General features: G+C 40.0%; 2 protein-coding genes, 1 long non-coding RNA gene and 1 pseudogene across 5 annotated transcripts; 2 read left to right on the top strand and 2 right to left on the bottom strand.

Annotated features, from left to right (window-relative positions):
* Positions 1–823: 823 nt before the first annotated feature.
* Positions 824–30860, bottom strand: ass1 (argininosuccinate synthase 1). Of its 2 annotated transcripts, XM_022239211.2 has the most exons (14): positions 30677–30860; positions 22075–22220; positions 21641–21709; positions 13707–13895; positions 12534–12590; positions 11510–11686; positions 10970–11060; positions 9280–9364; positions 8714–8778; positions 7340–7413; positions 5587–5644; positions 4732–4888; positions 3796–3861; positions 824–2893 (listed from the first exon to the last, which is right to left on the bottom strand). In XM_022239211.2, the coding sequence occupies exons 2-14, from the start codon at positions 22210–22212 to the stop codon at positions 2833–2835; spliced, it is 1287 nt and encodes a 428-aa protein (XP_022094903.2). In that variant the 5' UTR covers positions 22213–22220; positions 30677–30860; the 3' UTR covers positions 824–2832. The 2 variants fall into 2 exon arrangements, with proteins under 2 accessions (XP_022094903.2, XP_086999315.1); XM_087143189.1 differs by lacking the exons at positions 21641–21709; positions 22075–22220; positions 30677–30860 and adding an exon at positions 15666–15686.
* Positions 25435–27050, top strand: LOC147797268 (uncharacterized). The gene is made up of 2 exons (XR_015427263.1): positions 25435–25942; positions 26208–27050. It is a non-coding gene; the product is annotated as an uncharacterized LOC147797268 (long non-coding RNA).
* A 2803-nt stretch (positions 30861–33663) lies between the features above and the next one.
* eef1aknmt (eEF1A lysine and N-terminal methyltransferase) lies at positions 33664–55511 on the top strand. Of its 2 annotated transcripts, none has more exons than XM_022239242.2 (14): positions 33664–33799; positions 36368–36492; positions 37676–37805; positions 38979–39207; positions 40191–40399; positions 42439–42571; positions 44087–44208; positions 44968–45114; positions 45663–45849; positions 47467–47644; positions 50985–51205; positions 51829–51961; positions 52403–52540; positions 53607–55511. In XM_022239242.2, exons 3-14 carry the CDS (start codon positions 37714–37716, stop codon positions 54005–54007), a joined length of 2190 nt encoding a protein of 729 aa, XP_022094934.2. In that variant the 5' UTR covers positions 33664–33799; positions 36368–36492; positions 37676–37713; the 3' UTR covers positions 54008–55511. The 2 variants fall into 2 exon arrangements, with proteins under 2 accessions (XP_022094934.2, XP_022094933.2); XM_022239241.2 differs by having other exon boundaries at positions 33664–33823.
* Positions 55512–57355: 1844 nt separating this feature from the next.
* Positions 57356–58216, bottom strand: LOC147797267 (uncharacterized; annotated as a pseudogene).
* Between the last annotated feature and the right edge of the window lie 278 nt (positions 58217–58494).

Here is a 58494-nt window from a genome sequence, read left to right as displayed (position 1 = left end):
CTTTTCCTGGATTAAAAAAGAAAAATAAAATCCTGATTGTACTTGTCAACAGAAACCGGTGACAGACATAAATCATCCAACCACACACAGGTGACGCAAGGCAAGGGTGCAGGAACCCCCCCCCCAAAAAAAATAAAAAAAGGAAGGTATGAAAATCATTAGCATGAATCTACCTTGAAATTGACCCACTTCCATGGTTAACCAAGAACCTGTTATCATAAAAAGTAGTCATGTTGTTGATGAGTGCCCCCCCCAAATCTCCCTCCACCCCTGGAATAACATCTTCCTGATGCACTGTACCTAGAGTAGCTATACAGCAATACGGGAGGCCACAAAAAAATTCAGAACCAGGTAAGATACACTAACACACTTTTTTTGAATTTTCTTTTACTGAAAAGCTCGACACTATTTAGTAGATAAGATATAAAGCTTATTATCAAAGCAGATTCAAGGCTTCAGGGCTTACCAGTGTCCTGGATTCCGTGCCAGTGCCTTCTGCTACTGTCTCTGAATAGGGCCTATTGTACATTGATGCCCTGAATGCCAAGGGAAAACTGGTGCCTACAACGATAGTAATCTGGGCCTGACTGACATCTCTCTTTCCTTCTGCTTGTTTTCAAATTTATTTCACAGCCAAAAATTTAGAAACAAAAAGGTACTGTTTGTGCCTCCCAACTTGAAAAAGTACATTCCACCAGCAATATCACTACACCCAAAGTCAAGCTTTACAAACGGCTGACAGAAAGCACTGGTCTGAATCATGAAAGGTAAAATCAAAGTCATGTATCACGAAAATTCAAGAAAATTACAGGTGTCACAAATCTTTAAATGCACCAACTTCATCTTTATTACACTGTCTTTATTATGTAAAAAGCCATTGCCCCTCTATTTTTAACTGACAAAAGCAAAAGCCTAGAGTGATATGTCTCTTCTATGCCACAAAAACACAATTTGCATCGCGGTTGAATTTTTCAAAAACACAGACTTGGTTATTGCTTCTTCTTTTTTTCACTAACACCAAAGAAACACTACAAACGCTTAAGTAAACTACAATGGCGTTTGGTACACTATGCCTTGATTATGCCAGCAGATTTTCTTGGGGTTTATTTCTTTTTCATTTGGAAATAAGGCAATTAAACTATTTTCTTAAATAACGGAAAAGTACTGGAATACAATATTGTAGAAATTTCAGACCAGCAAAGTAACACATAAAAATCAGACTACCCAGAAAAAAATTGGCAAGAATGTGAAAAATTTCAGGGAAAACAATTCAAAAATGGAATACCAAAGAGAGAACTACACAGGAGATCGAATATTGAAGCGAAGATCAATAAATCGTGCCAACTATAGGAATAGGCACACAATTTCTTTATTTCAAAAAGATATTCAAAGTTCTTAATACATAATTCAAAGAATAAAATCTGGATTTCAGAAAACTAAAATCATAAAAGGGAATACACTCATTAAGAAAATAAAAATGTCTGTTTGTGACCAAAACAACAAATATTTCCGAAGGATCTAGCAATAAAATTATAATCTCTGTGTCTCCAGTTTGACTTTTTTTCGAGGCCAAAATTACAACAAAAAGAACAAGTGGCTTATGATTTAATGTTTTCGATTTGATCTCCCTACTGCTATGCCAGGGACACTTTTTTATTAATGATTTGTTTCTTCTTGTTGGGTTTTCAATATGGAGAACAAGTGAATTCCCTTCACTGTATTCTTGGCTGGAAGTGACAACATCCATGTTAGAGAGCAACTGAACTTCTTTTTGAAGGATTTCCTTGGAGAAATTTTTTAGGCTTTCTTGGAAGAAAAATGTTTTCAACCAATGCTGTCTGACATGAAGCCTCAGCTCTCAGAAAGATGTCTGGTTAACCCAAACCCTTCAGATGAAGAGTACATCATATCCAACAGTGTTGAGTTTGGCAAAGGCTCGGTAACTCAAACCAAAACTGAACCAAACAATGGCCAGAGTGAACAATTAAATAATCAATGCAGCCCTTCGGCACTCTACTGATTTTTTTTTTTCAAAAACTATCATTGATTTTCATTTCAGATGAGTTTCAATTCACAGCTTATTGCAAGCAATGAATACTTTGAAGTCTGATAAGTAGTTTCAAAACTGCACAAAAACCATGCATTTCATAACTAGATTCAGCAGGACCCGAATCAAGGTAGAGTGAATATCTCAAAAATGTGCCTGCTTGAAAAATTTGTTGGTTTTGATGAAAACATGTCGATAAAGTACCTGGCTCTGAGAAACTGTTTGGAGCACTTTCAAACAAAGTTCACAAAAATTCAAGAAGCTTTCAAAGAACTTAGAGCAACTGGAAGCTTCGTACCTAGCAATATGCAAAGCCACATAACCTGGCCAGCTTGCACAGCATTTTGGCACCAAAAATATAAGCATGCACCCCAGATATTTCTAGAGAAAGCTACTTCAGCACTGAATACTAGAACACCAAAGAAGTAAAAGCATTTAACCAAGAACACCCTATTTGATCCCAAATGCACATGACAGCTAAGATGACACACCGTTTTCCACTGTTATCAGCATCAAGTGCTGAGTTTTTCACTCCCTGTCAATGGACTCCGTGAGTGCCTGTGAGAAATACTTTATCTCTGTAGGGCACCTCCTTTAAAAGATTCTTCACCAGTCAAAAAGGAGTTCTTACACCCCTTAAGTACCATCATACTGGTTCCTGCCCCCTCTATTTTATGTCTAAAATATAGCGTAGGGATTGGAAACCTGTCTTTGTTTCCCAACCCAAATCTTAAAGTTAAACCAGGTGAATGAATCGGTGGGCTGACGGAGTCCAATGAGAGAGTTTAGGAAGAGGCATCTCCACTTCCACCTTGGGAGCTGCGGAGACGACGATATTCCTTCAGCCTGGGAGAAAAAGTAAATTGAAATGCGGAAGTGACATACAGAAGCAATAGCACGGAACAACTTGCTATTCACCCTAACCGTGCCAAATGCAGCAAAGCGCTGAAGGTGTAAAATTCTGGTGCACTTTGCTGCACTGAGCAATCAACAGCAGTCACAATGAACATCTAACAAAAGAGGTACATGTACGGTGCAATAACAATGGACACTCGTTGTTAGTGCACTGTGTTTCTTTTGTTTGATGTCCATAGTGAGTTTGTAGCGATGCCCATGTTGAGCCAATAGGAGCTGGCCCCATTGAACAATGTTATCGATGGATCCTGTTGTGGCTGGCAACCACAGAATCCAATGGCCTTGGTGTTAGCCTATTAGATCCTGTTGCTCTGGGCAGGCAAGCCACTTTGACAAATGATACAAACTCATCTGTCTGGTAGGGTTTCTAGCAAAGACAAAGCGAAAGGTAAAGGCAACGGTGTGCTCAATGTGAGGTCGTTTGTTGCAAAACTGATTCAGGGGTTTCAAGTAATCATCCTGATCGATGTAATTCTCAGCTTGAACATCCACAGCCATTTACAAGCTGAAGTCCAGCGTGAGAATTACGGGCCACTCAATTCCTTTTATAATAGCTAGCGCATTGCTTTGTCATTACTTGGGTCCCCTGTGATATAAAGTGTGGACCCCCCAAGATAATGTCCATTTGAAAATGTCAACAGGCAGTAAATGGGTTTAAAGAGGGCACTCTTGCTTAATGATGCCTTTTATTCAAGGTTTTTTGCTTTTGGCCAACCAGTGATATGGCAAAGTAAACAAAAGCAATCAATATTGAGCTTATTCAGTTCTTGTCTTATTCCCTTGAAACTTTTTTGAATTAAGTAACAACTGAAAAAACTTCAAGAAAAGTTCACCTGACGGCGTTGACCTTGATGAATCCCAGCGCATCTTCTGGCTCATAGTTACCCTTCAAGACCATGCTGGTGGAAAAACAAAAGCCATAAAAACAGTGTAAGAAATGCATAAATTACTGTCCAGCTGGCAAAAGCAAAACTGCTGATTCTTCCCACCTTTCAAAATTCAAGAGCTTCTTTTTCCACTTGAAAAATTAATTTCATCATCGAATTCCTGCTCGAAGATTCACAGAAGGAAAATTACTGAAAGCCCAGCAAAATGAGGAAAACTACCAGTATCCCTGACAAACTGTTTGAAAGGAAACAAAGGGCCAGACAAATTAGCTTTTAAAAGTGCCTCGGTATCATGATCTCGTTTATTTCCTCCCTCTCAAAAGAGTGTAGATTTCCAACTCCTTTCCCAACCACAACCTCGACTTTCAAAACACTGATAAAACAAGATGTCATCTGTAGATCCATGTAGGAAATGGTTGAACTTTTTCCAAATAAATTATCACTTTGAACATTAAATGTGTTATTTCTGGACTTTGTGCAGGTACTGGAGATGGTATTCTGTGACCACTTTAGAGTTCCTGTTTGATGAATAATTTGCATGCACTGGTCTCATGGTGTACACTGCATCTAATTTTCATCTGAATGAGCACAAATCCATAATGCATTCATCTGGACACAGGGTGGCGATAAGGTTTAAGTATCTTTCACAACTTTGTCTTTGATATCACTTTATGGGGAACAATATCTATAGTAAATATACTTTATTGTGCAGCATTCTTAAACTCCTTCAAGAATAAAGTACTCAAAGTTCTGAGGTATAAGAATTTGTCCAAAAATCTGTTGACCTATTTCTCATAAATTAGCTGGTGAAGTGTATGAAAGCAATTGGTTCTGGAGCTTTCGCACACAGGAGCTTGTGGATTGATTTGATGATATTCTTACCTGACAAGCTCCTCGTTGTACAGCGAGGTTGCTGAGCAACGAGACTTGACAGACACATTACCCTTGAAGATCTCCACGGTAACAGTTCCATCCACACTCTCCTGGCTCTTGTCGATGCAATGACGGGTAAACTCACACTCTGGACTGTACCAAAAACCTGCCACAAACAACAGGCTAACTATCAATATACCTATGAAAAGACACTTTATTCAAGTGGAGACACATAAACACACAAACTACAGTACAACTACAAGTTCAGTACTTGTTCTGTTTTCAAAAGTTTCAACACGGTCAAAGAATACACCGCATCATATTTGTTTTTTTCCTTATACTAAATCTGAACTTTTTTATCAACATTTTAGTCATTTACCTATTCTTGTACTAATGCATTTTTGGGTTTTCATTTGTTCATATTTCTTTTGGAAAAATACATTAATATTGCAAGGTCTCAGTTAAGCAACTGACCCTAAACCTGCTCAGTGCAGCAAAGTGCAACCGTTATATAAATTAACAAGTCCTTCAACTCGAACTGCAGGGGAACTGATAAAAAATCTGAGTTATTCAGATTCTGAGCCAACAAAAGTTCCCTGTGTCTTTCCCACACATACAAGCACAGTGCACAAGTAACCCTACTTGCCCCGTGGTGGCTACTGGAAACATTATAAGTGCTTACTTCCTTATATCCAGGAATAAATTTCTTCTAAATTTCACTACCGGTAGTTTGCTGAGATTTCATGTTTTTCTTATGTAGGAGTTTCTATTCTACCGATAAATAAAACTGTGACAATATAAAATACATACGCTACAATGGAGAAGTACATGTACGTGTCCCAAGTCGACACTGCACCATCTTACCTTCATAAACTTGCTCAGAGAATCGAAGTGATAGACCCTGCTTGATCCTACGCACAGCCTGTAGGTATGAAGACAAAACATTCAACACTGAAGTCCACAATAACGAATTAACTCAAACTCGCTACAGTGTATTTAAAATCATATGGAAATCAAAGGACTGAAGGCTGCTAGGGTTATTGTCTACATAAACGTTAATTTTTTTGTGGTTCTGGTGCACAGACCAGTCTCAATCATGCGAGATTACTGAACACTTTAGAAAGCCACCCCCAACCTGAATCAGTTTCCCTGTTTTTACACAAAATTGTCTCTTTGCTTTTTCTGAATTTCAGTTGACCCACAACTCCTGTGGTCATGAGGATCTTAAGATCAGTGCTGTAGTTGAATCCATCCCAGGTCCTCTCAGTAGTCCAGTCACAAGTCCTTTCACCAGACCCCTCATAGGTAACAGGGAGATTAAACGACAAAGAAGTGCTTTTGTCACTGTTCAAGTGTTTAGCTTGTGACTCGGCTGGAGACTGGCTGACTTTTAGTGGACATGCAGAGACATGTAGCGGACTTGACTACAGTGCTGGTTGAGATTTGACTACGGTGTTGGTTGACATTATCTGCACTAATAAGCAGGTCATGGTTTGAGTCACACGCAAGCAGATTTGTGAATTTTTTCTGCTCCTAGGTCTGGAATGCAACAAGTGTACAGTTTTAAATCAACTACACTGGCCAAGAGCAAAAAGATTGTTCAAATTACACCTTCCCATTGCAAAATTCCATTAATAGGGATAACTGACACATCCACAGTTTTAACTAAGGCTTCCTGACCACACTTTATTCCTTGGCTTTGATAGGTCTGTTATCCTTCACCCGTCAGCCGATAGTGTCTGCTTTTGGTATGTCAGTTATTTTATGCCAGCCAATGGTAGATAAAACAATGGTTTGCCATCAGTACAAAAGCAATATCGAACCCCAAAATAAACACTACACTATTAAATACTAAATGAACAACCCTCTTTAAAAGTTTTGAGACGAGCACATTTTGAGGTAATGTCTGTCACCCATCAAAGATGGTGCAAGTATTCGGTAAACCCTTGCCACCCATATGACTAGTAAGCAATGAAATTGTAAATGTATAACTGTATAAATGATGTCCTTGCTGAAGGCAATACTCAATGATCGTATAAAACTCTTTGCAAGGCACACCCTTTGAAATCTGCCATTTAGCCACTCCCCTAAATGCCTGCTTTCACTTTATCCTCTTAACCCCTTCGCGCCGGGAGGCGGCTAGACACGCCATAAAAATTAAGATCCTCAGCCCGCTTTTCAGCTATTATTCTCGGCCCATGCTCGAGCGAACACGGTGAAAGAAGACAGACCCTGGCTCTTGTATATATGGTGATTGGCCTTTGTGTGTAGCCCAGAAATGAAAAGACCGAATTTGCATCATAATCACCAGCTTCACAATAGTCCCCACTTTGAAAAGAGGCAACAGGAATGTGGAAGGGTGAGTAGAGTCGCATGCCACTGAACAATCAGCCTTTTCAGGGCCACAAACCGAGAATTTGCAGTTTAGCAGGTGGCCTTCATGGCCAAGCGAGGCTGGAATTCTTGGAGTCGGCTTTCAGAAAGAAATTCCCATCATCAAGGGGTTAATATAAATGCCACCTAAAAGCCAACAAACTTTTTCTTCCAAAAATTTCAGAGTCTATTCTTTCTTTCACAGTTTCAAATAAATACTAATTTACTAATTTCCAATCTATACCTTATCCATGGTAATATTCTCAATATCCAGGTGAGCTACTAGCAGAATTTGGCCTCCTGGACACTCATACACCCCTTGAATGAAAAGAAAAATGAGTATGATGAGAACTTCTCATTGAAAGTTAGAGGATTATCAACAGTATGAACTGTGAGAATTGAACTTTCAATCTTTGAATAAAAAAGGGTTCTTCTTCCCCTAAAGACTCCACACTACACTACAGTAGCACTGTGAGCTTGCTGTAATTACACAAAGGGCCCTTTAGCCAACAGTTGACATGCATAAGGTCACCACGTCAAAATCAGCCTCATACAAACAAGAGGCATGAACCACAAAGAAATGGAATCTTATACTGAAAAAGTACAACACATGTCCTTGTACTCCAAGCCATTGAATGGCTAATCCTCTATAAATATATTACCTTCCATTGGATTGAATATTTGGTTGTAGCAAATTCCTACAAAAGCAGCAGCAAAATGTACATGTTGTTATAGAAATCAAAAGGACAAACTTGAGGGGAAGATAATTTTTGGCCTTATTGTTGGTCATATGAATTCAGCTGCCTTTCAGTTTACTTGTATGAAATATGCTTTAAGAATGCTATTTGAAACCAAATAATTGAATTTTTTTCCTCTTTTATTTCATTGATTTTCCCCTCCAAATGATCAATTTGACAGCATACATATGAACATTTGACAACTGACTACACTGTACATTGAATCAAACTATAAATCAATCCTACAACATTGTCACTGGGCATTCCTGATGTCTCCTTCAATATTGAAGTATTGTGTAAGGTTTTGACCGGAACCACAAACAATCACTTGCCACAGGCAATGATTACTGCAATGTCTTTCACTATTGACAGGGGCCACTATCAATGGCCAACGGATTCGTTTATAGCACCTTGTGGCAGACAATGGCAGACTGCCAATTTAGGGCTCGACAACTCATTTGAGGGAACAATGACCTTCAGAATCACCTGACAGTGGATGTGAAGGTCACAATCACTGTCAAATTTACTTCTTTAACCCTAACACTCCTCAATCCTTGACCTGTTCGAGGACTGAGGAGTGTTAGGGTTAATCAACTGTTTGTAGTTGGCTCCAACGCAAACAAATTCCCCCAAATTGAAATTTTTAAATTGTTTATTAGTATTGGATATTGGTCTTACTGTAATTTATTGTGATTTACAAGTGTTGAGAACTATATGTGGTGTGTTGCTGGGTTAACCAGTGAGCGATCAAGGTGAGTTCTGCTATATGGTATATTTTCATTCTTTGTAGGCAGAAGTTAAACCAATCAATTAATAAAAAACTGAGACAGCATAGCATACTAGATGAAAGCATACGATGAGAAAGTATTCAGGGAACTTACCACGACTCTTCATTCCAATGAAGCGGTTCTCAACAATGTCAGTTCGACCAACACCATGCTTTCCCCTGTCATGAAAAACAACAAACATTAGGAACTTAAAAAATAAACAATCCCATGTGTGGAAATAAGCTTGAAACAAAAGAAAAAGAGAGAACTATTCTTAACCATTTGCCAATGGTATCATTCCAGTTATCTTGTCCCAGGCACGGTATTAAGTTTGGCAGAATATACCAACTTTCTAAAATGACACGATACCACCACAACCCAAGTCCTTTACCAAGTTGAACTTTACAAATGCTCCAGGACACTGTTGTGAGGCAATTTTTGATGAAGCATCCGGGCTCATGGCCATTTGAGGGCTCCATGCACGCTCAACCACCATGGACTACTTCAAGCCTGTGTGTGTCAACAAACTTCATGGGAATCATTCTACAGTGGGAACGAGTACAGACGTCAGCCGCTACTACATACAAAATACACAAGAATGCCCTTAAACCCTTGGCATTATGGAAACAGAAAATCCTTGCATATTAACAAATCACCCAGGGCAACGTAGTTAAACTTACCCAATTTCATTCAGGTACATATACAACTCAAGAGGGTCTGTCTTCTCAGTGCCATCTGCCACATTCTTCACTCGCACAGGGACACCTGCCCACCATAAAAACAACACACTCAGCTTGATGAACTACATGTTCATGTATCTTGTCAATCAGATAGTTACTGAGGTCGTCTCTGGACTGTGATTTCTGATAAACACACCTGAAGTTATTGACCAAAATGTGACCTGTAACAACAAAATGGGCGTGAAGTTGCATTCTGCTCCTTCCAATTTTGACGGTTCAAAGACAGATATTGAGGTAGAGGTCAATTTTGGGGTTTTGTAATATTTGGAAAGATTAACTTGTCTCCTATTTAATTCCAAATATCGCAGGATCGCATATTTAAAAATGTCATTTTCTCAGCAATTTTGATGGTAGCATTATTCGTGCCTAGTCAGAAATGTTGAAACAGTGATGGAAACAAAGACCAAAGCTGTTAGAATAATGTCACATTATCACCTTATACTTTTCCCCTATGTGTTCCATGTACATACCACTGGAAAGCTCTCTTTCTGCTGAATTGAAAAATACCAGTATCTCAATTGTGACCCACTCTGCAAAAAAGGGTATTAAGGGGCACTATGCTTTTCACACTAAGGGCTTTTGTATGTGGACAGGGTGATTTTTACTTCTTGATTTATTGTTGTCTATTATATTAATACTTTCACAATTCATACCAGAAACCTAGCTCTTGCTGTGAGTATTAAGAGACTTCCTTCTTGGCTGATTTCTTTTTCCTCTTCCTGTGATTAAAGGGCTTTATCTCTGAAAGCAATTCTGTGAACGTGTATGATATGATTATGTAAAAATCCCACTATCTCCAAATTACAAAATGCTGCAGGGTTCAAACCTGCACTAAATTAAAGCTTATTGTGACCAATTCAAATGTTTCTGTAACTCATTTTGAAAAAAAATGTCCCCTTATACCCATTTTTGTGGAGCTGGTCACAATTTTGAAAATTTCGACTTTCAGCTCATTTTGTGGTGACAGGTCACAAATCTTTCTGGGAATTTCTTTTAAAGAAATGGAACCCAAAGGCTACCAATATTTAATAAATTGCATGACATTTAAAGAACAATGACTTCTGTTAGAAAATCAATCAAAGCGTGTTCAATGGTGAAACAAAGCATATTGAGCAGCCGTCTTGCCTATTGACAATGGCAAAATGACAATTTGTGTATGTAAGGGACAATCAAATCCAACTATCGGAAATTTGCAGCACAAGTTATCTATTTTGCTACACCTGGCTTCCTCATTTATGAAGTTTTCTTTATAGGTGTCTCATATTTGTATCACGTTCTTGCAGAGTATTCAGGTTGGCCCCAGTGTTATTCTCTTGCCCTTGTGACCCAGGTTCAAATCCCACCTAAGTCAGTATTTTTACTTGTATCTATTTGTTCTATTTCTAATCTCACGTAATAGCCACGCAATTCAGCTTTTAACTGCAAATTGGTTTTGATAAAAATGAAATAAAGAAAGGTCAGGCTATCCTGATTGCATGCCAAATACATGTGGATAAAATAAATACATGCAATTTACATCTGAGTTAAGTTCGTAACAAATTCAAACTTCGCAAACATGACAATCTATATTTGTGAATCGAAAGATTGTAGTGCAAGTAGTTATAATATAACTCTGCAAATATTTACACACCCCTTTTAAATTCAATCTCCAACTTGTCTGCAACATCAGGGGCTTTCTTTGGGTCAACGGTCATCTGATAAAGGTCATCCGGTGCCTCCGTCTGCAAACAACCGCACACAGAAAACAATCTCAGGAACACTTGTGAGAAAATAATGCACAGCGTTCATGAGCGTTTACCAAGTTAAATACAGTTTAGTGAAACACAGTGACAACTTGGTGCTGGTACTGCACACAAATGAAGTTTAACGAACAAATTACGAGACTGTCAAAGAATTAAAAAATCATATGTACAACTTGTTGATGTGCCGTACGTGTGCTTTTCTTTTTTTCTTTAAGCTCAATGTCATGATTAATATTCTAGTAGCTTCTTTGGTACGTAAACAGAGGTAACTCTGTACCCCGAAAATGAACATTTTTTGTTCTAAATACGAATATGGACAGCCTTAAAGACAAACATGAAAGAAAAACCATGGTGAAAATTGTGATGGAGCGCATGTTTCTTTCCACTACTTATCCCTACTGCCCTAGATTCGCAGACAACACATTTACCATGGGATCCTCCAGGATACCAGACTCATAGCTGATGTGCATTAGGTTGGCATCCATGCTCCAGGGTTTCTTTGGGGTGATGGACAGCGGAATGTTCTGCTGCTTGGCGTACTCAAACAGGTCGTTACGACCCAGAAAGCGGTTGTAGAATTCTGGCATCTTCCATGGGGCAATGATCTGGATCAAAGAGGTTGATTACAACAACGAATGTATGTGCATTCATCACGTAATGATTCATGATTCATCCTTCATCCAGGGGCATGTTTTTGTGACCCTGGCCAGAAACCTGTTTCTGCTCCAATCACTGGTTTGACTTTTTTCCAATATTGTTTACACCTATTTAACATTACCGTCTATTCAATAAATTGTTTATCACACAGGGTTTCTCTTGAAGTAATTCTAATGATTGTTTTATCAAAGATTTAGGTTTCAAATCTCTGCAAAAAAATGACTGAGCAAGATCGGGTAAATAGAGCCCATTAACATCTTGTATCTCAAGTCTGTAATATATATAAATTCAACTTTAACTATGCACTACAATCACATGTGATAACACACAAAAATAAAATTCATTAAAGTAGTACGAAAATATGCCACTGAACCGCTGTACAATGACTGTGTACTTCAACTAACCATTAAAACCAAGGAATTTTGTTTTTTGTTGACACTGTATAACCAAGAAAGAACCCAGGCAGCATATGTGACTCATGCTACTGACACACTGATGAGCTAGGTAGTTTTCTTCACAAGTGGTCAAGGCCTCAATAATGAACACAGGGGATGCCCCAATGAGCATTACACGTGCATAACTGAGAGAAGGGGGGGTTCTAAATTGGAAACCACCACACACTGGGATTCACATTAAACACTGACTTAGAGAGCTGCTGGTTGGGTCTTCAAGGGTTAGGAAAGCCACATTTTTTCCATCAATCCCTGAAATTTGTCTTTTTTTTACGTCAATGGGAAGTCGCTCTACCTAATTCTACTCTGCCCCACTGTAATTAATTTCGTCGAATTCACAAACCTCGATATCAGGATGGAGGGCATAGGAAGACAACTCAAGTCGAACCTGGTCATTGCCCTGGGAGGTAAAAAATTCAAAAGAAAATAACGTAGGATTATTTTGCGTTTTTACAGCAGTGTAACTTTGTAAAATAGTTACTTGTTTGGTTTTTGGTTGCAATAGTGAAATATACTTTTTCCTCAATTTCATCAAGTTTTGCACTCTACCCACAAGTTTTCTAATACTGTACTTGTGATCAGCGCTGCCAGAGAACTTCACAAAAATTCACCTGGGGCGCGTTCAGGAGCACAACATGTGCACTGGTATCAGCGTACCCTGCATACCTTTATCACTGGAATGAAAGCAAATGTACACAAAGTAGGCAAACTGTGGAACCGAATGCACGGCACCCTAGGTTGTCTGGGTGAGAATTGAACCTGTTATCTCCAGCATAATAACACAGAGGATTTAACCACTTACCACCTATCTTTCCAAGATTAGCTGAATGGGTCATTTAGATATGAACATGTGGTTTTGTTTATTGCAGTCAAATACTAAATCAAAGAGCGGGCTTCATTTTCACAATTTTATGGATAAGCGTTGATTTATATTTCATAGCAATCGGTGATGTTTAATTTTGTGGCTTCTTTTTAAATTACTGAGAAGAGTGTTCATGTATAAAAATAACAGGTAGTTGAAGAAGTAGTTCTTCCATCTTCCCAAACACTTCAATATGTGCAAAGTAAATTAACCCAATAAACCATTTGCAAGTTAAATTTGACCCAAATCTGGTACACTGAGTTCTTTAAATTCACATGAATATTACAACTTGAATTCTCCTTACTAAAACCACTGTAGCTATACCTCGTGATTCGGGGCAAGCTTTTGCTTAGTTACATAAGACACACCTCGCAACAATACACTGTTCTCAATGGATAAGAAGGGCACAAAGGAACCAGTCCATTCCAGAGATGGCGGATCGCTATGCAAAAGCTTGCCTCAAATCTTGAGGTAGCAACAGTGTCTTCAGTCTGGGGAATTCAAATTATGTTTATGTGCAGTCAGATAACTCAGTGCACCAGATTTTATTCAAATTTAACTCGCAAATGGCTTATTGACAGGAAGGGATAAACTTCTACAAGTCGATCATTTATGAGCAGAATGCACAAGCAAGTGACAGTGGCTAATGCGTACTTTGCCTGTGGCACCATGGGAGATGTACTGAGCGCCTTCCTCCTTTGCACACTTCACCAGTCCCTTGGCTATCTGCGGCCGGGCGAGGGCTGTTCCCATCAGGTAGCGGTCCTCGTACAGGCAGTTGGCCTGAACGCTGGGCCAGATGTTATCCACCACAAATGCCTTGCGCAAATCATCGACAACATACTGTTATACAAAAAAACAACAGAATAGAAAAATGTGAGCGGACACATACCACACGTCATACATGAGAAACATAACCCTGCTTTACTGCAACTTCCAACTTACATGTACATCGTCTGACTTACAAAACTGAAAGTCAACGGCCAGGTGAGGAATGTCAATTGTGCAGTATTTTTCTGTATGCCCACAGATCTAAAATTCTTCAAATAATACTTCTAAAAGTGTATCCTTGTATTCTGTACTGGTGTTGCAAGGGGGGTACCTACTCCCCTTCCTCTCCCCCAAAATAAAACTGAAAAATAAAAAAGAAAAAAAGGGGTAAGGAAGCAAAACAAATGGGGAAACATGAGTGGAAAGTGGAGGAAAATCATTCAGTTGCTTGAAAACAATCCCCCAAATTAACCCTTTAATCATTTACCATATTTTAGCTTATGAGCGTGTGATCCTTTTCCTCTAGAAAATTCTCTCCCCCGCTGAATAAAGTAGGGATTCCCCCGAAAAAAAATCCTGATGACGCCTGCCCTGTTTTTAAATGTATCTCTTTAGTGAATAACTTTTGCCAAGTCAACAGACACAAGCCAAACAGTAAAAACCACACGAAGCACCCGGAACTACCAAGGCACAATTTGCTTTAAAAAATCGACCCAAAGCTGCAAGTTAAAAATACATGTACCGGTACAAAGAAACCTGTCACACAAAGAGTGGAACACTAAACTGGTGAAACAACAATAGAAATCTCCACAACAATGACATGTCAATGCTGTGACCTGCACTTCACGGCCCACAATTTTTCGGCACTAATTAGCACATCTTTTCAGCCAACCATCAACACAAACCAAAAAGGGATTTTCGCTCTTGGAGTATTTGATAATTTAAACATGAAGGCATTTTCGTAATAAAATGTTTGAAGTTTGATATTCAATGCAGTGCTGTACCCAGAAAAATAAAATGAGCCACCACTGGCTCCATGGGAAAAAAAAGTGAGGCATCTGGCCGATTTTGTACATACATGTACTGTACCCATGTTTTCAAAATATCCAGCCATGTGCATATCTTTGTTTAAGTCTCAACATTAATCCGTCACTTATCCGAGGGACAGACAGGCTTTGGATCTACTGCTTGTGGAATAAATTAAAAATGGCAACCAATTCTACGAAAATACAGCTGGAAATAAAAAGACAAGACCTGTTTGTTCTCTTACATTTGAGTATTTTGTACCTGAGACTGGACCAGACCAAGGCAATCTTGAAACCTTTTGGTTTCAAAATTACATTGGAAACGGCAACAAGTTTACTGCATTGGAATCATGGAGTGTCTAGTCTGCTGGTGCATTTGATCAATGTGCATATCAAACGTCTCTTCATATACACTCTAAACAGTGTGCGACCACAAACCGGTCCACTTGAGTACCTACATGTAGTACCTGTCGGTCCACTTGGGTACCTACATGTAGTACCTGTCGGTCCATTTGGGTACCTACATGTAGTACCCGTAGGTCCACTTGGGTACCTACATGTAGTACCCGTAGGTCCACTTGGGTACCTACATGTAGTACCTGTCGGTCCACTTGGGTACCTACATGTAGTACCTGTACATGTACCTATCTGCATAAAAAGCAACATTGCAGTTTAAAGTGGGCTCATGCTGTGTTTATCTACATAATCAGATAATAAGATTGAGAGAAAAAAGTGTGATCATAGAGACGTATCGCACTGTGCACGTAAAAGACTGGGTAGCATTCATTCGAGAAATATGACTGACATCTTTTCTTACCTCCATGGACTGACAGGGTGGGTGACTAAAAGGGACAGCTCATGGCCGACATTAGCGATTACAATTAAACCTTTGGTTGCATGTGATCATTTTTAGGTGCAAATTTGACTGTTTTTGTCACACTGTACAGCGCTGATTCAACCAGGAAAGTGCTAAGTACTGTAGTACTCTATGTGGGTTTTTCAAATCCATTCTACATGCACCTTGATTCACTGCACTGCATTCCCATACATTTTAAATGGACAATCTCCACAACTAAGGCATACCAACACGACATACCAAAACCACATCTACCAAGCCTTAACACATGATACAAGTACATTATATCACACTTTATTTGCACAGTTGGGTAGATATCTCATGTTCCCACGGACTGAAATATCAAGCATTCCTAGGTATGGAAATTATTCAGCCACATCCACTCATTATGAATAATTAAACAATAATTAAGAACAACAATGCAAAAATAATAAAAATAAGGTGAAGTACATTTAAAAAAAAAACATGTTTCTCGTCCCCGCCCACTTCCTTTTTGCAGGCCACCTGGATTTGTTTTACTATTCTTATTTTTGAAAAATGCAGTAAAAAACACAAAGTGCATAAATTCATTGGAATATAAATACCTGAGAAATAAGTAAGCCGAAGTTTTCAGTATAGACTCTGTCGTTCTATTTGTACACCACATAAAATCGACGCACGATTGTAAAACATGTCTTGGTGAGAGTCTAGAGCAAGGCGAGTTCACCAGAATCTGTCTGCATGTACTGTACATGAAGGTACATGTACTTCATAGCCAGAATGTGACCAGTATGGGACTTAAGGGCGTTTCGAAATGGGTTAGCTTTCGTTTTCATTTTTGCTGGTCCCAGTCAGAGTCTGGCATGCAATTTGGAATACTGCATCAAATGGCTGGAATCAGCGAAGCCGACAACTAAGCCTAATTCACTGATTTCAAAAATGCCCTAAGCTAAGGCTTGAGCCCTTGTTTAAAGAATTCGCTCACACGGCAGTAGTCTGGTTCCCAATCCCATTTTCATCGATGCATTCGGAGTTAGAAAATTTCAGGGGGGAGGGCGGGAAACAGTCTAGCTCGGCCGAAGTTTTCTGTCACTCATGCGTGCTCATCATAGGCCTGAATCTTGTTTTGTTAGGTTTCATCAAAGTGCAAGTCAACAAACGGTGATGGATACATTGTATGTCACAAGTCCAAAAGGTAAAGTTTTGTAGTAGAAAAAATATAGACTTGCAAAAGTAAACCAACAAAATGTAAAGAAAAAAAAATTGCCTAAAATATATTCAATTAATCTTCATATGTTTATGGAAAAACACAAGCACATTTTCACTTATAGCTTGGCATGTACATTTGTAGGTTTTGAGAGTTGACATTTGGTGCTTGATTTTATCTGTAAAATTACTCATCAAAAATAAATCTTGACTTTTTGCGGTAAAGCAAATGCATCTAGAACTGTTAAATGTAGACCAATACAGCACTAAACGATACTGTAAATATGTTCAGCTATTTGTCCAACTTGTCTTTCATTTTAACATGTCTTTGAACAGTGGAAACACTAACGGTTGCAGGAAATTTTAAAATGGTAGCCGTCTTGAAAAAAATACAAATAAAAAATAAAAAGCCCTGCTTTCTTCTTTAAAAAAAAATCCGGACAAGAAACATGGTTTTTTTACTTCGCCTAAAAACATTAAAAAGATTTACATTTACAGTTTAAAACTTCAACAAAAAAATTTCAAAAATTAAGCAAAAATAGAAGCCAACTGTAAATTTCATTTAAGCTGGCAATGATGGCTTAGATCAAATACATGATAAAGATACGATAATAAAGGTCAAAATGGCAATTCATATAATGATCTGACAAACGAACTTTACTCCATCCATATGGTACATACCCCCATACTACCACAGTGTACATATTTATACATGTACATGTGTTTTTTATATACCAGTACTGCTGTGTGAAATACAAAATTTGTGCTTTAAGAAGTGCTACAAGCATCATAACTGAAATAAATGTAAATATGTAGAAAGACGATTCCAATTCTTTTGTATGAGCTGCACCAAAATACGTTACAGCTCACCGATTACAATAAACAACTAATGAAATTATACAATAGTACCCCAGTATATTCCTGCAGAACACTTTAGATCATGGGTCTCTCAGATCTCTCTGGAAATCACCACCTGACGTCACCACACACAAATCATTGGGGAAGGGGGTAGGAGAGAACGGAAACCAGCCAACGCAGAGGCAATATGCAGCGCAGCAGGCAATCAATGATGTACAAATCAATTTCATGCTTGTGGTTACACTTATTGAAAAAACACCCGTTATTAGATTGGAATTGTGATTGTTGTTCTTACAGCATAGCTGTAAGGATCACAGGAAAAGGTGTTTGAGGTCAGGCAGAGGATGATTGCACATGAAAAACAATGCATGGATTGACTTGAAGGAACACAAACTAAAGAACATGTCTAAAATGAGCTTCCAAGGCTACGGCTATGTCTATTGTAAGGGCGTCTCCATATATTTCTAATGGAGGGAAGCCTAAATCTGGAAAAGTGAGGGCGAGACTGAGAGATAGAGAAACCAAGAACACATTCATGAAGGGGTGATGTACAATGTATCAATATATCAATTTTACACTAACCCCCTAGGGTGTATGTAAAATCATATTGAAATTGGAGGATTTGGGACTGTTAGGGTTAAAAAAAAATTGCAACTGTTTGAAAAGAGGACAAAACCCTCTTTTGGGAAGGAAAAACAGATGCTGGTAAAATGTAAACTTGTGCAAGAAAATAAGGTTGGGTCTACGCTTCTCTAGACATTTGAGGGCACTGCTGCTGTGATGTCATGCAAGGAAGACACTGTTCACTTTAATGTTTCTCTGTTCAAACTGTGAAATGCAAATCTGCTCAATGTAAACAGTTCTAAGAAAAGGTACGTTGCCCACCATTGGATTATTCCCAAGTACACATATCTACACAACAATGGCATCACCATACCAGCAAAATATCAGCATTTCCTGGATTTTTTGTGCAAAAATCAACACAAAATTGAATTTTTCTCCCTGGATGTACATTTTGCCCATGGATATGACAATTTGTGCGTTAGCATAAAAACAGAAAAGGCACCAAAAAAAATTAAAAATCAGAAAACCAAATTAAAAAATAAAGTCCACTAAAATTCAACGGTTGTGGTGAAAATGCCCTGCAGAAACCCTCTGGTATGCATGAACTCATTGGTCTTCTATAAAAACCTACATGTGCATGTACACATACAATGTACATGTACACCTATTTTGACTATTTCTTATTTTCATCGGCTGTCCTCTCTCCTATCACTACAGTGATTTTGCAATGAGGCCTGTAAGCCTCCGACAGACATGGGTCATTAAACGGCAGACTCCCTCAGCCTGAATAAATCACCACAGAGCCTTGGGTTTAATCTAAGATGGGAGCCACTCTAGTCAGGAAATGACAAAGGAACTGCTTGGAGAGTGTGAACTGAGCTGGTATGAAGTGATATTGGAGCCTCAGGCACTGGCTTGGCCATAATCAATGGCTGGGGGGGACGAGGATTGGTGTACATAATGAAAAACCCTCAACAGACATTTGTGTTTGGCAAATCTTCAAGTGTTTTCAAGATGACCATAACAAATTGAATTATTTTGCACAACAGCGAACAATTCATCTACATGTTCACAAATTGTATTAAACAGTCAGTGTAAAATTTTAAATTAATATTTCTCTTGACATAAAATTTAAATTTCATTTGACATTCTCTGATAATGAAGAAAGTAAATGCTACCATGGTAACAATGCCCAGTAACTACAAACAAACCGAAACAGCTCTTTTCAAATGTGCTGTTTTTTTTATTCAACTACTCTTGGGATCACTGCTCAGCATACATTAACTTCTACAACATTTATTTTTACAGGTTACATATGTCAAATGTTATCGTTAATTCCATGCAATATGCACTTTGCTCAGGCATACACGTATACATTTTTGTACATGTATCTTGCTAATTCACATACCCACATATCCATTCCAATTTTGCTGAGTTGGAAAATTCCCCTGCATCTTGAAAACCCCTTACCCGGCAAATCTCCATTTCAGCGGTACATGAGTTGGCTTAGACCTGATGATGACATCTTTGTCTATCGGTACATGTGTGCTTTCACATGGGGGCTGGCTGGATCTTGTCCCCCTCATTGCCAAACCACGATGTCATTATGTTCAAGGTTGACTCAATGTGTGGTTTTTCTTATGTTGGTACTGGGCCAAAGCACATGCACATGTACAGGAAAATGCTTGTGTCCTGCGGGACTGAAATATCTTGAAGGAAGTGCATGTCACGGGTACATGCAGCTCTGAAGGCAATAAACATTTTAAATCACAACCAAGAAGGTGTAGTGTGCATGTACATGTACATACCTCATAAATTTACTCTCAGGCAACACAGCAATATGGCTTTTAGGAGCAGCTACATATAAATTTGTACAAATTCATGTATGAAGGTACATGTATATATGACCTCTCAATAATGACAGTTGTATATTGCTTCTCTACCACAATGCTCCAAACATCCAACAGGTGGTCTGGGCAGAAGCATTTAGTCTGCGGGGAGGGGTAAAATGGGATTTTGGCTTTGAAAAAAAAATCACCTTTTCTTTGTTTTCATACACAAAAGAATCCTCAACCCCTTCCTTAAACAACAGTGGTAGCATCATTTCTAGATGCAAAATCGCGGTGCTTTCAATTCAATTTAAAAAAAAAACACCCAACATGTCCCCTACGGGACAATTCCTGTCCCCTCCCCATCTTCTTCCTCTGGTCACATCCATACAGATTTGGGAAGACTTCACAGCCACACGGGACTGTAGCTACATGTACAAGTACATGTAAATATTACTTCACATTTGACCTGATGCCCCTTTGAAACACTGAAAAGCAAATGTCACTGGGATTCCTACACGTAGACAATGCTGGATTTTGTTCCTGCATCAGCAAAAAATTCTCAGCTGGAGTTGAAATGGGGAAAATGTAATGTGAGACTCCCTGGAAATGGTAACAACAATCCTCATCATTGGGAAATGGACAGAAACCACACTGCTTCTCTCCGACAGAGACTAGAGGGTAATCAAAAAATTATTGAAATGTACAGGTACACAGTACGTTCAAGAGAGAAAAAAATAGAGATTAAAAAAAAACCTGCCCACCATTACATAAAATTAAGCTTTTACAGTAATGCACTTCTTGTGTGGGGGAGACGGTCTTTGAAGGTTTAGAATAAGCACAAAGAATGTGTCATATTATCCTTATGAAGAGGAAAAGCCTGATTTGGGGAATCTATATTTATGGGAAAATCCCAAGGGAAACTGAGGGGTCAATCCCACTGTGACACTTTCAAACATTGTATCAGTCAACAGCCAGAACAATGAATGTGCACACACTGCACATGATGTGCCTTGATCAGGGTTGTATGCGTATGCACCTTCAGGACAATTCAAAGGGTCTAAGGAAAGATTGTTTCAACAAGAAGAGTGCCTTTTCCCTTTTGTAATTGAGAATCTGACACTTGAAACCAAAAGGAGGACAATTCTTTTTTCTTTGTTTTTCACCGAACAGCAGACTGATGCGTGTCAATGCAGTGGTTTTCCCAATGTCTATGTGTGCTTTGAATCTGTCATCCACGTGATGAGCTTGAGGATGTCTGCATACATTTGCACTATTACCACTACCACTACTATTAACGCTAAACCTACAGAGCGCTTTTTCCATGCAAACAAGCATGTGCCATGTGGGAGATCATGACTGGTGTATAATGCTCCCTCTTGTTCACATAATATGCAACCACAATGTACATGTACGTGTACAAGAACTGTCATAGCCCAGACAATTACAGGGAGATTCATTCCCATGTTTTCAGATTCCTATGAAGCTCTTTATTTTTACCTTTTTGGCTCCGACCTTGAGGGCCTTTGCCCGAATCTCCTCAAAATCATCATCCTGTCCAACATCAGCCTGAAAAATGGTATTGTAGGAACAGTAATAATTAATATTAGGAAACAAACAGCTTTTCTTTTTTTTTAAGAAAACATTCATCAGATACAAGTTTCACTTTATGCCAACTTTACAGACATTCAGTTCATTGCAAAAGTCTGCTCTGTAATAAAAAAAAAGCTTAACAGAGCTACTCCCAGAGACTGATATAAAAACAGCACGACTCCATCTACACCAGAGGTAACAAAGGACAGTGGACTTCTGAACTCCAGTGCACAGAATCTATCCTGACCTTGAAATGCAAATTCCCTTCGGCTGTTGGATGCACATGTAAGTCAAAAGCACACCACAGATACTTTTTGTGGGACTAGGCAGGCGGGCCTTACCGTGTAAGCTATAACATCGTAACCTTGCTCAATCAACCACTTCAGGATACAGGAGGTGTCAAGCCCACCGCTGTAGGCGAGCACAACAACCTGAGGCTCTCCATCCTTGTTGGCCTTCTTGCGAGGAGGTTCAGCCATTTTGCTCCCTGGGTCGAAATCGGAAAAAGGGTCAATGTTAAAAGGGGAGAACGAATTGGTTTATACATATTATCACAGACAGCTTTAATTAAAAGGAAAATTACGTGGAGATCTTATTCAGACTGAGATCTCAAATGCAGAAAAACTGGCAAAAAACAAAACAGGTAAATTTCACTGACTACCACCTCATTCTCAGGGCATACTTTAAATTCAGTGCATGTATCAACAGAAGCCCCTATAACGGTTTCCATTATTGCTATTGGCAGGTACTGTCACAAGGCGATTTGAATTTTCCACTTAAAATTATTATAATTATATAATTATAACTAATTATGATTATTTTTTGCATAAACCTAATTTTCTCTCCACTATACAGGCTCCATATATTCCATCTTAAAGGATCTAAAAAATTATCCAGATCTGACAATCGTTGTGTTATCTTGAAAGGCACATGCTCCTCTATTGATTTATGCAAGTTTCATATATATACACACATATATGTACACACTGTACATTCTGACTCCTGCAGAACAATGGTAGGGTCCCCTTGAGGCTAATTTTTTGTCACTTGGTGAAAACAAACATACTCTAGGTCTGGGGCCGTTTTTGTGAAAAATCAAGCCTGCTGGGCAGTGTTCTAGCCACAGTGGGTGGTGCCCGGTGGCACCACACGGTCCTGTAAATTTCCACCCGGCTCTTGGGTTCAAATTGGCTGTGCCACCCATTTTTGCACAGATTTTTTGCTGAAAATGTACCACTTTGATCATATTCAAGCTTACAAAGTCGCAGTTTTGGACTATTTTGCAATAAAGACCTAAGAAATATATTTCTCATTTTCTTCATATCAAATCAGCCACTGATTACAAAAGCATTATTGTAAATATGCCTTCACAATGAGATAGGGGGAAATCCTTTCTGGAATTCCCCTAAAAACCCAGCTTTGGGCTACAAGAGCTCTGCTCACTGCGCTTGCTACGCTTAGTAATCCAAAAATTTACCAAGCACTCAAATGGTCCTAGCTAGAACACTGCTGCTGAACAAAAGAAAACCATAAACCTGTGAATAATCCTGAATCACCACCAGTGCTATCGTTACTACACTCTCACGGTACACTAACACTAAGTTTGACAAGTTTAAAAAACCATGAAGAGCACTTGGCACAAGACAAAAGAGCCCACATTCCTCATGAATGTCATGACGGCGAGCAGGTTTTACTCCAACTCTACCTTCAGTAACTATGTTACTAACATTGGTGCATCGCTCGCCAACAAAATCCCAACTAACTCCCACTCGACCCCCGGCAAGCTCGGTGGTCGAGTGGTTAAGACATCTGCACTAGTAAGCAGGAGGTCGTGGGTTCGAGTCCCACCCGAGTAAGCTTGTGAGGTTTTTTCGCAAGCTCTCGGACAAGCACTGAGCATACAGTGTTTATTAATATACGTTGGGTAAGGGCAAACCCGTTATATATAATTAACTCCCACTTTGTTGACATGTACAATTCAACCACATTGTGTTTATTCCTTACACCGAGTAAAGCTGTTGAAATAATTGACAATACTATTGCTATTAGATCAATCTTGTTTATAACAGTGGCTATCCTGAGGACATTCATAACTACCGGCCTATTTCTGTTCTCCCTTGCTTTACAAAAGTTGTAAAGTTTCGAAGCAATTACTCTACTGACATGGCTCTCATTCACTTCCCTGACCCTACATGTTATCTTTAATTCATTATAAGACAAGCTGTATACCACTGGAGTATTCATCAACCTATCCAAGGATTTCAATACCTTTCTAAACTGATTTTGTATGGTGTTAGATGGCGTGTGTGCTTCAGTAGTTTAATTTACCCTACCCCCTTGGCCCTTTTTACTAGGGACCCTTCTAAATCCTCAAAAATCTACCAATATGGGGGGTGAAAAATTTGGATTTTTCCTCAGTCCTCCAAAATTTCTTTGAAATGTAACTTGGAGGTGTGCCTACTGCCTCAATCATTCAAAATCCTACGGCAATTCCTGTCATTATATTGATGCAGGGCAAATGGCATTCTTAAGAGGTGCAATGATTCAAAAGAAATTTTGCTGAATTTATGCATGACTGAGCAAAAACAACATAAGGTCTAACCCACAACCTTCATACATGGCATCCTTCATAATAAGCCATGCACATTTGCCATTCAACCACAATCCTCAAAAATCCTCCGGGCTGTTTTGGAGGGTTTAACCACTTCCTGCCGGGTGACCCGTTTTCGAGTACATAGGCTTTATATGCAGAGCCGGGGATCCCGCAACTGGGACAAAAGAGTTGGGCCTTATAACAAAAGACCATGCTCAGCACAAAAGACTGAGCTGCTGGGCATTACAGACATTTTTTCGCTCTCGATAGTGGAGATAATCCAGCCTTGTTTTGAAAGAGTATACAAGGGTTTGTATATCCTTAACATACACTCCACAGTTGTGCATCTACAGCCAATCTTGACAGCCTTATGTTCTGGGCCCAGTTCTTCATTTGCTTCATTCCTTCACGTGCTATTCACCACTTGTTCCCCTACGCAGGCACTGAACATGTTGAACTTCCCACTTTGGACAAAAGGTCTTTTGCCTTATTACGGTCAGACAGCAAAACTGTAAAAACAGTAAGGCACAGAGGAAATAGCTCTATGACCTGATGATGTATCACAGTGCTAAATGCAGAGCATGACAGGATCGGAACGAGAGTCATCAGTGCATACGTGTATACATGTACATATGCTTACATGTAAATGTAGGGATCTGGGGTTTCCGCGGTGAGATAATTACCTTTTATGCGAATATGAAGTCTGACCTGCTGGTCTATGGCACGAGATCAATGTGCGAGTATGAGCGTCTCTTGCCGTATGCAGACTTAAATTATCTCTAAGCCACGCCCTTCGGCCGGAAGTTGCTTACATTGTATTACATTTTGGCGGGACCTGAGAAGTTTCTGGGCTTTTCTCAGTGACAGTCCCATGCTTGAGACCTGCATCTTGGTGGGCTGGCAGTTACAGCAACATGACTCCCTGTGAGATAACCTAAGCCCTAAATTTCTGTTGGCTTCAGAGTTCACACCAATTTGGGCAAACTTTTAGACGTCAGGGTAAGAGAATTTATGATTGTACATGTCAGAATTCTCCATTAATTAATTCCATATTTTATTCCTATTTTTCTATCAGGTCAATTAATGTCAGATATTTTTTATTTCAGTGTCAGCTCCTGTGCCCAATTTATTTGAACTAAACTTTGGCATGTATTATTCACTAGATTTTCTTTTCATGTTTAATTCATCACTTTACTTCTTCAGGTTACACATCAATGAACAGGGCCATGGCTTTCTGTACTTAGGAATTTGGATGTACTACCTTGTCCTTTTGTATTGCAGTGGAGCTTTCTTTTGTAAAGACTTGTCACAGGTTGTGTAGATAAAGAAAATAAGGCTGGAGTTCTGTGGGCGATTTGAATGTGAACAGAGCACAACTGAGTATAAATGTGATGAACAGTGATAGACATTAGAGAACTGAGAGATGCATCATGATGATGAGGTGTGTGGGCTGAGATGATAGTCCCTATCCCAGTGCCGCGCGAGTTTTGTACTTTGGTTGCGCCATTTGCCACAGCCAGTAGCAGATTTGTCAGGCTGCTTATGAGGCAAAATTGGTTGTCGGGATCATCGTAGCGGCTGATTGACATTCCAAGATTAGAAAACTGAAGAAAACCGTAAGTTTGAATTCAAGTTATTTTGTCATTTATCAGTGCTTTTTGTTGTGACTCTCAAGAAACTGGATGGAGTGATATTTTGAACTTTAACAGCATCAACTAATTTGTTAAAGAGGTGTTCGAAATCAACTTGACGCTAAATTACTGATCGTAGTTGTTTGAGTTCTGACAAGTTTTCTTTGAAATGACTGTTCGAGATTGAGATACAAATTTTTGTTGTTGTACTATACTATTTGGCATTTTGGTGAATTATTGATTCAATTAGATGGCCTTGAAGATCTGAGCTTGGCTCAAAGACTGGTTGAGTTCCGTTCCTCCTCATGCTCGATGGCTAGTTCTTGAATTCCGATGTAACCGTGGTCACAGCACACTGCAGTGAGGGTTCACATCTAAGTTGCAGAAGTGGTCCCGCAGATGTACCAGAGTCGATGATCAAGCTAGCAAGGGCAGATTCTTATCAAGGAGAGACGAACTGATATTACGTCGAACTGTATGTCAGATGTTTTAAATTTGAGAGCAGACGTACACTTGCGAATTTTGACTGAAAGATCTACTATTACATGTATATGCCTTGAACCTTTCAGGTTATTTGACCAATCTTGTTTTGTTTCTGGAGTTTATGCTGACATTTGTTTAGAAGTTTTCTTTTGAATACTTATTTTCCTTGGAGGAACTTCAATTGATAATTCTTTTACTTTGATGCTGACATTTGTTTAGAAGTTTTCTTGCGAATACTTATTTTCCTGGGAGGAACTTTGATTGCTAATTCTTTTATTTTGAGGTAGTTTTCAGAGCTAAAGATTTACAGCATTGTATTAAAGAAATTGTAAACTATCAAGTGTATCTCTTTGATGCACTAGTTTGTGAACTGACTGAATTCAAAGTTTTAATTCACTCATACCTATACTTAACTGTACATACTTGAATTGCAAATACTGATTTCCATGCGGGGGTAAATAGACATTCATTTGATTAATGTAATTTAATTCTGAGTTGTAGCTACACTCACTTGGGAGACATCTGATTGTAAATACGGAGGTGTATATTTTGTATTATAGAATAGAGAAATTTTGTAAATAAATTCGTATCAAATATTGTAAATAGTATAGATTGGGTGTTGTTACAATCATTTTTCTGGCCTGCATCCAGTCCTTCTGTTGCAGTGTCTGTAAAGTGACCACACTGTGACAGTACAGAGACATTTCGTATTGTGACTTTATCATGGACAAAGCGAAGGTAACGTTTATTACGATGTATATGTAAGCCATCACTCATTAATAGTATGTCCTCTGTCTTTCTTTAGGGTCTTTTTTTCCTTGGCTTCTTTTTGATTACAATTTCATTGCTGATTGACACCTGGGAATAAATCGAAGGGCATCAAGCCACAATCGCCTCGAGTCCATTGTTTTGCCTGGTTTTGCACCTCCTATCCTCCTTAATTGGCAGACGGATCTCCACCCTCCTGACAACTGCTGAAAGACCGGACCGCTACATAAATGAGTACAATTATCACACTCACTTTAAATCCTCTGCGGAATTATCTTCCACAACTGGAAATGATAAGATTGGGTGCACACACAAAGAAAATGCTCCATCGACACTAGGCAAATGAACAGCTTGGGAATTCATACAGGTGTAAAGGCAACTGCAGGAAATACATGTAATAACAACAAGATGCATTGATTAAACGTTTCCGGCCGTGCTGACCAAAAAAATCCTTACTTTCATTTCAAAGATTTTCAATAGCTGAACATGTGGCCAAGTGTGCAGAGTTACTGAGTATCTACAACACTGGGGCTACACGCATACATGTACCCCCACTCCAGTTATCAGGGCCCCTCCCCCCTTCAATTGCACAATACATGTACAATGCACATGTGCAAATCCGGCATATTTACATCAATAAAAGCACAGGGCCTACTGAAAGAACACAGACACAGCCAATAATGGCATAAATATTGCAATCTCCTGTCATGGCTATGTGCAATCTCCTACACTTCAGGTCACAGACAGCCAGTGACAGTGGTTAGTGCCTAGCCCAGATTGGACATGTGCACTACATTGAAACTACCATCCTAGGGTATTGATTCATCCTGCCACAGAGAACTTTTAAGCAATACTTTTTCATACTTTTACCCAACAGGCATAGCTGAAATTTTGTTTACATATTTGTTTGGTTTTGTAAATATTTGTTTGGTTCTTTAAATTTGTTTCGTGCCATACAGCCTGGTGTATTTGAAAAAAAAAAACGAGATAAATTTGTTTCTTGAATGCGAGTAATTATTTTGGTAAATGGTAAGCCTCACCTGTTTCATTATGATGTCTTCTTTTGTATGACACCAAAAAGAAATCCAAATTTCTGTCACAGATGACTGAGCATGAGTTGGTTTAATGGACCAAGTCAGAAAGGGCTTGGCACCAAATAGCTGTTTGTTAGAATCTCCAAAATACATGATACCAATCTAAAAGTGATGAGAACAAGGCCAGAAGTTTGTGTTGAAAGATATCAGGGCATGTTGAAGGACACTGGCATTAGGCTGCAGCAAGAATAAGCTGAGTGTGGTCATCTTTGAATCAAAGATTTTGGTAGCGTACTTACTGCATAAACTGTGCACATCTCTGTTGCATCTGGTGCAAACTGGCCACTATACATGCTACAACACGGTCTATTAAACCACTTTGTGCTCACTCATGTGTGATGGAAATATAAATTTTGTGATGTCATAAGAGAGAGATCAAACTGCAACAGATTATATCACCATTTACAAAACTTATCAGTCACACGCAAGATATACATGTATATTAATTAATCTGGGTTTCTTTTTTTTAAAAGACACCCTTATGTCTAGTCTTGGTCCTATATATACATGCTTGTTTTGCTCTTTATGACATTTTTTTTGTCCTACATATCTTGGTTTGGTCCTGTATATACATTTTTCATTTTTCAGTGTCCTTTATGTCCTTTATACATGTACATTTATATTGGTATTGGATTGGTTCTTTGTTTTGTCCTGCATGAATGTACATACATAAGTAAAGGCATATGTATGCCTTTCCTGCATGAGCTGGGCAGGAAAGGCACAGGTTTCTGATCATAATTTCAGTGCGATCTTATACAGGCATGAAAATTGGACTTCAAAAAATGAGGAAATGCCCCTCTTTACTTTGACACTTGGTACAGTATTTTTCAATTTTCAATGCCATGGGTGTGAAGCCATAAACAAGGAAATTAGCTGATCCAAGGAAAAGTTGCATTTCTGCTTATTCTGTCTTTCTCAATGCCGGGGTGATAAGTACGGTGCTACCCTTCTGGGTTGGAATATTCCACAGTTTTATGCTATCTAATTAAACATCTTTTGGGCTAATTACTATTCATGTATTCACATCATGTAAAAGACGAGTGATCAAGGCTCGGGAGCAGTGAATCATGACACATGAAGGCTGTTGAAGTCCCACATTCACAGCACACTTGGGTAATACTGGTGATGATGGAAAAACAGGGGTGAGTTCCATATGGACATCACTAACTTTCCTACAGTGGTACGGTAAATGTGCATCGGCCATCGGAGATTAACATGTCCAAAACAGTCAACTTTAGCAGGGAAAAAATCAAAGCAGTTAGCTTAGAAAATACAATTTTTCAGACCAGTCTCTTTTGTGCACAAGGGTGTCAAGTGATGTCCGTGTGTGGAACTCTTTCCAAATATAGGCCTACTCCTATTAGGTGGCAAAGCAGTTAGTGAAAGAAAAGAGGGATGGACAGGTGCTACACCTGTACGAGGGGAAAGAAGAGAAGGGGCCAACATGGTCAAGAGAAAAGTAGCGGAAGCACAGACCATGGTACCAGTCCCACAAAAAACCCCTACCCCTAATACTCTATGGTTTGTTGTCAGCTGCACTGTCCGTGGACAATGAATCCCAAAGGGGTAGCCTACCCCATTCCCCTTTTTGTACATTTGGCCTACCCCCACGCCTACTACATGTAAATCTAACGTTGGTGTTACGCCCCGATTATACTAGGATAAGTCCCAACTATAGTCATGATAGTTGGGCCCGTCCCAACTAGAGTGCTACAGTTGGGCCGGCCCAACTACAGCAGAGAGGTCCTGTGTGCAGATGTGCCCAGCATGTGCCAAAGCCATATTGTTTACAAGTGTCATGTCATTGGTCATACTCATAGGGCTAGATGAAAAGATGAAGTGCCACATTTTAGTTTGATGAATTGTGTCAAGTGTGAGACACATTGACTTGGATAATATTGAGACATTTGCCACAAACATTGGTCAACAATAGTTGGGCCGGCCCAACTGCAGCACTACTGTTGGGACTGTCCCAACTATAGTTGGGACTGTCCCAACTATAGTTGGGGCGTAACATTACCATGTCTATCCCGACCACTCATCCATCAATCATCCATCAATCACCCAAGCACCAACGTTCGATATCCATTTTTAATTATTCTTCATTTTTTGTACTCACATAAAAAGCCTGAACATGCGAAAGGGGGAGGGGTGAGAGAATGGTAGGCCTATAAAAGTATAATCCCCTTCATAAAATACCACATGCCAGCACATTTCTTTCGCACGTGAACGCCATACAAAAGACACGACACACGTGTCAAGCCATCTTTGGACTTCGTAAACTTAACGAACGCGTTTAACGTTGAAAGTCAGTTCTGATCGATAACTACAACTCATTGGGAACATATGCCAACGTACTCAGATTATACTGTACCTTGCTTAGTGCCGTTCAAGCCTTCAGTTTAGAGCCGTTGGATCTGACAAATATGGCCAGGCCTAAGTTTGCAATGGCATACAGTCGACGGAGGATTTGTGCCACATGTGCATTCGCGCGCGAGCTCACTTAACGAGCCTATGCGACACGAATTGCATGCATGATATGATATGATATGATATGCGATAATCACGCTGTCGATTCCGTGCCAATCAAATGAGGGCGCTCCGCCATGTACAGAGCCGCACGCATACGTATATACGACTATGTCCACGTCACGGTGCATGCGTCTTTCTCAGCGTTCCAGTTCACTTTTTTTCGATGGAATGCGTATGGTGATCTCATGATTTTGCAGTAACATCCAATGAACATTTAGAACAGACAAACACTTTTATGTAAAAAGAATTCAAACTGTACACATTTCGAGCTGACTCTTATAAGATGTACTGTTAGTTGGCTCATGAAGGCCTGAGTAATTATTGCTTTCTTGTCCCAATGCCAGTATTGGCCATGTCACAATTCTAGCCGCGTCCTTAGAAAAGAAGGACAATTAACATTGTAACACCCTGGACTGTGAATGAAAAATGTGATCATTCATCATGAGGGGTACACGTTTATACAAGAAAGAACAAAAGTAACTTATAAACACCGTTATCGAAGATTTATCACGCAGGACGATGTTGGTAGGAGCCCGGAGTCGGAATTAACTGTCCCGAGGTCCGCTGCCGCCCACTGCTAAGATGACGCCCCCTCCTATTGTACGTTTGAAAGATTCCATTTCCCATTTTTGTTTGTATTGTTTTCTTAGAAAACGGTGTTTGATTTGAGGGGGGATTTATCCAATCCTTTCTGCCTGAGAGTGAGCGACGATTTAGATTAATGTCTTGAATCCCCATCAATCTCGGTCTAGTATAAATGTTAGTGTCAAATTGCTTCTTATTTCGTCAGTGCTTCTTTAATTTGTCTATATTTCACTTTGCTCCCGCGCGAAGTCCCCATATTTGAGCATGAATGTGGAGGTTGCGGTGTCATCGAAAAGGATACACGTTCCTCTCTCTATTAAAATAAGTTTGCTGTTCAAATTCGTTTTCCGAAAAAGAAGGTAAAAGTTGGTGTTACACTGCTCCTCATTTCCAACTCCTTTGACTAAGTTTGGTCCTTATATTCATAAAAAGTCCAAAAAATGTCCAGATCTGGAGATTGTGGCGTCGTTGGAAAGGGTACATGGTTCCTCTCTCCATTGCACAAAGTTTCGTGTCCATATTTTTGTCGTGACTGAAGTATCCCAGAAAGAAGGCATCGTTTAATGTTACACTGCTTCCTATTTCTTCAATGATCCCTTTGTTTACATTTCAATGGGCCTTTTCCCACTTCCTACTAAACTTTCTAAGAATCAACATATGACAAAATGAACTCATTATTTCTACTTAGTCCATTGGCTATTGCCACCATGAATTCGATGTCTCACAGCTTCGTGTATACAGCCTCGCCCATCTGGCGGGTATAGGGCACGAAGCATCCCGCTAGCTATAAGGACATTGAATATGCGCCCATAAAAAAACAGTGAAAAAAAATCGAACCGAAAACGCGCCGCCTGGTGACACTCGAGGATGGGTTGGTCTCCCGTTTTTGTCTGGAAGTTCAAGATTATGGCCAGAAGTTAATTTTTCCTTTTCAACTAAAAACACTCCAAACAGTAGCAAAACTGTGCACTCAGGTTTGAATGTAGCCGTCCACCTCTATGAAAATAGGCCCACGCGTTTGAAGTTTTTGTGAACGACATACCCGGAGTTGCACGCCACAAGTCCCAAAGTCATGATTTACAGAAATATTTCTGTACAGAAATATTTCTGTTATCACTCCCGATTATGGCACCTCTTATTGTAAATGACCCCAGGCATCACAAAACTTTAATTGTGTATCTTCCACCTTTACTTTCATTTGGCGATTCTGCGTAATGCAAAAAAATAATCCCAAGTTCAGACATTCTCTTCAGATTTTCACAAGTTAATTAAGCAGGAAAATAGACAACGGACAGACTAACACACGGCACGATCTGTGGCAAAGGGGGACCCTCTAATGTGATGTGTAAGCCATGTACCCTAAGGCTATTGCGCCTATTGCATCCACCCTGAAAATATGAAGGAATTCCAAAGATTCCCATATAACAAAAGAAGACACAAAAGGCCCCCCCCTTTGCCACATTGTGCATCAAATGGAACTATGCGTGTATTTTGTAACAAATCTACATATGACGCGATGGTTTTGCCATTTTTGTGGCGCGGGAGGGAGTAGGCCCTACGAGAAATTTCTCATTTTGCAGCTGAAAAATTAGACTCAAAATTATGCATGTTTGTTACAGTGATCATGGTAATTCTGGCTGCGAAATGGATTTTTCACTTGATTACTTTTTATGCGCGAAGAAGTTTCCGAAGCGATCCAGAACTTGGGAAACTTGTCGTCACTTTCATCAAACTGTCGCCATGATTTTTCACCGATCCTGTAAAAAGTGAAGTAAAAAATGTTAACATTTTGAAAATAATTTTGTAGTATCTCCAGCACACAATGTGCCAGACCAATGGTTACATTTCATTGCAATTTCAGGATTACTTGAGCTACAATTAGACTGAATAATGTATGTGATCCTCAACTAGGAAAAATCACAGATAATTGGTAGGCCATAATGCCAGTACGTCGACTAATATTTTGCATGTTTGGCCCATATCAAACCTCAAAGTTTGTCGCATTATTTATAAAGAACAAAAAACAGCATGCATGACAGAAAATAAGTACATAATGTACATGTATAAACTTACATGTAACTCATTATTTAGATAGCATTGTCTACCCTGTCTAACAGCAGTCAGGGATTGTGTACGCCAGGATCCCAAGCTTGGACGCGCCAGGCAAAATAATGATCGTCTCTGTGAACGAGGGCGCTCTGAAATTTCCACGTGTACGCGTGATATATTGGCGCGTTCGTTTTTACTGTCAGTGTGGGTCAGTCATGACAGTACATTGATACAACTAAGTTGGTCGAAAGCTTCAAGTTCCAGCAAAGCATTGGCAGTACGGCGGCGCATGTATTAAATGACAGCTGTCGTACGCGTTTAAGCTGTTTTGGTAAATCTAAGGCTGTGGTAGATAGTAAGCAAGTAGATTACTTATTAACGTGCAGATCGTCAGCCTATTTCATTCACTTACTTAGGCCTACGTACATGTAGGTCTACAGACTATACTACTATACTGATCATGTTGATCACTTCAAGTTTAACTCGGCAAGTAATGAAGTTGAAGTAGCCTAACCAATAATGCCTAACTTAATTAACACGTTATGGAAGGGGCTGCTGATCAATTTTTGTGGTATTAGCATGATTACGTTAGGCCTAACGTTAATCCGGACTTGGACTCTAAAATTTTGTTAAAAGCATTTGGACATGGTTGGGCGATTACTAGAACTTGGTAGAAGGTGACTTGTAGAGTCCATGTTACTCAGACTAGCATTAGGCCTGAAATCCTGGACAAATCTCATTGGAACATGCCTCCCCCCGTCAATGTTGTTTCTCATTGGGTAAGCTGGCCTTAATCCCGGTCCAAATGACTGCAACATTGAATGGGGGAGAGGGGGATCTTTTCACCTCGCTTCCCACAAGGTGTTCCAACTATTTTGGTGTGATTTTAGTGTGACCGATCCAGTCCAAAATTCCAAAAAGAGGAATACTAACGCTCCACTCAGTAGAGCTACATTAAACCTACTAAAATCACTAGCCTCAGGCCTACTAAAGTGTGGGAAGCAGGGCAGACATCGGACCTGACAGTTCTGGGGGTAATTACCAGCATGACTAGCAGTGATTAACATCCATGATGGTATAGTAGCCAGGTCCCCTACTTCGTCACAGAGGCCTACTGTGAAAGCAGGATGTTGAAATTCAGAATGTATCATGTTGTCAGGGGGTGCTCACACTGGCTCCCACCCATGCCATGTTCTTGCTATTCCTGTCGGTAGGGAACCAGTTTGCCGTGCGTGTTCCTCATGTGCTTCCACATAACTTGTGCAGTGCAAGTTCATGTTGCTTATTTGCGTGGAAGCCTTTAATTGCAAAGTACCACTTTCATATATGACGGCCATTTAATATCTGATTCCATGCACCCCATCTACACAAACATTGATGGAAATTTAGTTTAGACAACATGCATTCACGGTCAGATTATGCCATGTATGCTGAAAGGTGCAGGTGGACCCGTGCATTGATTTTGCATGGTACATTGGAATCAGTATATGACTACGGATTCAAAAAAAAACTTTTACCCATGGAGTTCCATTCGCAATACTCGGGTCGTTCTATCCGGAACAAAGTTGAAATAGATCACACTTTCAAAACGCTGGCACGGTGCTTGTAATTCATGTGAGTCAAAAGGTTGATTTGTTTTTCTTTTTTTTAATGAAAGGGAATTGGGATTTTTAAAAGTTTGTTTTCAAAAATTTATCCACCCACTAATTCCCCCCCTCCAAAAAAAGACATCAAAAAACCTAGAAAATTTTGAATGGCCAGTAGGACCTGTTTGTTTTACACATGTGGTATCTAGGGCACAATCAGTGATCCGTTGGTGGTGAACTGACACCACAACGTGTGGATGGAGCGAACAATCATTTGGATCACTGATCCACATCCAGTCATGCCAGTGTGAAACGAACAGGCCCCTGGTCATCAGTCATGCCTAGTACTACATGTAATAGGCACACTGCTCCCAGCCTGCGTATTGCTTCTTTTATTATGGTTGGGCTATTGCCTGATTAAGTCCAGTGAGCCAGTTCTTTATTCCAACAGCGTATACCCATACAAGGCTAGGGGAAAGTGCCATACATGTATGGACAACACTAATTTTCCCCTTAAAATGTTGTAACAGCCACCAGAAAGTGAAATTTAGCTGAGAAAATTCTGAAGCATTTACACTGAGAAAACACTATTTTTTTCAGACAAATCTCATTGGTTTTTGTACAGGGGCATCAACTGTAGTGTGTACATAGAACTCTTTTCCGAGGCTATTTAGGAACAGCTGCCTGTGCGCAATAGTTCGTCCTATCAGCGCAGCCATACGCTGACTCGTGTGCGTGTTTTGTTCCTGAAAGACCTTGGCTTTTTTTAAAAACCAAACTGGCTCATTAATGTTAAAAGAGGTAATTCATAGGGTCCTAGCTACTCAGACTAGCACTACACAGTACAGCACAGGTAGTTTATCATGGATTGCGTTCTTTGCGACCCTGCTCGTATAATTGAATGAGAATTACATGTTAATTTCTGGACCCACCTAGGCAGATGACGGTGACCTTATGCTGATAAGCTGCAGGGTTATGTTTATGGACGGGGGACCGAGTTTCGATTTTTGAGGGTATTTTATGGGGTCAAAATTGTCAGTGTTAATACACGACACATGGAGGAATAGACTTTCACATGATTTGGTAATCGCCCTGTATCCTTGGCCCTACCTCCAATGTAGGGAAAAGTGGGGGGCCTTGTGAAAAAGCTTTTATGGGTACCATATTTCTTGTACGGCTTCACTGCTTACCCAAGAAGTTCACCATTTTGGCAATTTGCTGACTGTTTCTGTTTGTGAAATTCTTGTATCTATTTTGTCACAGCATAGGTGCAGTTATTTCATTGATTCACATCACCATCGTTATTTACACAGAACAATTCAGCGCTGAGGTGCAGCAATGATTTTGCCCTCAATTCCAAGAAGTAATGCCGAGGTAGTTCATTAGTGCTCTGCAAGTTCATCAACCACTGGGGTTGTGCTCCAATTGTTCATAGAAGGTGATTAATTTATTTTTATATTGCACGTCACTACATGTACACCTTTTTCATAAAGGTATGGTTCGTGCTGCTTTTGAGGCGACGTGGCCTCTGATTCAGGAGCTAGCCTGCCTGTTCAGTGAGGCACTTTTTGTCTCTTTTCTAATGTCAGATCTTCTGTTGTTGAACTAAAATGGTGGAGAGCTTTTGTCCCTGGTGGTAATCCGCATCGCTCTAAATGCCTCAAACTGTGATACACTGTTTCAAAACAAGGCTGGATTATCTCCACTATTGAGAGCGAAAAAATGTCCGTAATGCCCAGCAGCTTTTGTTATAAGGCCCAACTCTTTTGTCCCAGTTCTGGGCTCCCGGGCTCTGCATATAAAGCCTATGTACTCGAAAACGGGTCGCCCGGCAAGAAGTGATTAAAAAAGTAATTATTTAAGTCATCATTAAAGTCAAAAGGGGGAAACATTCTGAATATGTCTATACTCAAATACTCAATATTGTTGGTCACAAAGTAAAATTTTCCAAGTACATTGAAGAAATACTTCACAGTTGACTGTATTGTCTAAACATCACAGCAAAAAATATTAGTTGGCTGCATCTGCAGTCTAGTCATTTGCATGGACAAACATGAGGTGTACTCGTACTGTACATCTAGAAATTATATTCAGAAGTTGTCTCGATATCCATCTAAAAACTTGTAAAAGGAATTATCAAGTTGTACCTTTTGTGCTGTTGACTGTTTTATGAGAACCAATAATGATATTCTACTCTAAAAATGTAGCATCGGGAGACTTTAGTGCTATTGCCAGGAGAACAACCTCTAAATAAAACTGGAACGGGCTGTATAAATGGTGAGGGGTCAGAGGTTAATCTGAAATGGGGTTGGAGCAGCTCAATGCACACGTTGAGACCTTTCTCTGAAGAATGGCGTCCATGTTGTTGCAGCATGATGGATTCGTTTGGACCAGTGGCTCATTCTGAATGATGAAAGTGATAAAGTTGGGCACCGTGGACACATACTAGTTGTTTGTGGTTGCATCTCCAATTAATGCTAAACCTTGTTAAAGATGTAAAACTGATGATTGATATGTGTACTTGTCAACCAAAAGTTAAGGTATCATTTATGTGCTTACCGTGGGTAGTTTGTTTTTCTTAGGTTAACTTGATAAATTTTACTTTTGTCCTTCGGATGCAGGGAGACAGGCACATACTGTTAAGTGTGACTATCACAAGATGATACTGATCCCTCGTTGCCATGTGTCACCCAGCCATGAAGAATACTGGGATAAGATTGCAAAGAAGACAGGATGCAAGACTTCTGAGTGGTCAGTGGTAAATTCTAATTTGTTTTAAGATTGCAGGACAGTAAATATTGTTGATGTACGCTAACTTGGCGGCATGGTCGCCAATGTGACACACTTTTGGTTTTTCACTTGTAGGGCCTTGCTGCAGCAATATTTTTACCTTGGATTTCATTATAAGTGAAATTCATCAAACTCATCGTGATTTTAGTCACCAGCTGTAATAAAGTTCTGTTATCATTTTATTTTGGCTTGTTTTTTCCATTTTTTTCTGATGTGCCAAATGAACTCATTTAAAATGGACCCTCAAATATGAAAATAAATAACAAACTTGTTAGGTATGTAAGTTAATGTTATAATTTCTTAGACCTTATTTTAAAAGGAAAAATTTGTTGAAATTTTTCAAGTGTAATACATATAGAACACTGAGCAGAATTCATGCCCAATTTCCAGACGCCACTGTTTCTGAATTTTGGACAGAAGTTAATGACATCGAAATTCTTCACAAAGGTTCAAAAGCCTGCCCTACAAAGTTAACGGTACCTGTATTTAACCAAGTTGGCTTGAAGGTTTCAACAAGAGGTTTTGCAGCACTGTGTGAGGAAAGTCATGTGAAAGTAGGGGACTCTGTCTACTCAAAGCTCCAAAGTGACTGAGCAGACCAAATTACGCTTTGCATGCTGACAAATTCTTTGCTTTAGCATATTTGTGGCACATGGGCTGGATGGTTGGTAAAAAAGAAGGATGGAAACTTGATAGGCAGGACTTCCAGGACTTACTTGGAAATTAGTACACATTTGTGTGACCAATTTACACCTATCCTTGTGTTTGTATAACACACCTCTGTCCAAAATATAAATGTGACTGACCAGAAGAAGGTTTGACCCTCCGTTACGCTGGACACGCATACTTCTTGTACTTAAGAAACGAAATTTCGAAGGGGTATAATTGAGGGCACTGTAATCAGGCAAAATGTTTTTGTATAGTGCCTAATACTTGGAAATTATGCATGTACAATGTTTTGGCGCACATCTGGCTCACACTGATGCAAATGTAATGCACTGACCTATATTAGTGAACCCTGCTTCACCGTGTTTCAGCCAACCAGGATTAAGAACCAGCGAGAGGAATGTTTTATACATGTAGGTAATCATGCCTTGAACTTACCCAAGGTTTTCGTTACTCTACGCTTGGCAGGTACGGGGGATATCACATTCTCTCTGGTATCCTTCACAAGTACATCAAACCCACTGACACCACCCTCATCATCGGCGGAGGCAACTCTCATCTCAGCGAGGACCTCTATGATGTGGGCTACCACTCCCTTGTTAGTCTCGATGCCAGCGAGGCGGTGGTCAAGCAGATGACTGACAGAAACAGCAAGGCAAGACCACTGATGAGATTCATCAAGATGGACGTGATGCAGGTAAGAGGTGATCTATTTGTGTTGCACCAAAAAGATTGGCAAGTACTGTAATAAAATAGCCCCTCGTCATTACCTTGTTGCTTACTTTTTATTTTTTGGTCTAGCGTGCCCCTCCCATCCAATACCCCCGAGCTGAATGTGTCAGCCCAGCCTAGAGTGCCATAATTGAAAAAAAAAATTTTGTCAGGCTAACGGGATGAATTCAAAATAGCCATACTTCCCTCAGTCTGCTGGTTGTTGTATTAGAGTTAGGTTGTCTGTGGAAGGCTACAAGTTTTGCTTGGGTTTTGCCAGAGGAAGGCTTATTGTAATGACCAAACGAGTAGTAGTGTAGGGCAATTTCAAATCTCCCTGGGTTGGGAGCACAGTTATCATGGTTATGGTATTGTAGCCATGAACTATCCCACTCACATTGACCATCACCAAGCTCTGCCTACAGGTTCTTTTTATTTCTTAAAATCAATTGCTCTCCTTTCATTTCTTTTTTTTCCCCATAAATTTGTGGAATTTATTAAGTTTTATTTGTTATTTCCCAAATGCTGGGCATTCCAAATGAACTAAATGGATGTATAACTGTGGTGGATTTTGTGTCGTTTGTAAAGTGATTTTGCTATTCCTCTTCTGTTCACAATCTTCTGTTTCAATTCCACAAGAGCCTGTTTGATCGCATTTGATTGCCGACATCTCATTTGTTTTTGAGGGTTTTCTTCCTTTTTGTAAATGACAGACAACTATCAGATGTAACAAATGTCAGAAAGTATAAACTGTAAAGAAGTCTCAGAGTTAAGTTCAAGCTTGAACACGTACTGGTAAATCTTACCATGAGTATAGACCGTGTTTAAATTACTTGGCTGTGGATTGAAAATACACGTGAGTGTATGGCAGAGGCTGCAGCAACTTCCAGTAGAGTTCTGTGTAATTTCAAGCCTCAGCCAAGTGATTTGGATGCAGCCTGAGATCTAGAGATAATTCTTTGTTCACAGATGGATTTTGATGATGGCTCTGTGAATGCCGTCCTTGACAAAGGCTGGTTGGATTCCATCATGGCTGGCAGCCAGGAAGGGGCTGTTGAAACGGCCAGTTGCTTCTTTGACCAGATTCACCGCATCCTCAAGATGGGAGGACGTTACGTCTGCATAACGCTTGCAGCTGATCAGACTGCGAGACACCTATTGGAATACTTCATTGAAAAGTAGGCTTGAATGTTCCAGAGTAAATAACATACCGTAATTTTCGGAATATAAGCTACAGCTTATGCGTTGATTCTCATGCAGAAAAATATCTCTGCCGCATATATGCCTGGCTGCTTATACAGCAAACTTTGAAGGATAAAATCAGTCACAAAACGCGTACTGTGTGTTGGTGGCACGCAGTCATGTTTTCGGTGATCGCCGTTTACTCAAACCTTGGAGAGTAAATAAAATTTGAGTTGACCAGATTTCGAGTTATTAAATGGAATTCCTTTACTTGCTTCGATGTGATGGCAACATTTTAGTGATCATTTTCCCCGTTTTTATTCCATCGCATGGTGTATTTTTTGCACACAAGTAATCATTTTACTGAGATTTTTTTTGTTACCTAAAGGTTTCTTTCTACCGCTAAATAAAAATCAACCGCTTAAATGGTATGTGTACCTCGTACCTTCGTGGAGCACATCTCGTCTTTTTGCTGATTGTGTTCGGTGTGACATGCCACAGAATTTCGGACTTCTTTCACTTAGCTTTTCTGATGACATCCCCTTCTGTGGTCATGTGGTTATTGGAAAGAGTCAGTGATTGGACTGTCCGTGAACGGGTCTGCGGTAGCAGTCAGGATAGCCCGAAAGCAGGATTTTGTCATGGTTGTGGTCGGTGTGGGGTGTTGTGTGCAGTGCATGTGCTGTGCAGCATGCATGCAACACAGGTGGTCGCGCTTGGAAGTGATGACTCGAACTAAGGTCTCGTGGGGGTCCTTTACCTACTATCATTGAAGCAATTTTCAATGCATTGTTTTTTCAATCGTCACAAAAATTTCGAGATAGCCAGGTGTAGTGTTGTAAACATTTTAAATTACGGAGGTATTTTTGTACATAAAATTATACTCTTTTAGCAAGAGAAAGTCAGCCTGCGAGATAAGATGGTCTTTTGACGTAACTGACTTCTATTTATCAAGATTTTATTGTACATTTCCGTCTGTATAACTCTGAAAAAAAGGCAAGAGCTGCTGCACGGCTCATGCAGGACAATCATCCAGCTCACAAAAATTATTAATTTTTGATGACTTGAAATTCATGCTTAATGGCAGCATAGAGCAACGAAGTCCTTGCTCTGTAATGGTGGCACTCATTTGCACTCTGCTTACTTGTATTGGGATTGCACATGTTGTCGTGGTAGTGGAACCATGGACATACTGTACATATTGTTCTGGTGCTTCAGCACACAGCACGATGACCTTCATGGTTGGATCGTCGTCACTGCGGTGCATTTTATACGCTGATGCGGCTTATACGCCGATTTTAAATCTTAACTTGCCAATTTTTGCGTGGTGTGGCTTATATGCCGCGTGGCTTATATTTTGAAAATTATGGTACTGCTGTCATTCTCGGATCCATTGAATCAATATGCAGTGAAATTGAATACTGGTTATACACAGCTCAACATGGCCATTTTAGTGCAAAATTCAAACACAAGTTCTGTTTGAAAGTGTATAAGTGATGAGAATGAAAGCAAGGAACAAACCTATTCATGAAGTCAATGACGCAGTGCTTGCATGTATAATTTTAGAGTTTTACCCCTAAGATTGTAGAACACTTTCAAAAGTGACAAAACCAAATCAGACTCAGGTTTTTAGAAGGACATGTGGGTTGCTAGTGCGTAAAACACTCGGCTTTACCAGTGTTTTCCTGGGTTTGATTCCTTACCCCTTGTGTATGTGAGTACGGTTGATTTGTTGGGTCTCTCCAATGCAACAAGGGCTTTTCCCTGAGTCTTTAAGGTTTTTCTCCCTTTACAAAATCAACTCTTACGATCTCTGGCTTTGCTCTATGGACCCTGTCAGACAGTTGGGGGTCACCTAAGATGCCTTTACATGCTTTTGGCTAGACCACATGGTAGTTTAATGTATTGTATGGTGCATTTGAACATAGTTGTATGTAATGTACAATCCAGGAATAAATACACTGTAAATTATGAATGTCTGTAGTGGCAAAGTTAAAGTTACCCATTCGCAAACATATTTTTTGAATCTTATCAGAGGCTGTATGGTGCGTCTTCATCGGGTGACCAGGGCAGAACAAGGTGCCAGGGAGACCCAGCTGAAATCCCAGCAAGGTCCAGTTTTTGCCTTCGTCTGTACCAAGTTCAAATCCATTCCAGGAATGTCTTTGGTAAGATGAATTTGGTTCAGGACTGTAGCTAGGAATTTAGTAGTGCTGGCTGTTTTTGTGCCGGTTCCTATTTGTATGCACTCAATGCCAACCATGCACATGTACATATGCCAGTGCACGTACATGCATGTGTACATAATGTACATTTGTACATGCGCATCATGAATGAATTCGGAAAGATTTATATTTCAAATAACCTGACACCTGTGACACTGGTTCAGAATGACTTGTTATGACCTGCTATTCCTTTCTGCATGGGAAAATCTCCTCAGCTACCAGTACTGTATTTAATGCAAGAAATAAGAAATAAAATTGATGCAAGAAATAAGAAATAAAATTGATGCAAGAAATAAGAAATAAAATTGATGCAAGAAATAAGAAATAAAATTGATGCAAGAAATAAGAAATAAAATTGATGCAAGAAATAAGAAATAAAATTGATGCAAGAAATAAGAAATAAAATTGATGCAAGAAATAAGAAATAAAATTGATGCAAGAAATAAGAAATAAAATTGATGCAAGAAATAAGAAATAAAATTGATGCAAGAAATAAGAAATAAAATTGATGCAAGAAATAAGAAATAAAATTGATGCAAGAAATAAGAATTAGTGTGTTACCTTCATGTACATGTGCTTAGTTACAAGTACGTACCTGTGTTCATATCAACTCGACATAAGTGTGTTATCACCTCAACTCACACAACTACAAAATTGTAAAAAACATTTCAGGTGGCATTTTAAGAGAGTTCATTTTGCACTTCGGAAAAAAAAAATTGCAAAATTGGGCCAAAATAAAATTTCATCAAAACTTTGTAGCAGGTATATGAAATCGACATTTATGAATCAGAAGATTTAGAGTTTGATTAAATTTAACATTTTGTAATATTGGTGGTAAAATATTGCTTAAATAATACACAGATGTTAGAGGTAAAAATTCGAAGTACCCAACGTTAGGATCTGTGCCACTTTCGGGTATGCAGTCTTTAAGTGTAAGCAGCAAGCTGTAAGCAGTCACATGAATGAGTGTTGTTAGGGACATTTTTCAGTGTGAGAATATTCCAAAAATTATGGTAGTAAGAATCTTTTGGTCTGGGAACCAGATTAAGCATGGAAATTTGATGCTAGAAACCAAAGATCGTGTATGTACATCACGTACATGTAGCATGTTGTGCGGCTAGGTTTATTTAGAATTCTCTTTCGGTGAGATCTTTATCAAATTGAAACAAAATGACAATTCTTAAAAAATAAAATGGCCAATTTTCTCTCTCAACGCCAAAAAGTTGCCATAATGTAGTACACATTGTGATTTGTGATGGCTGGCAAGCTGCATTTTTATCCCGAGTGCCAGCCAGAAACTTTGAATGGTGGCTAGCACCAGCCGGCGTTGGCCAGCGTAGTTACAATCCTGATTTGGTGGTACATAAAAGGGGCAAAGGCACTATTGCAAGGAACAAAAAATGAATACAAGCATGTAACATTTTACAGAGTTTGTTAAATACTAATTGTCTGTTACAGCCATTGGAGGTCTGTCTAACTGACGCTGTCACACCGCAGAGGGTGGAGTCAGGGGACAAGATCCTGACAGTCATTGCTGAATGCAGACACTATGCAATAGTCAGGCACCAACTCCAGACAAAGTAAGTCAGTCAGCAAGTTTGCCCTAAACCCTTGTTCTGCTTATATAGCATAAATGCATGCAGACTTACATGTAGAAGCCATTACTGCAGTCTTTCACACTCATGCTGGTCTTATGCATATATGCGTCAACCAGGAAAGTTACATTTCTTGCCGCAGTCCACGTACATGTACCTGTTAAGAGTTACGCAAGTACATGCATTTAACATGTCATGTATTGTACAACACTGCTGGGAACATGATGGGGTCCACAAGACGTGTGCAGTAGAGCGCTTGTTTAGCGTAGCAATTTCTATTGCCTATGCACCTGGCCCCTGCCCATTCAAATGTCAGCTGCCGACCTATGGACAATGTTTGCATGGGGACTTTTGGTCCAAATTTTCACCACTTTATTACTTTTAACAACACAGAAATCCATGTATTTTTCTTGAATGCTTGTTCTTTCCCTTCTTTGCTTTTGCCTCTTTTTCTTATTGGCAGTTGAACCAGAAAAACAAATCATATTATGAAAAACAAATCATATGATGAGTCATTTCAAGTCATTATCATTCTTAAATGTAAATCTTTAGTTTAAAGCAAATTTTAATATTTGTTGAATGTGTGTGAAGAAATTAGGATCCTTGGAGAATGTTTGGTGTTTTGGAATGTTCTATACAGTGGTATAGTGGCACCGTACTTCACTACATCACAACAGTCAATGTTTGTACTGTTGCTGTATGTGATAATGTGTCTACCATTCTGTGATTGTCTTGTCTATTCAGGACAGGTCTGGTTGACAGGATTTCTGTGGAGTTTTATGACAGCACGAAGCTGGAGAGCCCTCGCTACACGACACATGTAGTTGATAGTGACAGCAAAAACTATGGGTTATCACAGAAATTTGCCATCTTCATCACACCTCAGGGAAGGTAAGGGCGAGGGAGACATGTCCCTAATTTTTGTACCAAGTTGAAATTGAGGTCCGGTTACTCCACATTTTGTGCTTCTGCAGATACTCCACACAACTTGATAGGTCCGTGGTGTGAATATCCCATTGTTGATTTTGAATGCAAGGTGTTGAAATGTAACATTGCCTACATTCCTATAACACACTTGTTTAAGGATTGTTTTATTGTTTCTTTACAATTTTACTTTGTTAAATTTTCTATTGTGCCATTCTGTGTTGTTAATTGTTTTTCAGTTACAGTTTGGGTCAAACCTCCTTCACTGATCAGGGGGATTTAGTCACAGATCCAATTATTATACTTCAAGGGCATTTTTGTCATGTGTCAGAAACAGACATTCTGAAACGGACAATCAAAATTTCCACAAAAAAAAGAAAAAAGGACGACCACTCAGACCAAACCTTAAATGAGAGGTAGAGATGGAATTTTGCATCTTGACTAATGCAAGGAATCTCCTGAATAGAAATATGTCAATTTGTGTGTTTTTATTTGGATTATTGTTCTACCTGCAGAGAGACAGAATGGATGTTTTCCACAGACAAAGGCAGAAGAAAGTTAGCCGAATCGGCAGGGTTCCAGCGACTGCTTGTTGTGTCGTTACACCGGGATCATTTTTACACTGACATGAGCTCCATCAAGGCAGAGCTGTCCAGTCAAGTCATGGAGCTTGCTCCGCCAGGACTTGACGAAAGCATACAGGTAGGCTGAGACTTTCAACCTTTTCAAGTTTGGCAGCCGTGGGCGGACGGGGGGGGGGGGGACATTTGCCCCCACTTGCCCCCTTTACTTTTTCCAAACCCAAATGAAAATGTGTAGCTTGCAAAAGCATTTGTTAAAAAAGGCTAAAATAGCTGAAAATTGTCTCAGATCACACCACAGAGTATCTATACTCCAAAATTTTCCAAGGTTCTTAAGTGGTTCCTAGACCCACTGCCACTCAGAGCTTCGTGTTCACACTCGTATTTGTTCTGATCAGGGCTATGACCCCCCCTACTTTTCAAAACAGAGTGACGCCCTTGTTTGCAGCAGGACTTTCTCAACAGCAATCGTTGTTTTTCCCAAATTTTTTTTTTTCACTTTCAGACTCTTCAATTCTCTGGGTGTTTTAGAGCCTTTTATGCTGTTGTACATGTATGTATAACTGTGATGAGTAATCAATCATAGCACCGCTATCCTTAATAAATACTGCCAGTCTTTGGCACGTCGTAAGTTAGACCAGGTTGGGAGAAATCAATCCCTGGTCACATACTTTGAATAATCAATCGACCACATTGACTTAAATAGATTTTTTCCCCTCTTTGCATTTTGTTCTCAGCCTGTATTTTCCCTGTAAATACTCTATAGTGTAAATATTGCCATAACTACAGCGATGCCACTATAGCTCATAACTTAAGAGAAATCAAAGCCTGGTCATCACTTTTAACTTATTACATGACTGCATTCTCCTCAGAGTTGGCTGTTTCTTTGTACTTCTTTGACAGAGCTTTTTCCCCTGAAATATTCCATATTTAGTGCAATGCTGCCTTGGATAACAAGTTAGAAAAAGTTTGGAGAGCTTGATCTGTAGTCCCTCGTGACCTTTACTTGACCGCAGTGATTTACAAGTTTCTTGTTTCTTTGTAGTTTGTTATTGGTAACATGCCCTCTGTTGTTGGACATGTCCTGTGTGGTCGCAGACGTCTTGTTTAACTTAGTGCGGTAATATGAGAATATCCTTTGCTGATAATGTTTAAGATGAGTAGACCGGCTAAGGAGAATGGATGCTGATAATGTCTGTCTTCTTTGGCTCGGGCATCCATACCTTTCCTGTTCCAAATTCAAAGCAAGGTTTAAAAATTATTGATTTCTGGTGATTCTGTTCTGGAAACAGGAATATTACTTCATTTTTTAATGTTTGTCTTGGGAGTAGTTGTAGACAATCTCCTTATGTCAAGATTGATGCATGTGTTATACATACTCTGTAAAGTGGTGTACACCCAGATGGTGGTTAATCGACCTTTTAAGACCTGCCAAATGATGGGCTCTCGACAAGTTTCAATGGCTAAATCATTTTAGGTATTAATGAATATTTTTCGAAGTTGTTCATCTGTTTCGATAATTCTTGCGTTTGGCTGTGGTTTCCTCCCATGGCATCGCCAATAACCATGGAGTAGCATTCTGCAAAAACCTCCACAAATACTGCGATGCTACCTTGGATATGAAAGAAGTTAAGAAAACATTATCGGTCTGTTGGTACTTACATTGAGTCTTTTCAGTAACTTAAAAAGTTGTATATTTCCGTGGAAGCTTTTGATAGAACTTTCTTGCTCCATCCAGGTACCCTTCATATCAGTCGGGGATGACATAGGGCAGAGAGACGTGCTTTATAGAGGCAACAGCCAGTGGACGGGAGACTTTGTGGTGGAGGACGTGAAGAGTGACGACGGGGAAACATTCAGGAGGCTTCTGTTTTTGAGTGGCACGCTGATTCAGTCACAGGCTCGTCTTAAAAAAGGTAAGCTGCCGTGTTACTTGTTTTGTGTGATAACAGTACAAATGAACTCATGGTCTCATAGCTCCAGTCTTTTAATCGTCCGTTTCACCACGAAGTGACGTATAGGATAGTTTGGTGCACCGCGAAGTGACGTACAGTCCATAGGCTTTGTACACACGATACATCACTTTGTGGTGCAACCGACGAAATACATCTGTTGAGTAAGTCAGGAAAGGGTATGCTGACTTGTGACTTACCTTAAAAAATATTAGTACAATACGTAGAAATGTCTGTACATGTGGATGCCTTTCAACGTGTTTCTAGACTGTTAAGTTTGAACTACCCTTAACCTTAAAAGGCCCAGGCCTTTTGAACCTCTCATTGGAGATGGGATTGCACTGTTTTGGGATTAGCTGTCTTATGACCAGTCCTTTTTCAAACCAGCATAAGAAGACATAAAGTATGAGGTTTTAAATTTTTTCCCAACAAAGGATTTTGCTGATTTGTAGGAGTTCACATTAGTGTTGGCATTTAGTGGGACAAGTCTCTATCTTTGACCTTTCTGACTTGAGATATGATGCGTTCAGTTTTTATAAAATTGACTTTGTTAAACTGAATGCAAGACATCAACAAACACCCCTGAATGCAGACTAGGATAAAAGCATTATGACAAGGTCTTAAAAATTAGGGGACGGAATTTAGATTCTACCTTGCCCAGCGTTAAAGGTAAACGCACAAATAAAAGATATTATTCCGGCAGCATCATCTTTGCTTTGTGGATATACAGGTATGTACTAAGTGATCCAGTGACCAGAAGTAGACCTATTATTAGACCAGTAAACAGGGCCCTACATATACTCCTTTGTCATATACTGTGCCCTGTCTCGATTGATAGTGATTTCTTTCGATCAAGTTTATCCGGGATGCCTGGGGGTATTATCTGACATCCGCTGGATCTTATGAGCTGAAATTGCACCGGTCTGTTCAATACTTACAGGGCAAACTATCCTGTGTTGGAAAATAGACAGTGGCTAGTTACCTTGCATGACACAAACAATTTTGCCCAGTTTGTGGCTGAAAGACACGAGTAGAAGCTGTCCCTCTTCAACAGAACTGCACAGAACGTTGCACTGTTACATGCACCTGGAGGAAGTGCATGTGCTGTACCCTCTGCCAGAAAAGATGCCCCAGCAACAGCAGAATTGTGAAATAATGTTAGCAAAACTATACAACAGAAACCATTCGTCCAAATTCTGACAATAAATGTTAAAGTTGAATAACAGTATAATTCCTTTCAGTACACAGTGTGCAGTGTGCGTATGTATCAGTACGTCGCATTCCTTAACACAGGGTTTCATACTTGTTAGCCAGCAACTAGTGCCAACCATGCTATAAATCGATTGTCTATATGTACTTCTGTTAGACTACATCTCGGTAAAGTACACTTTGGAACATTTTGGTAATCCCAGTCCGTGATTGGAATTGTACTTCCATTTCCGTTTATCCTGTAGATGAGCAACCCTGTCATTGGGAACCAGTAGAACTCAGCTGTTCCTATGACTTTCAGAACTTTGTTCCCAATGGACATTCAACAAATTAATTGTACAATGCAACCAGCAAGTGACAGGATTGCAATGCCACACAGTGTCTGGTTTCTCTGAGTATCATCTTCAAAACAAACATGATCTTACCTCCATTACCTCCAATTCAACTTGTGCTGGTTCAGGGATAGCCTCCTAACTTGAAGTTAAAGCTGATACCCGTGTATCCCTGTTATGATCAAAGTACATGTAACACAGCTCACAATTATCTTGCAGCAAGCAGTGCGTGAGTCCATAATGAGTCCACATATATGTACAATTGTGAAGCAACTTGAGATATTTAACGCTGAAGTTGGACAAAAATTGTATCAATAGGGGCACAAAGAAAAGTCACTTATGCCCATGTGCAGTAATACTCCTGACTGAATAGCAATCGCCTGCTAATATCACAGTATTGTAGCAAAGTAGATAAAGATACTTGGGAAAATCAACTTGACAGTCGCTCACTGCAAAACCATGAATATTAAATAGACTTCATGACAAAACTATCCCATTTTCTAGCCGGTAGGAAGTATTTGAAGGCACCGCTTTTGACCTTTTCCGATGTAACCGTACACAGTGCAGTTATTAATTTGTTTGTCTTATACCTGTATACCTCGTTATGTCTATTGTTAAAAGAATAAAGTTACCATTTGTATTCAGTGACCCTCTGTGTGTGTACATTGTTATCAGAACTGTGGAATTACTATGGCTGTATTTTCATGCAATAATCATAGGGCCTATGCACAATTTGGCTTTCAGCAGTAGATTATTTTCATGTGGTGGTGTGGTGATACGTGTTCATGATTTGCCGTGATATTCAATCAATTACTCCATCACTGCATCATTGGTAATAATCCAAAGCAAATATTACCCCCACCCCCCAAAAAATGGAAGTCAGTGCATGGAGAATAACATTTTTTGCTTGCTGCCACACGTTCTAACGTTTAACTTGTATAGTAACATAAGAAGTACTGTACTATATTGGTAATTTAAAATGGAGGCCAGATGGGAGTAAAACTAAAAGCGCAAAGATCCAGCCAATCACAAAATCAAGATTATTATAACCTGCTGAGTTAGTTAATATTGCCCTAAAATTACAAAGGAAAAGAAGCTGACCTGATCAACTTCACGTGCTGTACATCAAACGAGCTTATTAAGCTGTGACACGAAACAGCCGTCATTTTTCCATGAATAGATGGACCAACAGGTCTCTTGTGGAGTCGAATGAGATCAGTACGTGCTAAAGTCTGGGTGTAAACTATCAGACAGGCTCTCTGCAAAAGTAACCATCACTTAACCATACAAAGGAGTCTGTGTAATGCGCGAGTCCAGTTGAAATTCTTCCAGATAGGGAAAACATTCAACTTCAAGCTTGGGGAGGCAACATTTTTTCCTCCGAACGAGGAAATGTGAGTTTTCTGCAAATAACAACCTGGAGTATAGTTAGCCTTGTAAGTATTAAACATACCGGTGCAATTTCAGCTCATAAGATCCAGCGCATGTCAAATAATTCCCCCAGGCATCCTGGATAAACTTGATTGAAAGAAATCAAAATTAATCAGGACAGGGCCCGGTATATGACAGAGGAGTGTACGTAGGGCCCTGTTTACGGGTCTAACCTATCAGCCTATCTTTATTCAAATTGCAGGGATTAGTTCATAAACTACAGTTAATCTGCTAACCATTCAATAATGCTATAAAGTTGGCCCTAGATACTTTAGAGTTAAACTTTTCCCAGCGAGTTATAAACTGATTTAGCTTTTGTTTGTTTTTTTCAGAACGACCCAGAAAGGGGAGGCAAAAACAGAAGGACAAAGGATCCGGGTCAAAGGTCGCCATTGATTTCAATTACTTGGACTTTAACTTTCACAAGCACATGGTGGCAGGCCTCGCTGCAGTCCCACAATTCCTTGACCTTCTTGCCAGGGAGATGCGGCTTTTAATCGTTGGTCTTGGCGCTGGTATTCTGCCTATGTTTTTGCACCAACACTTCCCAAAGGTACCACACTGCTTGATCACAGAAGTCAGCAAGTTCCAGCAAATTTTAAGTTGCCGTTGTTATTTGAAGTAACACGATTGCATGTGTAATGAAAAAAAAAACAGCAACTGTTCTGCCAATTCAGTATATGCTTGGGTGCTTGTTCGCACTATTAGATTTTCTGAGTGCAGTATATTGTGACAAACAAAATGCATTGGAGTTGAGCAAGATTAATTGAAACTGACATACAAATATACTTACGAATGTTTCACTGGGACACACCAACATTGGGAGTGACTGTAGTTCCCTGCATGCAGATGGCAAATACATGTAGAATTTGTTGACTGTTTCCAGTAATGCACTGGAAAAACAAGGGCCTCTCTGTGGCAACCTCATGGTAGCACACTTTATTATTGTGAATTGCCTGTATTGCAGATGATTCTTCAAAAAGCGATGCCATTAGAATATTACCCAAGCCATGGTATGCATTATTTCATTCAGAAATACCCGGCATACAAGTGCATTCGTTTCTTGACATGGAGTGCCCGTGGCTGGATTTTTTTAAACGGATATTGTTATTGACGTGTTTGCATTTTCTTGACAGCTATGAACTCACCTTCGTTTCATTATTCTTTCTTTCCTAGCTACTCATTGATGTGGTGGAGTTAGATGCAGCAATTGCTGAGGTAGCTAAGTCTTGCTTTGAATTCACTGAAGATGAACGAATGAAAGTGTCTATAGCAGACGGGCTGGAGTACATCACAAGGCTAGCTGAAGGTAGAGGAAGCACTTCTGACCTTGGAGTTAGAAACCGTTGCATGTGAAATGAATGGAAAAGTTTGACTCTTTGCAGGAGCATCAGATAGCTCTGTACATCCTACAAAGGTAGGAATAGACAGCATTGTAGAAATGGTACTAAATTCACCAGGATTCTTTGACAAAAGGAAAAAAAAATTGACAGTTGTTTGGAAACGATTCTATTTGCGCCTTCCCCTCTTCCATAGACCCAAGACCTGGATACACCACTGATTCTCTTGTTAACTCTTGATTCTCTCTGGAATTAATCCTTGCGTTGCTCCGTTCACCAAGAGTTTGTTTTATTGTGTCCTTCGAAATAGCAGGTGTATTGAAGGCCAGGAAGTTTTGGCTCCATAAAGTAGCTTCATCATCTCTCTTTGGTATGGCGTGACCAGCTGTGTTGTTTTCACTTCATACCAGAAACCACCAGCCCTACCTACCATGTCGTCTTGTTTGATGTTGACGCCAAGGATCTCTCAACAGGCCTCAACTCTCCACCAAGACCCTTCATCGAAAAAGCCTTCCTGAAGAAAGTGGACTCCATTTTACATCCACAAGGTAGATTGTCAAGTCTTATTCCTGAAAGTACATATACGTATAAATATTCTTAATATTTCTTTCCGAATGGAACAGCAGCACCATTTAGTTTGACTTCTAGTGTCAGTGAGGTGGCGCATTCTGTAAAAAGTCTAGGCAAGTCCAAGCAAGTGTACATCAAGTTGGGTCTCTTGACAATGGACAAAGCATACTGTCTGAAACATTGAATACCCTTAGGTTTTTTTCAGAACCACACATACTCGAAAAGAGTTATCCTTGCACGGTGCTACCACAAATCTAAGTTTACCTAACTTACTACTTCACCTTGAAAAGCTTCAAATCTCAAGTCACATGTCAGTGTTTGCAAGTTCAAGTCAAGATATGTCATTTTTTGAAAGTCTGAGTCAAGTCACAAGTCATGTGGTCCAAACTCAAGGCAAGTCAAAGTCTCTCTGCCCAAGTACAAGTGAGGAATTGTCATTTCGGAATGCAAAATCCTTCACCCGTGGAGTGATATCACTTCCAAAAGCCGCCGTGTTTGCTCTGTGTATTTATTCCAGTCACGTATTAGGAGAGCAGACGATATTCGGTATCGCGCCCAGGGGGAGGGAAGGGGACTTGAGATCGTCCCTAAAAAGGTGTTTTTTTTGCTTTTGCTTTCAGGAAGATAAGGATCTAATTCAATATACACTAACTTCATGTGCACATGAAGTAAGTGCATGCAAATGACTCATCACATGCTGTTCAGCCTAGCGGGCTAGTTGCATTTGTCCTTATATACATGTACATGTAGGTCAGCAGTGGTTTTTTCGAGATATTTTCGTGTTGTTAATCTGAACAAAATAGTTTATTCACTTTAAATACATACTGTATAAATTTGTACCTCAAATCCACCTGTCAGTTTTTTGTATGTTTTGCAGAATTCTACCCATCCTGTTTTACTGCCCATTTTGCAAAGTGCCAAGTCCAAAATCGCTTTCTGCTCATACAAAAGACGGGTGGACAGGTTGCTGGATGAGACCCTAGTACTATGCTGTTGCACCCCACTATTTGAAATGAATCCTTCTGTTCTCTTTTTCATTTCCAGGATTGTTCATGTTGAATCTGATCAGCCGTGATGATAGCATCAAACAGGATGTCATCAACGACATCAAGACTGTCTTCCCATCCATCTTCACAAAAGGTGGCAAGGATGAGGTCAATGAGACATTATACGCTATCTCCAAAGCAAGACACAAGAGGGTGCCAGAACAAGACACAGAGGAGACTTCCAAATCAGGACAGGATGCTGCCTCACCCTCACGCTCAAACAAGGAGCAGTTGTCATCTCTGTCTGATGATGGCCCTGCCTACTCGGCTTCCGAACTTCTTGGCAGACTGCCAACATGCGGTAAGCAGCTTCAGAAGCTAGCCCAGTCATGCAGCAAGGGACTGTGGGACCATGACCTGGACTTGAGCCTAATACTTGCAAATCTTCAGATCAGGTAACGAGTCTTAAAACTAGTAAATTTTGGTTCAGACAAATACATTGTGTGTTGGTTGCTCGTGAAACATGACATAGCAAGGATGAACTCATGTGCCCATGTTTCATTAGTTTCAAACCTTTTTTGGTCATGAATATAATGTTAAGCAAGACTTCAATGTAAAGTAAGATTAAGGTTATTATTTCACTCTGCTTATTGAAGCATAAATGTATTTATTAGAGTGGGCAACCTATCTCAGCTGATCAGTCTTTAAAAAAAGAGTCAGTTGACATTTCTCATTGCCTAGCATGGGATCCTCCCTTACACAAACATGAACCAGTGGGGTCAGATCAAATAGTCACACTGCAAATTTGTAAAAGTTGAGCGCGCCCTAAGTCAAGTAAAATTTCACTTCAGTTGTTTGTGACATCAAATCCACTTTGCTCTCACTTTTGTCTGAACCCAGCTTGAGGTATTCTCCTTGCCAGATTTGAGCAGGATGGGAAGGCATGTACATGTCTTCCGTATGTTCAGTAACCCAGTGAAATTCTAATCAAATTTTGCCTTAAGGTAGGTCTTGCTGGACTTTCTCAGTTTCACTCCCCGTAATATGGGGGACTACAGCTGAACATGATGTACCATGTATTTTTCTTCAGGAGCATTACTCCTTAATATGAGGTTCCTGTTGAGACTTTTATTCTCTAGGGAGATTTTTGAAATGGACACAGAATGAAGTGAACTTTGATAGTAATTCCTCCAAGCTAACCGAAATAGTGAGGGATCGTGTGAACTTTTCATGAGAAAATGTTCACAAATGTGTGTAACTATTTGGGAACAGATATGTTTGGGAGTGTACTTCTGTGAGCTCAGTCAAGTTATTCCTAAACTTTCCTTGTTAAGTTTGTCCAGTTTCAGTTCCACCTCGCTAACTTTGGTAACTACAGGATTCTGTAGAACGATCAAAGTTTGTGCAAGTATTTGACCTTAAGAAAAATGATCAAATGATACGCATATTGACGCTACTTCTTGGAATTGCTTACAAAGAGGTCCCCCGTCAGTTCTGATGCAATGAAAGTTGTCAGATCCTGAGACCTGTTCCCTATGAAGTTTTAGGTTACGGTACACAGAGTCAAGTCCAACGTACTCAAAGACTTTTGCTTTTTTCATTTTTTTTTTACTTGGCAAAGTCCCCACATTGGGATATCATGGCAAGGATGCGCGTAAGGCCGATGAACATCTGGTATGTACTGAGGGTGGTTTTGAACAGAGATAATGAAGCAGAAGTGACTGTAGGAAGGTTATTCCAAAGAGTATTTGTAGTAAACATTGGTGTGAGAAAATATTTGGCAATATTTCATGATGGCCACATGTTCTTGGGACGGCCTGAGTTCAAAAATTATGTACATGTAGGCTGAGAGATGGTAACTGGTCGTGGATATATGTCGGGCATTTCTTTGACGGGCTTAAATTTCCACTGACTGCCATTTCAATTTCTTTACCATTAAAGTCACGCTCTCAGTGGGACAATATTTGTTGATGACAAACCCTGCAGCTTTTCTTTGTATGGCCTCTCTCTTGTTGATAGTAATTTGAACATTAGGATCCCAAATACAACTGCAGTATTGCAGTCGAGGCAGAACTAAGGCAGTGTGTGCACGTTCCTTGAGAGCATTGGTGCAGTGTTTTAAGTTGCGATGAATCAAACTTCAGACTTTGCTAGCATTGTTCATGATTTTTTATCAATGTGTTAGTTTCATGAAAGTTGGTGAGTGAAGTACAGACCTAGATAATGATGTTCTGAGACAGCCATCAGAACATTTGGACCAAGAGTGTTGGTAGTCTCAATGTTGTTACAGAGAAGAGACATACATGTAGTCATGCTATGACATTTCTCAATGCTAAACTGCATGTTTCACAATACTGGCCCATAACTTCAGACAGTTAAGATCTTCTTGTAGAGCAGCGTTGTCGTCAACAGTAGATAGTGCTTTATAAAGTAAATAATCTTTGGCAAAGAGATGAATAATACTTGACTGTTTGGGAAGTCATTGGCCCAGAGAAGTTGAGAGGACACGGGAACACAGATTTTGGGCATGCTTTAGCTTTCTTCGCCCAGCGTTTATTCCAGCCGCAGCTTGAAACAATAAATACAAATGTTATGGATTTACAGGAATTGCTATGGGGCCCCAGAAACACCTTGAACGATACACAAGTAAAGGCAACAATAATACATGTAGCTATGAGCAAAGTACACAGTGCTGACAACGTAGCACCACTATAACGAAGAACTTCTCCATTGCATCACCAGCAAGAGACGCCGGGTTTAACGACGCAAAGTAATGGGCAAGAAACGCCGGATCTTGTGATGCATGTGTAACGGGCAAGAGATGCCGAAACTCTTACACATAGTGTGACAGTTTTCTCAATTATACATGTATATGCTGGTTTATTCAAATCTCTTGCAACTGACTTGCTGCATCATTTATGGCTGATGAGTTCACTAGGTTCACAAACAGGTTCACAAACAGGTTCACAAACAGGTTCACAAACAGGTTCACGTAAGAACTGTGAAAAAATAAACAAAGAAATAACAATATGAGAGTAGAAATGGCGAGTGAGTCTTTACATGCATTCCTACACTTCACTTCGTTAAACAAAGCTCCTTTTATACGTGTATACACTAAGCGAGTACTGCGACAGGTCAAAGGTCAACTCCACAGTGCACGTTCGAGCGGTCAGCGTAGCGGCCTTGTGGCACGCACACACACACACACTCCTATCCGGTGAGCATGTAGATATACGGTACATATTAGGTGATCGACGTGAACAATATCGTCGTGAAATAACTGATCAAATCACATGAAACTTCACTAAAATCACTAAGTTATGCTTATATAATCATTCTATAATAACTAAGCTGTAACGTACCTCTGTCCTAGGGTCCAGGTCTTGGAAACTAAGCATGAAATCACGAAGAATATAGCGAGTAAACTATCAAAGTTCAGCTAAACGTGCTTGCACAAAGGATCATAAGAAAAAACAAAGAAAAGACAGCGCCATCTCTTGACTGTACAGAGACGGGCCACGTGGGCAGTTACACATAGATAACGGGCAAGAGACGCCGAACCTTTAACTGATGGCCAGTAACTGAGAGACTGTGTGTGCAGCAAGTCGCCAGAATGTTTGCCCCCATCCCGACCCCCAAGGTATGGGGAGCCCGTGGGGGGAGAGTCCACCCCGCGACTGGGGCTTTTATGCCCAGAACAGGACATGACTGGTTTATCCCTGAAGGGATCGCAGGCCTTTGGATCTGCCCACCCGGGCCTATCAGAGGGACTGAGCACCCCTTCCTGTCATCTTGAATGCCCAAATGCTACTCTTGAAGGGAGCCCCGTCGGTGCCTGTATGCGTGCTGTTTGAGCAGCCAGCGATGAGCGGCCAGAAGGAGCCCTGCTGCCGCCCCTAGGACTGGCCCGGCATTTTTTGCCAGTGCATGCAAATAAAACAAGGTGGGACCCACCTCCAGTGCGGAGGGTGGGTGGTTTTTTTTATTACAAACTGTACACGCTCGGCGAAAGAGGAGAAGTGGGCGAACGTTCTCTGTGCCTCTCCTGAAGAACAGCAGTCCACCCCTCACCTCAAGGTGATCCCATACGCCGAGCAGCTTCTGGACTACCCTAGGCTCTTTCGCCATCTTCCTTCTACTCATCCTCTTGGCATTGGCCAACTTGAGCTCTATCACTCTCCTTACAGCCGGATCGCTCCTCTGGGATTCTTGTAGACTTGGGCCACATCTTGCGCCTCCGTCACCTTCACTTGGCTGGCTACTTGACGGGGCAATGGCAGGCACTTCATCGGGGTTTGGTGAGGGAACATAGGGGGTCTCTGTCACGGCTGCTGGCTTGCTCGGGAAATAGGTGGGTGGCTCATCTTCAGTACGCTTCGTCCTGTTTAGTTGTGACTGATGTACATATAGGGTCCGTTCTAAGCTCCGAATGTGGTGATGTTGCCTCTGCTGTTCTCCAGCAACTTTGGCTAGGGCAGACTTGAGTGTCTGGATCTCCTCAAACTGCTGCAGAATGACCTGCTACATACAGGCTTGATGCCTCAAAATCTCCAACATACTGGAGCTCGGCTCAGCAACCGGGACATCAGGGGGCACAGGACTGGAGTTGTCCGGCATGGGGTCAAACCCACACAACTGAAGCGGAGTCAGGACTTCTGTTGCCATCATGAACAATATTGTCACCCACTACAAGAACACTGTGTTGGTTTGACTGAGACCGACCAAAACAAAAGGCCACTAAGACCAGAAAAAAAAAGAAACTAGCTTAAAATCCTAAAAAAATTTAAATATCTAGTCCCTACTAAAACAGTTTCAAGCTAAGTTTAAAAAACATATTCCCTACCCGGATCTTCCACCAAAAGAGAGGAAAAAAAATGTAACGGGGAAAAATGGCACACTTAAGAGAACTTTAGACACTGGGGGAAACTCGCTTGCAAAATACAAAA

The sequence above is a fragment of the Acanthaster planci genome, linkage group LG11 (assembly GCF_054643075.1).
Source record: "Acanthaster planci isolate LZ-2023a linkage group LG11, COTS_SCS, whole genome shotgun sequence".
Classification (NCBI taxonomy): Eukaryota; Metazoa; Echinodermata; class Asteroidea; order Valvatida; family Acanthasteridae; genus Acanthaster; species Acanthaster planci.
Note: the sequence above shows the minus strand (reverse complement) of the source record. Positions and strands in the feature narration are given on the sequence as shown.

Coding starts and splice junctions, on each gene's coding strand:
- eef1aknmt (XM_022239242.2), top strand. CDS start 37,714: ATGATACTGATCCCTCGTTGCCATGTGTCACCCAGCCATGAAGAATAC. Junction 37,806..38,978: donor GGATGCAAGACTTCTGAGTG/GTCAGTGGTAAA, acceptor TACGCTTGGCAG/GTACGGGGGATATCACATTC. Junction 52,541..53,606: donor CTCCATTTTACATCCACAAG/GTAGATTGTCAA, acceptor TTTCATTTCCAG/GATTGTTCATGTTGAATCTG.
- ass1 (XM_022239211.2), bottom strand. CDS start 22,212: ATGGCTGAACCTCCTCGCAAGAAGGCCAACAAGGATGGAGAGCCTCAG. Junction 13,896..21,640: donor TCAAGGTCGGAGCCAAAAAG/GTAAAAATAAAG, acceptor TTTGTATAACAG/TATGTTGTCGATGATTTGCG. Junction 3,862..4,731: donor TACAACGAGGAGCTTGTCAG/GTAAGAATATCA, acceptor TTTTTCCACCAG/CATGGTCTTGAAGGGTAACT.